Below are 72089 nucleotides of genomic sequence, written 5' to 3'. Positions count from 1 at the left end.
GGGGATTAAGTGGTTGAAGGTTGAAAGCCTTCAATGGTTATCAAAGACTTTGAGCCATTTAGTGGTTGAAGGTTGAAAGCTTTCAAAGGTTATCCAAGACTTTGAGGGTTAATTTGTTGAACACACAAAGCATTAATTGCTTTTCAAAGACTTTGGAGTCTTTGAGAAGTGACTCCAATTTGCTTAGGAATGTGACAATATTTAAGGGATGGATTTAGGCTAATTAGGAAGGGTTTAGAAGAATCTAGAAGGGGTTTAGGCATACAAGTGGATTTTGTAGGAAAATGCAAGTGGGAGAAATTTTGGTATTTTCAATTAAAATAAAATCATTTATTTCAATTAAATGGTGTAAGTTGAATTTGGATAAATATTTAAATAAATATTAATTTATTTAAATGAAAAAAAGAAGATAAAGCATTTAAAATGCTTGAAGACTTTGAGAGAAACCATTAAAGGCTTGAAGACTTTAAGGAAAACCATTAAAGTCTTTAAGAAGACTATAGAAGGAAGCCATCAAGTTTGAAGACTTTAAAGCCATCAAGTTTGAATACTTTAAGGGAAACCATTAAAGGTTTCTAGTGGGTGAGGATAAATAGGATTTTAAATAAATAATTTATTTAAAATAGTTGTGCAACTTGCTTTTGTAGGAAAATACAAGTGGGTGGAGGATAAAGGTGATTTAAATAAATTATTTATTTAAAATAATTGTGCAACTTGCTTTTGTAGGAAAATACAAGTGGGTGGAGGATAAAGGTGATTTAAATAAATGATTTATTTATTTAAATGTGAGAGGTGGGATTTTGGGGGATTTAAATAAATATTAATTTATTTAAATGTGAGAGGTGGGATTTTGGGGGATTTAAATAAATATTAATTTATTTAAATGTGAGAGAAGATTTAATTAAACAAATATGATTTATTTATTTAATTAATGGTATGAATTTAGTTAAGTGAATTAAATCAAATAAATTGAATAATTTATTTAATTAATAGGAGAAGAGGGTTAAGATGAATTAATTAAATATTAATTTAATTAATTATTAATTGATGGTTAAATAATCAAATAAATACTAAGTATTCATTTAATTAAGTGGACAGATTTATGTGACTACAAAATGAAAACAGCACTCCAAAAATTCTCTTTTGAGAAAAAATAAAATTTGGTGGATTTTGTGCTCTTTGGATTATGGGAGTTTGGGATTGGATTCCAAAAAAGAATTTTTTTTAAGATTGTGTATGTTTTTACATCTCCAAATTGCAAGAAATTAAAAAGAAATCAAAGATTGTTTCTAGATTCTTTTTGAATTTTGGATGCATGTCGTGCTTACCCTTAAGGTAGGATCAGACTTCCTTTATAATCTAATTTGGAGCAAATAGAATAGTTTTATTTTTTTTAATTATAGATCTAATTTGAAATAAATAAAATAGTTTTATTTATTATTTTATTTTTTTTCAGATCTATATTATGTGCCCTCAACATGTGAAATTTTTTTAAAATATTGAAATGCAAATTTGTATAAAAAGAAAACTTTTTTTATTTTTTTGAAATATATAGAAAGAAAAATAGAAAATTAAGTTCTCGTTAATGGAGGTTGAAGGTAAATATTTGCATTTTTTGTCAAAATAAATTAAAAAATTTCAAATGTAGAAATGATTTTGAATAAATTTCAATCCAAGACAAGGAGTCTCCTTAATGGTTTTTTATTTAAAAAATTTGAGACCATTTTTTATTTGCCACCTCAAATGTGGGCATTGAAATTTCAGTCATGTCCAAATAGTGCTTTAGTGTGATGAACCTAGGATTTGAGGCATAGGACTAGAGAGGAGTGGCTCTAAATGTTTTTCCAAGTCCAAAAGTGACTTGGAGGCTATGATGAGACAAAGTTATTAAATAAGTGGAAACCAAAGAAAATATGGAGTAACTAAAATAAAGAAAGATAAAATTTGGTGGTGGTATACTAGGAGAACTTTTATAGGATCAGTATGACCGATCACGGACATGCCACACCTAGGTAGGGTGGTGGATGTCATTGGGGTAATCCCTTCACACGGTTCAATGAGCATACATACTCAGACCCACAAAGTCATCCCTTCATGCTCTTGCACTAACACTCCTTGTCATCTCTAAGACCCTTGTCCTCAATTCTATTGAACTTGGTCTTCGATATGAGACCTATCTCTATTCCATGAATATTGGTGATTGTAAAAGACTATTTATGCACATATTCATGTCTATGAAACATGTTTCATTACTCACAAGTTTATGTTATGTTCTATGATTTTATTTGCGTGCTTATTGTTAGTGATAGTATTCCCTTAAGTATGTTTCTTCTATGATTTTATATAATCTTACTTATTGTCATGTATGCACTTGATGTGATCATGCTTGTTGATCTATATGCAATCAAATTTTATCTTAATAAAATCATATATATGTTGGAATGTTGATCATGTTTGGTCCATGTGTATGCTATGATGATAAATACCTCATTTTTTTTGGTTTGGATGTTAAAATGAATATCTTTGTTTATTGACTTTTGTGTGGGCCATACTCCCTTATTATGCATGATTGTTGTGCTTACATCCAAGTAACTATCTCCTGGAATGATGGGGTGTATCTCAGGGTACCATATGGTAGGATGGTATGGAGCCACCATTGGGAAACCAAAGATCTTGGAGGCCTTGTTTTCAAGAGCTTTGAGTGGTGTGCAAGTGGTAATTATACATCCTCCTTGCTTCAATTTTCTCATTTTTGTTAATTGATGAAAAATGTATATTTGAGGATATTTGACTCCTTTCATTTAATTGTGATGATAATCATCATATCATTTATGTAATGGAGTATGAACCTTCTATATTTATCTAACTTTTAATTATGATATGAACTCAATTAATTATTGATTTCAATCTCAATAAAAAAGGTTTTGGTGACCTTCATAAGTATTGTATAGTTATACTTTGTAATAATTTGGAAGTTGTATTGCATCCCATCCATGTTTAGAATGGAACACTTAAAAGGAAATAGTATATTTTAATCATTTGGTATTTCTCCACACCTCTTCCTCTAAGGGCATTGGCATATTTGTAATGCAAAATCTTAAAAAATAGACATGTTTGGATTAAATTATTTTATGTTGTAATCATGAGCTTATGGATGTTTGTGGGTGAATCTTTGTTGTATTATTCAAATGGTTGAATTTCACCATTCTTTTATTTGGTCCTATCTAAAAATTGGTGTCAAACAAGCTTCTCTTTCCATAAATGTATTCTCATGTCTTTCTTATAGTTCCTTGCCTATGTTAAGGAGCTAGTGTAATCTTCTGAATTTTTTCTTAGGATATTAGTCCTTTGGGAGGCTCTCATGTGGCCATTATAGTGTCTACAATTTCAGGAGTTTTTATCTCAAACCATTTCATAAGAATTCATAAATCAAGTAATTTAGATCTCATTAAGTGTGAGAGTTGAGCTTGCTAGTTTTTTTGGTGTCTTATAATTTTTATGTGCCTTTGTGTTAAGGTATCAAACTTAAGAGAACTCAAATAACATATTTTATGTGTATAAAACTTTAAAGAAGATAAATACCAAGCTTTTAGGTATCAAATATTAGAGAAATCCAATATAAAGTGCTAGGCTATTTGATTTCAAAGAAGTCTAATTCCATGTGGAGTGGTATCGAACTACCATGAAGTTTGATACCAATGGAACCTATTATAATTCCATGAAATGTAATACCATTGGAGTGTTAGACCTTCATAAGTCTAGTTTTCAGTTGTTGGACTCTCACAAAGCTTAATATTCATGTATTGACCCAAGATTTTAGGTGATCTCTAATTAAAAATTGGGCTAAGCCTTTGTTAGTGGTTTTCCAATCTATTACATCTGGATTGAATTTGATGGATGATTGAGTAGAGAGGATTGGAGGATTTTCCAACGGTTTTGAGAATCCTGACTCTTTCATATACCTTTTTTGGTACCAACCATGGTGTTTTTAAGTCTTCCACTTGTGTCATCGTGCTTGTGCATTCGAGTGCATGTCAAGTGTGCCATCACATGTTGTTATGACATAATGTGCATGTATTAATGTTTTCTTAATGCCACTTTTATTATATAAAATAATTTTTTTGATATTAGTTTTATTTGTTAATGTCAAGTAGGTGTGTGGCTTGGGATGATATCTATCGACACCTTAATCCTAACAAAATCTACATTCATAAGGACAATATAGACAATAACAATTTTTTGGAGTGTCTAGAAACTTATAAATATTGTTTAATCAATTAATGCATTTGACCAAGGTATAAGGTGTAAAGCTATTCAACTTTCCTATAGCAAGTTCCAACAATATTTTTTTAGCATCATAATATCTTATATTATTAAAAGTGGATATATAGGAAATAATACATCAAGTTCATACCTACATTTACATGTTCAAGGTTACACAAAGGGTTTAATAATATAGAGGTAGGGATTAAAATCATAGGTGTAAGATTAAACTAGAACATTGAACAATCACTTCAATAATTTGTTAGGTCTCAATTGATTCAAATCTAATTACTTATCATGTTTACAAATCATAGAAAATGATATACAATTACATATTCCTCATCATTCCTAGAGCCTATTCTTTTGAAACTCGTTGATTTTATCTAGGTTAGTTGCTATATTGATTGTTTTATTAACTAATTAACCTAGATAGTTAGAAAACCAACATTTTATTTATTTTTATTTTGGTGAACCTAAAATGAATCAAATATTAATCCTTTTACTTGCAACGTTAATTGACTATTAACATATTAGTGTGTATGGTCAATTCTAAAGAAAAAAATTTCATATGCACACACTTATCATTGGTTAAAAATGAAAAATCATATCGATATATCTTGTGTCAAAGTAAAATAAAATTATAGCTAAAATATACTAAGACATTGGTCTTAGGGACCCCTCTCCTATGTTACTCCTCAAAATCACCATGCACATCATCTTAGTGTGTAACCATGTCCTTCCCCTAGACCTACCATGCGACTTACTATTAGTAGATAGTCTCTCTCTCTCTTAGATCTCATTATCTTCTCACATGATAGCTATATTTACCTATAAATTAATGTATGGATGAAAATGATGATCAGACCATAAAATTGATGTTTAAATTTATGTTTGAAAAACTTCTTTCAATACTATTTTAAGATATTTGGCATGAAAAGATTGGTTGACAGTTTCCTTTTTAATTATAATAGAAGTTAACAGATTATGTTTGTGTAAATTATTTATTTGCGTGAGTATTTCTCTAATGATATTTTTTTTCTCTTTTTATGCATAAATGAATATATTAATTGATAATTCCCAAAAAAAAAGGAGCTAGTAACAACTCCAAATAGCCTCTCCACTCCTTATCGAGACCTTTCCTCTTGCAAAAAATATTTTTTTTGTAGTTGAATAGACACGTCTAAGTTCCAACATGGGTTGGAAAACACCACAACATGTGCTCCCCTCTAGATTGGTCATCAAAAAGCATTGCACACTAAAAATACTAATGCAACCTATTGGCTTGATGATGATTGTAATGTATTCATCACTTGTTGTCATTGATGAAACACTCTCACACACACACATATGATTACATTGACTACCAGTGTAACTTCATTGGTTTACACTGTTAACCGGTATGTTTAAGGTTCATCTCTAATCGGTACTCTATGTCAACCGGTATGTGCATAAGAGATAACATGTGGTTACATTAAGTCGGTATCAAAATGAAGATGAAGATGAAGAAGAAGATGGAGATCAAGAGGAAGATTCCAGGACAACAGTTCACATGTTTTGTTCCAACCAGTATTGATTGTTCTAACCGGTATCCATTTTTGTGATGAGTTACCAACACCGTTTTCTTGGCGATCATTTTTGTGATGAGTTGTGTTTACTTGTCTAGATACACTGCACCAAGGAAATTGTGTTTTGATTTCCTAAGGCCGACATAAGATTTGAATGTCTATTTAAAGACATCTTAGTGAATCATTTGGAACTGATAACTGATATAGAAGAGGAGATTATGCGGATACTGATATGCATAAAGAGTGAAAGCTTTTGTTGAAGAGCGATAAGTGTTAAGATGAAGAGCAGTGTTGAATGTACTTAGAATGATCTGATCAATCAAGTATTGTGCTACTCAGAACATATCAAACCATTCTTGTTATTTTCTAATCATTACAACAGAATCAAATCCCCTAACTGGGTAAGCTCTAACAAGCTTCATTGTACAAATCCTCTAACAAGGTAATCCATTAGTTTGGATTCTCAAATCCTCCAGCGAGGTTACTCCTAACAGGGTAGTACTCTTAACAAGGTATAAGCTTCTAATCAAGCTTGGGATCTCTAACAAGATTCGCTCCTTGCAGAGCACTTTATAAGACCTTAAATGGTCAGTTATCTATTACTGTAGATAGTTAACTTGTGAGTTCCATCTCACCGTGGTTTTTACCTATTTGGGTTTTCCACGTATAAACACTTGTGTTATGGTGGATGTGTTACTTTTTCTGGATGTTGTTATTTCATTTTGGATAGCATGTATTTTGTTTAAATGCTTGGTTAAGTTCATCTACCGGTTAGTGTTTGTTTTGGTGTCGCTGATTCACCTGCCCCCCCCCCCTCTTGGTGCTTTTCAAGTCCATCACAACCTTCATCCATTGAAAAACTCCTAGTTCCATCACATATCCTATCCAATTCCTCTCACATCCCATGAATTACTCCAATATATCTTGCAAATATTCTTCATTCACCATAACTTCCAGTTTCCATTGGAAATTGGTTGTGGTAACTCATAGATGATTTTTTGTATTTTCCTTAATTCCTATCTTAGAATAAAGGTTGAATTCATATATTAAAGGCAATATCTTGATTAAGTTAGTTCAAAATTTGTAATTTGATTGTTTTTTACATTTCCAAGCAAATCTTTGTACTTTTGTAGTTGTCCACATTTTGGGGCCCATTGAATGAGAATGCAAAGGAAATTTTGTTGATTATGTTGAGATCTAGATCCCTTTTGAAGGAGAGTTACACCCACTCATATAATGGAGGTGGTCCTAGATAAGTTTCATAATATATTGTTTTTGGTGCCACGAGGTAACCTCGTGTCTCAGCCTAGTGCCCATTTGGGGTGAGCTAAGGAAAGACTAATCCTTGAGGATGTAACAAGCAACCTACCTACCAAGTGCATCGGGTGAAATCCAAGCCTCGGATTCAAACCTGAGACCAATTGGGAGAAAACCCACAGCCCAATCCAACTCTCCTACCTATGTGGGCTAGATTAGTTTCATAATATTATTGACAAGTTCATTACTTTATTCATTTTGATTAATTTTCAATTTTTATTGTGTTTAATTCATTATTTAATTGTATATTTATTTTTTTTGTAGTCATATCATGTATTTTGTACCATTTTGTTTATTAGGATCTACAAATATTATTTCATTTTAGAGCTTCATTCATGTAAGCTAAGATAGGGGATCGAATAGATTAGTTTAATTTTACTATAAAGGTGTGATCTAGATTAGCTTTCCTTTCTTGCAAGTGTGTTTACATTAGCTTTCCTTTCCTATAAGTGTGGTTAGAATATAATTATTTTTCTAAAAGTGTGTCTGACGTAGTTTCTCTTTCTACAAGTATGAATTAATTAATTTGGTATCCCCCTTTTCTTTACAAATTTAATGGAATAGAATAATTGCCTTGATTTTTCTAGAGCATGGTGGTATAAAAGTTTACTTTTCTAAAGTGTGAGATAATTAGGTAGCATGATAAAATAGGACTATATTCTTCCCTTGTTGATTAAATTTTGAAAGTATTAAACAGGACTAAAACAAACCAAGAACCTTGAGAACTATCAAAAGATACCCCCAGACATGTAAAGATTACTACAAATGACTTTAGACACCCCCCAAATTGATAAAATTAAATAAGGAAGGATTGTGACACTACTTCAACCATCATTTTGGTATTGTTGCTAGGGAATTGCTTGTAACCATGTAATGCCTCGCTATGAGGCCCAAAGGACTTAAACAAAGATGCCAAAGAAAAATGCGAATTTTTTTTTTATTAAAAAAATAAACTATACATTTGCATTGAGTAACATGATACAACATAATAAGGAAAAGATGTACAAATAATAACTAGCAATAGTCTTTGGGCCTCACAACGACATGATACTCAAGTACTAGCATTAACCAACATACAAGAACATAAGAAAACCTCATAAAATATATTAACATTGTCTATTACAAGGGATCATGATACATATTACATTTCCATGAGAATATATATATGATCATCAGCTACATTACAGGGTATCCATATGGATATAAACTCCATGAGTACATATAAGAAATAAGTACATAGATCTGGATCATAATGAAAGTCTTCAATCTTTCCACGAGCCATCACGATCATGATGCAGGACAAACAAAACCCAATGGGTGCGAATAGCTCTCCACCCAACCATGTGGTACCATCAAGTCCACCCCCCGTGCTAGGAGGTATTAGCCAGACCCAAAAGAAGGAAGGAAGCATAAGAGGATGAAAATGACACACGAAACTCACAAGACTACTATCACAAGAGACTCAGAAGAAATCCAACCAATTCCAGAGGCCTCAAGCAAACCAAGGAAGGAAAAAAAATAACCAAAAGAAACCACTAGGTATGTAATAGGGAAGAGTGTCATCACTAAGTTGTCATGGGTTACCCTGGTGAGTCTTCACTAGGTCCCTGCCCCCATCCTGGGTTACCCTGGTGACCTCTACCAACCCCTGACCCCCATACAAACACTAGTGGACCACACCAACCTTTCGAAGGGACAAGATTGGTGGATGCCATTCTAGGCCTTCTCTACTTACCGCTAACCTAAACAAGCATCCGAGAGTAAGAGAGGCAACAATTAATCTTTTTAATGTGGTCCAACTACCCACCCAAGTTCATTATTTAAATTTCCACTTGAATACAAAACCCTCATTGAGTTACCCTGGCGACCACTTTGGGTCCCAACCCCCAATGAAATCCACTCCCCCTTGACTTGCACCCAGGAATCTGAAATACATCACAAGGTCTATGACACCCAAAAACCACAAAGGTACATACCTCCTACCATAGCAAGGCTTGACTCACTTGCTAGAACAAGGTTACAAACAAGGAGGTACAATGTTGAACAAGGAATGGTTAACTAGCATAGAAGTCATGCAAGGCACCAATCACATTACATTTAGAGACAAGGAATATCCATACACAATAAGTAACTCAAACAATGTCCTAAGCCTTTGGAATCCCAAATACATTAAACAACGGACCTATGTTACCAACTATGATAAACAAGATCCGAAAGCACATACAAGGTCTCATAATGCCAAACATAAGAGAACCATTCATAATTGAAATACCAAAGAGATCATAACATTAACTAAGCATCAATTAATTTTATTTAATATTAAGTTTATTAACCCAAAATAAAGCTAAACTATCTATTTTAATCCTTATAATTTGCACAATACAACAAACATTTTTTCATTTAATACATTTAAGGAATCGTAATCCATTCCTACATTTTTGCTATCATTATTTTTTATCAACAGCAAATTAAATGAAAGAATTCCAAAGTTCATATAGAAATATATATATATATATATGGAAATACACACACACACACACACACACACACACACATATATATATATATAATATTTTAAATAGAACTGAAAAGTGAGCTCATATATCTATGCAAGAGATGATTGATTAATAAGCATAAGTTTATATGTCAAATATATTCATGAACATTTATACACACATATAATAAAAAATCGAATCAATAAATTAAACCCAGACCAAAGGTCGACATTACCAATCACAACAAGAATGCAGAACACAACAAAAGCATTAGAGATATCGTGGGAGAAAACACATGATTGTAGGTGGATCTCCCCCCCCCCCCCCCCCCCACGGCTGTGGGAAGGCTTCCCAACGACTGTGGGTCGAGCCACCCATAGCGTGGGTTTCCCCACAATTGTGGGTTGAGCCCCCATGACTGTGGGTTGGCTCCCCATGGCTCTTCTCATAGAGCCAACAAAAAAAAATTTTAAAAAAAACGAAAAAAGAGAACAATATCAATCTACAGAACATAATAAACATTGTATAAATAAATTTTTATTTTTTTTTAAATGGATTCTCAAATTAACATTTTTCAGGTAAAGGAAATTAAACCTTATGGACCCATAAATCGAAAATCACAGAACCACACAATAAAATTTAATTTGAAACCCAGAATTCAATTTGAATCTTATGACTAAATCAACCGGGGAAAAAATATGAATTTTAAGAACGTGACAAGAATTTTAATCTAGAATCACAATCAATTCAATAACCCAAATTCCCCATTTAACAGGTAATCCCATTTAATTTTCACATTATAGTAAAACAATACAATCTAATTTCCATTCAAATTATGAAGAAATTTCACATGAAAAGGGGAAAATTGAATCCCTACCTCTTTATGCTTCTGGAATCAATCATAGAGGTAGAAGTAAGAACCCCAAAGAAATCCACGGCTTCACCAATCATGTTCTGCAAAACACAAATCGAGAAAGCTTCAAGAAAATCTTCCAAAACCCTTTCCTATGTATTTTATTTCCAATTTTTCTCCCAAAATTTCACTTGACTTCCTCCATATTCTTTTCAAAACCTAAACCCAGAAATTCACACCCAAAAATTCTTCATGAGAAAACAAAATGTTTCTCCCCTCTTCTTTTTCCACCAAGCAGAAGATGTCCTTTTTCCAAAAGTAACTCCCCATCCAAAAAGCATGCAAGATTCCTCCCATTAATTCCAATAATTAATTATATTTTGTAACTCCCTTTTGCACATTCAAAAATAATTTAATTTTTTAAAACAATAGATATAAATTGTTTTTTAAGTATATATTCAAGAGCACAATTAAAATACCAAATTAAATTTTTTAATTCCATCATAAATAATCATTTCGGAATAGATAAATTATTTAAATTATTTAACTCCAAAATTTAATTAAGTATAACATAGTAACAAATTTTTCATTCATTAATAACTTTAATAAATTAAATTCATTAACTACTTTATTGTATTAATATTAATATTCCCTCACTATAAAACATAAATAAATATTAAACTATACACAAGAGAAAAGAAATGCGACTAGCCAAAACACGAAGGGCCAACAGGGCTAACAATCGACATGACCGAACACCCAATGAACAAGGATACTAGACTGGGAACTCATTCCTGTAGGAACGATGGTCTCGTCAAGGGTCTAACTGATAACTCCATATTTTCCACATTACCATTGGGTCATAGAGCACGCTCAGACCTGAAGGTTCAGGTGGAGTCGATGCTCGGTACCTGCAGCTGTATAAACAAATTGTTGAGCATATACATATAATCCATATAATATCATACCATGAAAAGGGAATGGAAACGACGTAGCTTGCTCGTAAAGAGAAGTGTGACGCTTTTCCCTTTCACCCAAGCACATCAAAGATAGAAAACAGTGTATATCATATCAATTAAACATTGATACATATAATGATTAAATCCTAACAACACATATATAATCCATCTCAATAATCATCTGGCTAACTGAGCATAAATAACATCATATAATCACATCACAGACATCACCATTAAAATAATCATCGATCCATAAAGCTTAAAACATGAATACCACATATAAGTCCAAGAGACATAATAAGCATCATATCCAAATCAAAATCGACCAACACCAAAAAGGGTTGAAGCCACACAGAAACTCAAAACCACAAAGTTTGACAAGCCAAAAAGAGAGTGGGCACTACAAGCCATGCCATGATGTTGGTAATAAAAAAAAACTTAAGTGAATAAACAATACCAGAGATTCTTTAGGTCAATTTATCAGAATATTTTTAGAAAACACAATCAAAGGAGTACAATCTCTACCACCACATCATCCCTCATGATATGTCTTACAATACATTCCTTATACATTAGGGACATCACGTCTTCACATATATTACCTCTTTCATATGTATAACCACTAAGGACATATCATGTTACCTATCATTATGTATTAATACTCTTTGATTCCATATTAGGGCATATGCCTATGCTAGTGCCCTAGGTACTTATATAGGTGTTTTGGTTATTGAGGGCCATCAACTTAAAAATTACCAAAATTAAGGGTATCATTACTTCCTTGATGTTATCTCACAACCATATGTGTTTACCATGATTGCATTATTTCTAAAAGTTTACATGTTGATATAAGATGTAATAATCATTTCTATTAATTTACATGATTATATTGTTATATATTTATTTTTTATTACATTTACTTTCATGTAGGTTTTCTCCTTCAATTCCTTGTATCTAATAGTAACAACTAATTGAAGAGGGTCATATATTATCACTATCATTACATTTCAGTTGGTGGCAAGTACCACAAAGACTCATTACCATGACCACATGGAGCATAATCACATGACACACCTTGTTGTCAATGTGCATTGTCATGCCATGAGCATTGAACCAAATATACCATTATCATTTTTCTAAATAGGTATAATTTCCTTTCTTTACTCATTTCTTATTTTTTCTTTTTCCTAGATATCTAGAAACCTTATATTTTTTATTGTTTTTTTCTTATAAGATAGAATCTACTTATTTCATATGTGTTGTCTATTTTGTAGTTTCACATGGAGAGTGTTCATACAATGACACCTTGTAGGGTCCATTACTTTATGCGGACTCTCTTCCATCTCTTTTGAATTCTAAATATTTACTTTACACGCATGTTTTCAATATTACATTCTTTTATGTGTATGATCATTTTAGGATTCACGGGTACCTCAAAGTGAGAAAAAATCTAATGATAAAATTTACATGGTCATATCATTTCCATTTAGTTTTGTCCCCATTTTGAGAAGATGTCTGAAAACATGTACATATTGACACAAAAAGAAATCTTAAATGAAGTTGGGCTCATTCCCCTAGCTTTTACCCATCAAGATATACATATTCTCGTGAGCTTAGCCCCTACTTCATACTTGCACACATATATTCTAACACATTCCTCTTATCTAAATATTTATTACATGTATTCATGCACCTACCTCCATATTGTTGTTGTCCACCTAGACATGATTGTTTATCCATTCAAGGCCATTTTCATAGACACGAACTTGACCATTTCCTTTTTAAAATTTAGATTCATTTTTTTTTCCAATTGGTCCTCTTTAATTCACTACCCTAAAAAACTTAGCACACTTTTTTGCAAAATTTGATGTTGTATACTAGTATTTAAATGCATTTAATTTTATTCATATCAAACATTCAAAATTTACAAGTCTTCTCTCATTCTAAGAAGTTGAGAATTTAGATTTCATGCACTAAAATGAATCTGTATTTTCATGATCATTCTAGGAGCATTTGCATGACCAAAGAGTGTTGTTCTTGATCATTTTATCAAGTTGTAGCATACTAAAATTGCATCCTTGTACAATTTTAACTACATTTGGGTCCCTACCTTAGCATTCACACCCCTAGGCTTGACTGGGACCTAAATTTGCTTGCACCATGCAAATATGGCCTTATTTTGACCCTGCACATAAACTAGGCATCTTTTCCTAGCCTTAAATTGGGGTACGACCAGAGCGCCACGCTTTGGTCCTCCCTAATTGGGCCCCTCTTCAAACCCATTTTGCTATTTCAAATTTGAGCAAGAATCCTAGCTCCCTATCGGTTCATGTCAAGAAATTAGCAAGTTTTTCGACGGACAAGTATAAAAGGAGGCTTTCCTCTCTCATATATAAAACACACATGAAATCATTCATTCAAGCAATTGAGCAAGTAATCAGTCTTCCTTCAAGCCTTGGAGTAGCAACAAAGTCAAGATTCAAGCATTGAAGTGGACATTTACATCTTATTTTATCAAAGACTTCATGAAACCCTAATCCCATGTGGAGACAAACAAAACTTCACAAGGAGGTATATCATTTGGTTTTTAGTCATTATTCAGCATCTCCCTCAAAAGGAGAATCTTCAATTACAACAATTCAATTATATTTTATCTCTATTTCATGGTTAATTCTAAAACCGAGGTTTGACTTAGGGAAGCCCATATTACCAACCTATATCCCTTTCTTTTTGTGTTTAGGAAATAGGTACGGAGCTACGATCTTTAGAACCGGCATTATTTGTAGAGACAAATTAATCCCCTTTGGTGTGCAAAAATTTCAAAGGACCAAGGCGAATTTCGCTAGTACGGTCCCGACATTTTTGGAGCTCTTTCGAGGATCAAATCTAAATCCACTTATAATTCTCAAATCCATGTGTGTGTTTATTCTCAAATCCAGGTGTGTGTCTCAATCTCGCATCTGTAGCTCGTTGTTTCCATGTTTTTATCTTCATTTTCAACACTTTACCCTAATTTCAGCAATTCAATTCACAAAGAGGGCAAACAAATTCCCCCCTTGAATCCAATCAGTATTTCCAGTCCTTATCTTTGCTGGTTTGTGACTAAATCTATTGGATTCAACCCTCTTTTGAATGTAGTTGTCCCTAAGCAAAAATTAGCAGTTTTCATCCTTCTATGGTGGAAACCCTAATTTTTCACCCATCACACGAGTTTTCTAAGGATTGACCTAAGAGAATGTGTTCCCTTGTGATACTAATAAAGATTCACCTATGATATTCTTAAATATTGTCAATCCCTAGATATTATAAATGACAAAAAAAACACACAAAAAAAAGCAAAAAATAAAATTCTACACATTACTAAACCAAGTTTATAAATGCAAGATATTTATATGATCACAAACTTGACCAAAATCCCTAAACTTGACCCTACTAAAAGAGCAATAATATTTTGATACTAGAATGAATAACAAACTACCACATCTTATTTTTAATCCTTAAACATCACATATTCTTAAATATTCATATACATAACTTATCTTCAGTCACAAAATTAAATACTTTATTTTATAATATTTACTTTCCATATTTTACTTTTTTAATATTAATTACAATTATTTAATTTAAATTAATTACTAGAAATTTTTTATTATTATTTTTAGATGTTGCACTATGATCCTCATAAGTGCCTTCAATTAGAAAAAGGTATATACAATCCCTTTCCACTATATTTTTTTTTTTTTAAAGACCCACTTATGTATGGATGGTATTCTCCCAAATAATTATGGGAAGAGATTTCCTAACATTCAAAACCGCCCATGCCATCTTACAAGGGGACAAACAAAAGACTTTAGAGCAAATGTCACATTCAACTCATCTTCATTATGATGAAAACTAAGTCATGATAATGGTACCAACCCACAAAAATCCAAAAAAGGTGTATCTACCTTACCAAAAGAAAAAATATATATCTACTAAAATGTGGACTTGAGTGATCAAAATTATAATTAACATAGATGCAATTATTTGCACTTTATCACTTTTCCTTAAAACTATAGTACTCCATTATTTATCAATGATTGCAACTTCACTAAGTTTCAATTGTTTTCAATGAGATCAAAGTTAAGGATTGTCCATGGACTACAAGCCAATAGATTTATTTTATCAATTTTTCTATAAGTGTTGTCTGATTTTAATGGGCTTGAGCTTAGTTTAAAGAAAAACGTACTTTTATTTGAATAGTTTTATTCTTTGTTTTTATGTCAGCATTGTTATGTTGTGATAGTTAAGTTGTGGTGGTGTCTTTCTTATCATCAAAATTCAAAGTCCGATAGAATGTTGTTGTTAAATGTTTAAATAGAAATAAGGTCCCCATTTGTAATCTCAACGATTCATAACTTTGAATTAAAAATGTTTACCCCTCTTTTTAAAATATTTTTTTTTAATAATGATTTTTTTTACTATATTTAATTAAAATTAATTATTATTACTTTGTTTTAAAATTGTAATTCAATCAAACTCAATTTTTTATTTACTTTAACTTGAAAATAAATTTTCTTCATATATTTACAATATTATAATCTATTATATAAAACAAAAATATCAACATCTAATTATTATTTTAAGATATGCTTCATTTACAAACATGGTCTACATTAACTAAATCATTCTCGAACATTGTTTCAATTTTGGATGTTTGTGAAAGACTTGCAGTTGAATTATGTTTGTACATTCACTTGTCAACTCACACCCCTTCATTATCAAATTCACATGCTAACTATGTAAAACTTTTATCCCTATATAAAATTTTGGTGACTACTCCTATCAAACCTCCTTATTTTGGTTGGATTGTGTTCATTGGTTTCTAACTATAAATGTACCCAATCTTTGTTAAATAGATAGGGGGACATAGAAGAATTGGGAAGTGGGGTACATACAAAAAGTCTATTTCTATGACATATTTTATAAAATACAATATTCATTGTGCATATTTTATTATAAAGGCCTTTTCTCATGTTTGGACATTTTAAGTATAGTATTTCTATTTTTTTATTTAAATATTTTTTATTTTTTATTTAATATACTAATTTTAACTTGTTCTTTAGGATAAGAGTAATCTGAAAGAAAGCAAGATGCAAAGAAATGTTTTTTATTTATGTTTTTTTTAACAAGTATAAAGTGTGTGGAAAAAAAATAGAGAAAAAACTCACAATTTAAAATAACTCAATGCATTATTTAGTAAACATAGTTATAACACGCTTGAAGATCAATCACTAATTAAAGATCTAGATTTTTTTTTGACAACTTATCAATATTTACAAAATTATAAACAACTTCCATCTCAAGCACTTAATATATAGAAGATATGATACATGAAACAATCAATTGGTGATAGAAAATAATGAGCTAAAACTATCTGAAAAGTGACGTTCAAATCATAAATGTTAAGATGAATTCATATGCTAAAAAATCTCATATTCCTTTCACTTATCATAACCTCATTATAAAACATTCACCAAATTAATAAATTTATGGAAGAATCTGAGATGAATCCATACCATGCAATAGTACCTACACATGAATATATCTAACATGCAAGGTGATGGATGAGATTCACTTGTTCAAATTAGGGAGTTTGATGTAAGGGGAAAGGTATTGGAATATGGTGATCCACTCCTAAAGCTATAGAGTAACATTATGGATAGATTTTCTCTTAAGAGCAATGTTTTGGTTAGCCTTAACTCGCAGGTTTTTTATCAAGAAAATGACGTTGTTGAAGACATCCCAATGAAATCTCTTTTGAAAAATGAGGATGACTATTTTAATTGCAGCCATAGGTATGAAAATATCTCATATTTGTTCCTTTCAATATCACTACATTTTTTTTGTCATCATGAAAAGCATGTTAAAAGTGGTGATAGAGAAATGGATACAACTTGTAGCAAAGGCAATGTAGACTTTTTGTTTCAAGTAAAAAATTATTTTTGCATATAGGATCTTGGTGCTTTAACCAAAAACTTGCAAAAGGAAGATAATTGGAAGCATGTGAAGGTTGAAACTCTTGAAAGGTTCAATTTCAAGGTTGCAGATGTGTTTTCTAGTTCAAAAAATGTGACTTGCAATTGTATTAGGGTAACCTAGATAACAAAATGCTCAATTAGGCTTTTATACTATTCTTTTATACCTTCTAAAGATTGAATAAATAATTTTATTATGACATCCACTCCATAACCATTGGTTATGTTGGTGGAGTCTCAAGTGTTCTCTAGATATTGCATTATTCCCCTAGAATTTTGTGAGTTTCCTTTAATCTCATGTTGCACTAGATTAGGGTGATTAGAGATTCCATTGAATTCTAACTAGCTATATTTATCAACTTTCAAGGGAAGTCTCAAAGTTTGTTTCCTTTCTTGATGAATATTGTTTCAAACCCTAGCAATGATAATCCAAAAAAAAAAATTATTCTATTTTTTATCCAAATTGTGCCTTAAAGAGAAGGTAAACAAATCTAAAAGTTTGAGCATAAGTGCTCACTGTGAATCAATTGGGAGAAAATAACTAGAATAGGATTAATATCCCATCAACCTAGCTTTCGCATATATGCAAATCAAATAATCAAGTGACATCACATGACAAAACATTCTTCAACCATCCATGAGTAAACAAAGAACTTTATATACTATCGTGAAAATACTTCACAAATTGTTGTGATAGAAGATTAATAATAAATAGTAATAAGCTAGCAAATGTGACCTCAAAGGTAATATTAACACCCCCTGAAACTCCTTATTAAAATATGGAGGCATTCATACATATAGAGGCGAATTGCTTGTAAATCCTTCTCCAAAACCCATTGATGATGAAATACATAATTCTTAAGATTTAGCCTACATTATTTTGACACCAAAGTTTATATAAAATAGAGGACACCCTATACTAATTTGGTGAGAAGCTATTATCTTTTTGGCAATAGATCCAACAATTTTCCATAAAGAGAATTGGTATTTGTAATCAACAATGTGTCAAGATCTCCCATATGGCTAACACTTTTTTCCAATATAGGCATTAAATCTACCATAGACCATGTAGGACACTCAATCAACCTTGGCATGAGAAATTCAAAGCTTGTAAGGCTCATTTTTTAATAAAGCCCATACCACTTGCACTATAGGACATTCTCTTGGATGATATTTTCTTGTAGATAACAAGAAATATTTCTCAAATCCATACACATGGTGTCTACAAAGACCTAATTGTTTATTTATGATACAATTTTAATGGTTGGAAGGTAGCCCATACCCTAATGAACCAATTTGTTTTTCAATTTTTACAAATAGTATGAACATAGGTAATTTCCCATTAACTTTCTCAACCACAATTTCTTTGATCAGCATCTCAAATTATACTAGCCCCTACAAATTTATGTCAAAACATCATAAAACTCTCAAATAGCATCATAGAATTTTTATCAAACAAGCAATTACTACACTCACCTCCTCAATTTGAAACCGAAATGTTCCTTCAACAAATTCTATATGCCACTACATTTGATTTTAAAATTGAAACAATTTTGTTGACTAAATATTTCAAAATTCAACCTTATCCAACAATCGAAATTAGTTTTCTTTCTATGTTGATAGTCGTAATGAGTCAATAAGCCCTAAAATGCTCTCAATCCACCACAATAAACTAGAACACAATGTTTCTACTTCCCTATTCCTTAAGTATATCCTTAGTGTTTACTTTAGCCACTAAACACCCATGGGAATCAATATTTGAGATCTTGTGACCTTGAGATCAATCACTTTGATAGATCGGTATACAACAAAATTTCCTAGTGAGACAAACCGCTAAATTCCACAATTGCATGATCACACCATGTGCTGGAGACACTTGATTCCTTTGTCCAATAATCTTAACTCTTAATATTCCTCGAACTCCTCATATATGATCACCAATAGTGAATCTCCACTAACACCTTCCTTAGCAAACCTTGAGAATAGTGTGAACCCTTAGATCAAGACTAAATCAATGGTCGAAAAGTGTTGGTGATATCATGGCCCATTAATTTATTTTTATTTTTCTCTTACCAAAGGCATGGCTCCTTGGAACTTCCTTCCCAAAATCTAGTTAAAACTCGTCCATCATCTATTGGGAATTGATTTGTCTTATCCCTATAACTAGAAGTCATGATGATGTAGGTCCAAGGAAAGTAACATTTCCTACATTACCCTTTTCTAGACACCCATGTTCATCAATTAGATTTTGCTCAATGACTACCACTGCTCATGAATTTTACGTTAAGTCAATAAATGGAATAGTGCGTGTTCTTAGATTCAAAGTTGATCAACAATTATCACTACACTGATGGTAGGGATTTCTTGGTACAGCAATAGGTGAACATCATATCCACCAAGTTGGTCTACCAATACACAGGAGCAGATAAAATACTCATTTAAAAAGTAGGATCAAATCACTTAAGTGAAATGCAACCATCACTAACCAGTCTCAAAAATGAAATATAACAAAAGGCAACAGACTAGAGTAAATTTCTTCAGCCACTTTCCATGGGCATTAGAACTAGTCTGCCATGAATGCAAATTACAAACTCGGTCAAAACATCAAAAGATAAAATTTCCCAAAGGCAAGATGGTTCTGTTGCTAGATATCTCCTCTCATGAACATGTTACACTTAATGAAACATGTTTTTGCAAGATATGGAATTAAAGACAAAGCAAGGAACAAATCATGTGGATATAAGGCATGAGGGTTAAAAAGGCCACCAATAAGGTCATAAAAATTTGTCCCAGATTGGTGTCAACACAAAGTTGACTCTTGATCAAAATCATATTCATCAAAATAAACCTTAATCCATCTTGAATCATCAAATAGGTAAGATTTGTTTATAAAAAGGGTCTTAACTAGAAAATAAACAAGAGAGAAATTAGGGAACATGTTTGAACACTAAGGGATGCTAAAAGAACATCCACACACATAGGTAACAACAATCTCATAAAACATGATGTCCATTGCTAGATATTATCCTAATCATTAAGAAGGAAGAGAACAGGCTCTTCGTTTGCCTTTTTAAGGAAAATCTCTTGGCAAAAGAAGATGATCTTCAATTCTATTGTGAGCCTTTTGGAGTTGAAAAGGAACTTTATTCTAAATAATTCCTAGACCACAAATTGTTCATCCATCCATAGTGACTTTCAGAAGGGAAACCAGTTTCAACATATGAACTGAAACAGATGATATGTTGTTTGTAGAGAGCCTCACAACAATGCAAAGGGTTTAAAGAACTCCTACACTCCTTAAACACTCAATCCATGGGTAGCATCTCCTCCATCTGCAATTTTGAATTCAAAGTAACGGTCTTTTGACTAAATAGGAGTGGAATTCAAGAACCTTTTCACAAGGGGTTTAAAGAACTCCTACACTCCTTAAACACCCAATCCATGGGTAGCAGCTCCTCCATCTGCAATTTCGAATTCAAAGTAATTGTCTTTTGACTAAATAGGAGTGGAATTCGAGAACCTTTTCACAAGGAAGAGGTGATCACATTGGTTGAAGCCACCCCAATGTGTTATAGCAAGGATTCAGCCCCATGCTTGAAAAAGGAATCATGATTGTCTTTGCTAAACAACAACAAAGGATTGAAGAGGTCTCACGCACCAATCACTACCAGCAAACTCCTAATGAATTTGTCCTCTAATTCGCCTTTGTTGTCAATGTTACCAAGATCTATCTCACCACCCATTCTAGCCTTGCTCGCATTTTCTATCCTCATCATTCACGGTTCATTTGCATTTTTAGGTATAACTCTAGATTTATATATCTATGTATCATTAGCGTATATTATTATTTCTTTTCTAATTTTTTATTTTCTTTTTTTTCAGTTTTTTATTATATAAGCAGGATAAGGGCCCTGATCTCATGACTTATTTCTTTTTTAATTGATATATTTTCTAGTCGACATTTTTATTTCATCAAGAGAACTCCACTTTTATTTTATATATTCTAAGACATTTTGGTTCCCTGGTATGATATTGATTCTTTCCTTCAAGAATATAGTTGTTTTTTCATTATTTTTGGCCTATTCTCAAATTTTGGATATATTTGGCTGCATTCTTTTTCAGTCTAGTTATTTATAGATTTAGTATAAGAGACATTTTGATCTCGACCACGATATTAGTTCTTTCCTTTGGACTCGTCATATTTTTTATATTAACATTTTTTACCAAAGTTTTTATAATTTTAGCAAATATGATCGTCTTCTTTTTAAGTCATCATTAGTTATTTTGACAGTTCTAGCTACATTAAGATGAAACTTGCTCATCGTCTGTTTGGTTCTTTCTGTAAATCTGCCAAACATTCGCCCACCTTTTCCATTACGTACCAGTTTCCCTTATTTACTAGTAGTTCTTTTGGACATACATGTCAATGTTCTTACTCCTCTCTTGTAGCTTTGGCCTTATAAATAGTAATCAAATTTCTTTACTGATTTGCACAGAACATTCAATTGTTTACCATGTGTGTGTTAATTCAAGACTGCCATTAGATAATTCTGACCAATATAGTGATCTTATTACTCAGTTTGTTAATGTCATACAATGCATAATCTATAGACTTTAGAATCATCTTCTTGCATCTATGGCCACTGTAGATAAGTTTTCAAATTCTCCAGTGTCTTTCCCAGTTAGAAGTGACATATTACTTTGCAAGTATGTGCCTCTCTTAAGAGTTAATTTATTGCATCCTTCGGTACACAAAAGTCGCCCAGCTTGAAGAGCAACCCATTCTTGACGAATTCATTTTGCTTTCAAAATTAGCATCTTAGTTTAATTCATTCCCATTAACTTAATCAGAGAATATAAAAAGTCAAGACAAAGTGTCCAAAGCTGAAATAAAAGGCAGTCTACAGGTGCGACACTTGGTCTGTAAAATCCTTCTTGTCCTTATTACAACGTTGAATTGTAGCAGAGAGCCCCTTCATTCAAAGTGACTTTCTTGTTGCAAACTACTAGGTGTTTGAAAATATTGAAGGTTGGTGATTAGTATGAATGATAGATTCTATGCCCAATCAAAAATGTTTCATCTATTTATTGCTTAAATAAAAATATGCAAATATTTACCACATGTAGATTAAATCAGGATTACACCATTATATAATTCTAAAGAATTGCATAGCGATTTTTCCTTGCAATAGGACTTTGCCCATATTATATGAACTTGCATTTGTCTCAAGTTAAACGGTTGATGCAAATTAGGCCAAGGCAAACTTGAGCATTGTTAATTTCATGCTTCAACTAATCAAATGCATTTGGTACTGTTTTCCCCACAAATAAATGGCTAGTTGTAATTATAACATGTGAAAAGGATTTACCAGTAATAGAGAAAGAGGCATTGATCTTCCTCAACTATAGTACAACACCCAAAATGCTTCTTATCTCAATCAAGACAGACTTTCACTTTTATTGATTGATTGTTAGTTCTCCAACAAGAACCCAAATAGGTTATTATTTTGAAAAATCATGTTTCTCATTTAAGAGCAATTGATTCTCTTTAAGGTTTTCAGAACATGTGTCAAATGTGCTATAAATGCTCTAATTCAACCACTATGATGTAGTTGGTTTCATTGTGTAAACCAAATTTTAGCACATGACACTCATACAAACCATGATTTGTTTTGAAAAGTGTTTTACATGTGTCCTTTACCTACACTTGATAGCATCACTTTGTGATGTATTGTGGTGTATTGACAGTAATCCAAGAACTCGTCTATCCTTGAGATGATAAATATGTTCGTAGTGATTTTGTATGGTGCCTTGTAATCAATGCAAATTCTCCATGTCTTTATATCTCTAATTATTAAAATCAAAGAGCCAATGACGCAGTTAAGCAAAGGACTTTTTGTTCCAACAAACCTTAAATTTGCTTCTTAAAATTAATGGATACCAAAACAAACTGTCTATGGAGACCAATGTTCAGTATTCTTGCTTAAACTTTCTTCCATGCCTTTAGGCAACTGCATCTTCCATCCATTGCGTTCAAGAATCCCACGACACTATTCCTCCATTTTCCTGTTATTGATAGGCATGAATACTATAGGAATGGACTTCATTGGAAAATAGAAATTTACAAAAAATAAAGTTCATTTATAACCATGTCAGACTGACTGGTACTGAATGCAGTGCTTCTGATCATCTTGCCACCCATTTTGGTGTTCACTGTCATACATCTTTTTATCTCACAAATCCACCATACCTAGAATAAAGCGGACGGAATACCATATACAGAAAACCAAATTGGCAAGTTTCAAAGCTCAAGGATCAAATTTTGTAAAAACAAAATAGGCAAGGTACAAGGCATATCATGGTTTTACATTCAAGGTTGTGGTTGGTATATGTCAATAAATGCCATCACCAACCAAAATCTCCATTTCTTCTACAGTCATTTTCTTTTGTATTCACCTGCACACAGTCTATCATGCCATCACACTGATTGACAGCTATCACAATATAACTTGAATGAAAGAGACAGTATGGTATTAATGTCTCAATCACGTGGGGGAATATTGGCCCAAATTTTATTTGTTTTAAACTCTGATCAACTTTGTAGCCTCTGCCATATATCACATGCTCTTTAGGAACCAGAACTTCACACACAATGCCACCAATGTAAGACCCAGGGAACAATCTTCAGTAAAACATAATCATACAAGCTCCTGATTCTTTTGTATTCCTTGCATGTTTTGTGCTCAGATAATCTGTATGAGCTTGCACAACCTTTTGCATGCAAGTCTTATTCTGTGGTGGCCTTCATTTCACTTTGGGAAACACTTAACCAGCTCCAATTGGTATTCTGTTCCGGTAATACCTATACAATTTGAGATATTTTCAAACTAGAAGGACAACAAACATGAAACACAAATTGAATTTGGAATTCATGCTTCACACTACCAGAATCGGATGGCATTGCCATAATCTCAGACCTATTTTTAAATGTATTGCAGTAAATTTTAAATGAAAATACAAGTAGAATTGAATGTGCAAGTTTGGATTGCAGATACTGACAAAAGGGATTATTGTCCAGATATTGTTCATTGCCATTCCTCAAGTATCTGCTAAGCTATTTTTAAATCAAACACGTATAGTATACATATACTATTCACAAACTCTATCCTCAGGAACAGAAACATGTAGGGAACAAGCAATGCAAACTGAGTTTAACTCTATTCTCTCCAACAGTAACATTCCCATAATTATCAACCATCATTTATACAGCTGACCGAGATACAAATATCTAGTTCTAACATCTTGTCCCCGTGTCAAATGAGTGCATCCTAAAAGTTGAAATCATTCACTCCCAAGTAACTATCATGTACCATAACCATTGAAGTAAATAATTTTCTGCTAACCATAGATACAAAACATTTCTCTGGCAAAAAAGACTAATTATGGCATGATTTACATCAGCACTGATACGAACACCTTAACATTCAACTAAGAATTTCCACTTTCAGAAAGTCACTAAAAAATGTGCACACTGAAGCAACGGTCTGGTATACAGCCTTTGGCACAGAATTCCATGTCAAAGAAACATTTGAAATCAATTACTCCCCTTCTTTCCAATTGGGAATATTAGACGTTGCTTCATTCACCATTTTTACCAAGGTCACCTGCAAACATTGGACAACTTAGTCACAAACTTGTAGCTAATGAAATGGAAAGTCAAGTTCAACCAAACTTGCTAAGTACCACAATAGAAAATAATCCTTATAGACAGCACCGAAAATGCATGTACTGAATAATTGCAAGGGTAAATTACAAATAAGAAAAAATCTCGCCTACCCTTGTAATTTGTATAGGCGAGGCAGGTATATAGAAACACTTGAAACATTCTAAGAAAAGGGAAGAATCTTAAAATTATAGCCATAAACTTTGAGGTATTAAAGTGCACAAGTCATTTCAGTTGTGTGTTCCTGTTCATCACATTGTAAACATGTCTGATTGCCAAGCCACTTGGACGACAAATTGATCATTCTACAAACTAAAACAATGAAATCTATTATTAGAATAACTGTCCTTAAGGAATATGTTCCTTGAAGAATACGGATGTAACCTCTGAGCACCCTTTCCAGAACCAGAATACTCCCATTTTTATTTGTGATCACTTTAGAAACAATCAACATGAATAGGTTCTTGCACTATTAAAACTACGTATATTTCTCACCTAATCTCTTACACCATCATTTCTAAAATTCTGGTCTTGTCTGTGTAACATCTATGAATATTTATTTTCCAAGTTTACATCCGTCTGACGTGCAATTATTACACTCTTAAAGATGCAACCAAACATAGTATCCAATGCAGGCAAAGTATATGAAACTCAATATCAATATTCTTGAACATTGCATATTACGACCTCAAAAATTTTAGTAAAGCCAAATGAAACTTTAGGGATTCTATTAATATTTTTCATGAAAAATTTCCACAAAAGTGATAGTATTTTATCTTGTGAACGAGTAGCATAAATGCTACACATTTAATTCCCCAAGTAATAGGAGTTTACCTTGGACGCAATCTATATTTCATAAAAGCTGTTGCAGGTCCCCTAATTTAACAATTTGTGCATATAGAGTATCAGGTGAAAAGCCTCCAATGTCATATTGCAACACAAAACTCCAAAACATCCTGATTATACCTGATTTTTTGCAAATTGGTCCTACAGGCAACTTTTTCCCCCAAAAATTCCCATTTTTTAAAAACCCTTGACTGCAATTTTCAATAACTTTTTTATGTTTACTTAGCGCAAAAAACATGTTTAAATCACATCTAACCTTCATCAATCTCTCACCAACTTGTGAAATGGCGAAATATTTTATGAATAATACAATAACAGGACATTTTTAGGACACGACTACAACGGGAGCTTGCCAGTATGTGCATAGAAGGCACAACTAATTGCAAACTTGCAGGAAGTCGGTACGTAGTGCATTTGAGCCAAAGATAGACGATTTCTTGCTATAACACTAATGCAAATACATTCTATAACCTCATGCCATATAAATAGTATTTACACAAAACTCAACCAATGCATACAAATAGATGAATAATTTGTTAAATAAAAATTTTGATGTGCACATCACAAGGATCTTTCAATTAAACAAACAAGATAAAAAACGTTAAATCTATTTTATTTTAGTGGGGCTTCTGTTCAAGAGATAGTATTTTACTGTTATATTTTAGCTTGCTGTTCATACTTCATATTTTGTGTCTACTTACACATGGTTTAATTTTGTGTCTACTTCTTATCTACATCAAATGTCATCATCATTCTTGATTTTTTGCACTGCTAAATTGTTATTGTGAAAATTGATTGATTATGTTGGATTATTTAGGACATTATCTAATAATTTAATTTATTAGGTCTTTTAATTACTTTATTCACTTAAGCTAAACTTAGGTGTTTTTTTATCTTTTATTAGATTAGACTAATAATAGAGTAAGTTCATTTGGTTGAGCTAATTTTAGTTTCCTAATTTTAGATTAGGTTTCTCTTGCTTTCTATAAAGCAAGTCAATAATTGATTGTAATCTATCCAATTTCATTACAAGTTAATCTACATATCAGATTCCTCTTTGGATCAATTCTCTCTCAAGGTTGTATAGCATTGTAATGTCCCCTTCTCGTTGATAACCTCCCAGTGGTCCATGAGCCTATACCTGAGACCCGTAGGCTAGGTGGAATGAAGAATGAAGGGTCCAGCATTAATGAGGCGAGGACTTACTATTTTTAGTAAGTCAGGGAATGGCTATTTTGAGGATATTGTCCTACTGAGCTCTCCATGCTCTGTCACTGGGCGCGAAGATCATGCTTTTCGGAGCATTAGTTCTTGACTTACTATTTTTAGTAAGTGGCAGTGTGGCATAATTTTATTTATGGCAGTGGACAGGGTCCTGATCCTGCAGCAGTTAAGTGGTCTTCCTGGCTCAGTTTCATCCTGGTTTTGACAGTAATCAATAGGGGAGTCATATGTGACACAATTAAATATTATTTCCTTATCCTAAGGTTTAATATTTAATTAATCTTATTAATTGCTACTGATTTATTGAATTTGGGATTAATGTCTAATATCTCCTAAGTGCTTGGCAAAATTTATGTTTAATAAGGGGATGTCAATATTATTAAGAGAGATATTATTTCATATTTTATCTCTAATGTTTGCTAAGTGGAATATCGTGGTCCTTGCTTTATGGCGTGAGGATTGACTTGTGAAGATGGCGCCACTCTTGGGGTCCACGTGAGGTGAATGAAATGCAAATGAAAGAAGTTGAGTTTGAAGCAATTTGCATTTGGATTTGATGGTGTGAAGTTATAAATAAGAGCCTTGGGCTCCCATTCTAGATCATCTTGAAAAATTGTAATGTTATGCTGCCAGTTTGGCAACAAAACTTGAGGCTTCGGAGTGCATCTCCCTAGTGCTTCCCGATTTCGTACTTGAAACATAGTACCTGGCTGTGTGTTGTTATCTTCTACATTCTCTACGAGCATGTCATAGTCATTTTTGGTGTTGGGACGATTTTGGTGACTTGCTGGTTTGCCTGTGGCTGAAGTGCATTTTCGATCACCTCTCTGCTGAAGTGACTGACCGTTATGGGTATTGGCTCTTTCATCCTTCCCAGTAATGGCGATATACTTTGTAAGTTTGTGGTATTTTTAATTGAGTTGTGAATTTCCTAGACCAAATCGAAATTCTTAGGCTAGGCGTGGTTTTCTGTTTTGCATTGGGATGCATGCAAAATCAATAAGGGGAGTTTGGTATCATGGTTTGGGTTGGTTGTCAGTGCAGTTAATCTAGTGTGGGTTTGGGACTGATTTGGGGTGATTTGGATGTGTATTGAGAGAGTTGTGAGCTTTTTAGAGTTTTCTTAGGCTGCTGGTTTTGCGATTCTAGCTTGCAGATTGGTTATTAGCAAAAATTCATGTTCTTATTGGGATAATCTGCATTACTCACTTTCTCATATATCTATTTTTGTAAGGTTAAGTAGTAGTACTACTAACCAGTTCTGTTTTGTAATTCTCATCCCACTGAACAGTGGAAGAGGCTTGCGTGCCGCCTATTATCAAGCAAAATTGTAATTCCAGTCCTCCCACTGCATAAGTGGTCGAGAGATATCTATGTGTAATGATCCTCCCGCTGCATAAGCGGTAAAGAGTTGAGGTGGTTATGTAATTGCAGTCCTCCTGCTGAAATATTGCGGTTGAGTGATTCGTATTTTTGTGTATCTCACTTGGCTGGTTCACCGCCAAGTTTTCTTGCTTTCCCACTGGATAAGCGGAAGGGGTTGGCTTGTTGCCCAAGCATTGCATTGTTTTCAGTTAATTATGCTAATGATCCCCTCAACACCGTATGCTCTCACCTTCCCACATTGGGCACTTGGTGATCAGAAAGTGGAAGGGTTACTTTCCCAGCATGTTTCAGTTTATGATTTCTAACCTTAACGAGTTAACTTCTTGTTGATGGTTATTGTTGGCCTTGAAAATCAAAAAACAAAAATAATTGGGATATTACAGTGGTATCAGAGCTGGTTTTCCTACCAGCCTGTGAGTTTCAGTGGGTTCAGAAGTCTCCATGAGTGACAGAGACGTCAAATACTACAACAGAGAACAAAAGAGACAGCAATTTCAGATTCCGACAATGCCGGAAGAGGACACATTTTCAAAAGTACTGAGGAACAGAAGGAAGGATTTAGATTCTTCACATTCAGTGGATTCAATGGCAGATAAGACTACAGAACCGAATGAGGCACCTGATAAGAAGGCTGAGAGACAATTCAATGCCATGATGGACATGATGTCTCTATTGCTGGCCAAGCTTAACCAGAAAGTTGTTGGGACCCCTAACCAACCCAACAATGGACTGGAAGCCAACACTTCTAATGCTCCTATAGGCAATGGAAGCGGGAGTAACAACGAGAGTAACAATGGAGGTTCAGCCCCAAGACCTTAACAACCTGTATTTCTGCCAAGAGAAGTACAACAAGCTGAAACAAAAATACCCACAGCTAATGAAATAAGAAACAGCTACATGGAGTATGCTTCTCTTCCTGGTGAGATCATGTTTATGAATCAGAAAATGAAGAGAGGGAGGAATGACTATAAGTCTGCTGCCCCAAGAGATTATCAGCAAGCTCTTGGAAGAGTGACCTTAGCACACTTTGATGGAAGCATTAAGAGCACCGCTAGAGCATGGGTACAGAAGTTGGACAATTACTTGTCCTTGAGGCCTATGCCGGAAGAGGATGTCATCAAGTTTGCTACCTTGCACTTGGATGGAGTGGCCCACGAATGGTGATACCATGGGTTGGTCACCCTTGGTCATAACTTAATCACCACCTATGCTGATTTCACCAACAAGCTGATTGAGAGATTCGACACCAGGGATCCAGAGGTGAAGTTTAGAGAACTTGCACAACTCAAGCAGCAAGGTTCATTGGACACTTACGTGACTGAATTCCAAAACCTGTCAGTCATGGTAAGTAGCATCTCGAAGAAGCGGTTGGTTGTCCTTTTCACTAAAGGACTTGAGGAACCTTTGAAAGGTTGGGTCAAAGCTTTTGATCCGCCCACCCTGGCAAAAGCTATAAAAAAATCTCGAAGCATGAAGTTGGCTGCCCCAAGGAGTAAAATTCAGTCCAAGCCTTTTCCTTTCAAAAAGGATAAGAAGAAGTTCACGAATCAAACCAAAAGGTTCCCTCCTCGTATGGATGATGAGCTCCGTCAAGAGCTCCGGAGGAAGCATCTTTGTTACTCTTGCAAAGAACCTTGGGCCCTCGGACATAAGTGTCGTGGAAAGGGGAATTTGCATCAGATGGAGTGCTATTCTGCAGATGGATCAGATTCTGAAATTTCAGAACAGCAAACTAAAGTTGAGGACAACGAGTATGAAGAGGCTCCTAAAGGGCCTGAATTTGGGTCAGAAGATAGAGGAGTGGTTGCTCAACTCTCGAGCATTCACAAAAATGAGTCTTTTAGAGTTCGGGGTGTGATTGGAGAACATCGTGCCATTGCTCTCATTGACACAGATGCAACACACAACTTCATTGATGAAAGGATTGTTGCAAAAAGGAGACTAGTGGCAGAGGAAGTTGAGGGCTTCAAAGTCATGGTAGCAGATGGCTCCACTATATCCTGTAATCGAATGATTTCCAACATGTCTCTGAAGTCAGGAAATCATGAAATCAGAGATGATTTCTTTGTGGTGAGCATTGGTGGGACTGATGATGCAGTCCTCGAGAATCAATGGCTGAGATCTCTTGGTGAGATCACACTAAACTTACAAACCATGGAGCTGAAATTCATATCTGAAGGGAAGAAGGTAGCATTGAGAGGAATGTCGCATGGTGGACTTAAAGTGGTATCCTTGAAAAGAATGGAAAGGTTGATCCGCCATAATCAAGTGGAGTGGGCAGCAGAGTGTTTGATAATGCCTTCAAATCCATTGGTAGACAAGGGCAGCTATTCCTCAGATATTCAAGCAATGATCACAGATAGAAGTAAGATCATGGTCATGCCCTCAAAACCACAAAAAGAGAATAGGAACTATCCTAAAGACATTCAAGCTTTGATAACCAAGAGAAGCAAGGTGTTTGAAAACCCACCTCCTGGTAGACCCCCTGAGAGAGGTGTCGAACACATTATTGAGCTTGAAGAAGGAGCTAAGCCAGTTATGACTACTCCTACCAATATCCTAAGAAGCAGAAGGATGAGATTGAGAAAGCAATTCAGGAATTGCTTGACATGGGTTACATACGGCCTAGCAAAAGCCCCTTTGCTTCGGCTGTTGTTTTGGTGAGAAAGAAGGATGGGACCATGCACATGTGTGTGGCTTATAGAGCCCTGAATCAAAAAACCATCAAGAATCGGTATCCTATTCCAAGAATTGATGAGCTCATTGACAAGCTACATGGGGCAATGTTCTTCTCCAAGATTGACCTCAGGTCAGGGTATCATCAAATTAGAATGAGAGCATCAGATGTGGAGAAGACCGCTTTCAGATGCCACTTTGGGCATTTTGAGTTCCTAGTCATACCCTTTGGCTTGACTAATGCACCTGCTACATTTCAATCATGCATGAACAGAATCTTCCAAGAACAGCTAAGGAAGTTTGTTTTGATATTCTTTGATGACATACTCATATTCAGCAAATCTTGGAAAGAACATTTACAGCAGTTGGATTAAGTGTTAAGCATATTAGAATTTGAATCCCTATTTGCCAAGGAGTCCAAATGTGAGTTTGGGATGGAAGAGTTGCTCTACCTTGGTCACATTATCAATGCAAGTGGTGTGAAGGTGGATCCTGAAAAAATTAGAGCCATCATTGATTGGCCTACTCCCGAGAACATAACACATTTGAGGGGATTTTTGGGATTGTGTGGGTTTTATCGAAGGTTTGTGAAGGGATATTCTCAGTTGGCTGCCCCCCTCACAGATCTTACAAAGAAAGGAGCTTTTGAATGGTCCGAAAAGGCACAGACAATATTTGAGCAGTTTAAAGGGATCATGAGTTCCTGCCCTGTTTTAGCATTGCCTGATTTCACCAAGCCGTTTGAGCTACAGTGTGATGCATCTGGAGAAGGTGTTGGTGCAGTCCTCATGCAGGATAAGCATCCTATAGTCTTTGAGAGCAGGAAATTGAGAGGTCCTGAAAGACTGTATTCAATTTATGGCAAGGAAATGCTTGCCATAATGCATGCCCTTGCAAAGTTCAGGCAGTATCTAGTGGGGAGTAAATTCATTGTTAAGACTGATCACAATAGTCTTAAACACTTCATGCATCAGAAAGATTTGAATGAGAGATAGCAGAAGTGGGTGAGTAAGCTGCAAGCTTACGATTTTGATATTGAGTATGTTAAGGGTAAAAACAATGTTGTGGCGGATGCCTTATCCAAAAGGCCCCATTTAAGTTCAATATGTGAGCTTACTGCTGATTGGAGAGAGTTGTTGCTTGTTGATTATGCCAAAAATCAGTTTGCAACCAACCTTTTAGAAGGTACTTTTCATGATGAAAGGTACAAATTGGTTGAGGGATTGATACTGTACAAGGGAAGAATCTTCATAGTGGTTAAATCTAAGTTAAAAGAGAAGATTTTGAAGACTTTCCATGACATCCCCCTCGCTGGTCACCAAAGTTATTTCAAAACATACAAGCAGATCTGGGAGAGATTTTCTTGGAAGGGACTTAAAAGTGATGTTTTGAAGTACATTAAGGAGTGTCATACATATCAGAGGAACAAAGATGAGCATACTCTACCAACTGGTTTGTTACAACCTTTGCCTATTCCTGGTCAAAAATGGGAAAGTATTTCCATGGATTTCATCACTAGGTTGCCTTGGGCTCAAGGGAAGGATAGTATCTATGTAGTGGTGGACAGACTCACAAAGTTTGCTCATTTCTTTGCCATCACCAGTTCTTTTACAGCAGCTCAAGTTGCTGAAGTGTTCTTCCAGGAGGTGTTCAAATTACATGGGTTACCGAAGAACATTGTGTGTAATAGGGATAGCAAGTTCCTAAGTGCTTTCTGGCAGGAGATTTTTAGATTGTGTGGTACTGTGCTCACTCCAAGCACCAGTTATCACCCCCAAACTGATGGACAGACCGAGATAGTAAATAAGTGGTTGGAAGGTTATCTTAGAAACTATGTCTCGGAGCAGAAGAATGCATGGGTGAGATGGCTTCACCTAGGAGAGTATTGTTACAATTCCTCCTATCACATGTCCATTTGGATGTCACCATTCATGGCACTATATGGTTATGAAGCTCCTAGCTTTGCGGACTTGGTATTTAGTGATAGCAGAACCCCTCAGGCAAGGGATATGATGCAACAAAGCCAAGATATTCTGAGGATTCTGAGGGACAATCTCCAGCATGCACAAAATCAGTAGAAGTTGTATCCTGATCAGCAGCGAATTGAGCGCATCTTTGAGGTGGGCGACATGGTTTATTTAAGGCTCCAGCCCTACAGACAGTCTACTCTCAAGAAGAGTGGGGTTGAGAAATTGAAGCCACGGTTCTATGGGCCTTTCAGAGTCAGCAGGAGGGTTGGAGAAGTGGCGTATGAGTTGGAATTACCAGCAAGCAACAAGATCCATAATGTATTTCATGTGTCTCGCCTCAAGAAGGCTCTCGGACATAATGTTGTTGCTTCAGCTGAGTTACCTCTGCTTGATGAGGAGGGAGAGTTGGTTTTGGTTCCTAAAGCTATCCTTGATTTCAGGGAACGATCTTTGAGGAAAAGAGTGATCAGGGAATACTTGATCAAATGGAAAAATCTACCAGCAGAGGATGCTACGTGGGAAAATGAGGAGATTTTACTGCATCCAGCCTTACAGTTGCTTGAGGACAAGCAATTTTGAGGAGGGCGGACTGTAATGTCCCCTTCTCGTTGATAACCTCCCAGTGGTCCATTACCCTATTCCTGAGACGCGTAGGCTAGGTGGAATGAAGAATGAGGGGTCCAGCATTGATGAGGCAAGGACTTACTATTTTTAGTAAGTCAGGGAATGGCTATTTTGAGGATACTGTCCTACTGAGCTCTCCATGCTCTGTCACTGGGCGCAAAGATCATGCTTTTCAGAGCATTAGTTCTTGACTTACTATTTTTAGTAAGTGGCAGTGTGGCATAATTCTATTTCTGGCAGTGGACAAGGTCCTGATCCTGCAATAGTTCAGTGGTATTCTTGGCTCAGTTTCATCCTGGTTTTGATAGTAATCAAAACGGGAGTCATATGTGACACAATTAAATATTATTTCTTTATCCTAAGGTTTAATATTTAATTAATCTGATTAATTACTATTGATTTATTGAATTTGGGATTAATGTCTAATATCTCCTAAGTGCTTGGCGAAATTTATGTTTAATAAGGGGATGTTGAAATTATTAAGAGATATTATTTTATTTTTTATCTCTAATGTTTGCTAAGTGGGAATATCGTGGTCCTTGCTTTATGGCGTGAGGATTGACTTGTGAAGATGGCGCCACTCTTGGGGTCCACGTGAGGTGGAATGAAATGCAAATGAAAGAAGTTGAGTTTGAAGCAATTTGCATTTGGATTTGATGGTGTGAAGTTATAAATAAGAGCCTTGGGCTCCCATTCTGGATCATCTTGAAAATTTGTAATGTTATGCTGCCGGTTTGGTGACAGAACTTGAGGCTTCGGAGTGTGTCTCCCTAGTGCTTCTCGGTTTCGTACTTGAAACATAGTACCTAGCTGTGTGCTGTTATCTTCTACATTCTCAGAGCATGTCATAGTCATTTTTGGTGTTGGGACGATTTTGGTAACTTGCTGGTTTGCCTGTGGCTGAAGTGCATTTTCGATCACACCTCTCTGCTGAAGCGACTGACCGTTATGGGTATTGGCTCTTTCATCCTTCCCAGTAATGGCGATCGAAATTCTTAGGCTAGGCGTGGTTTTTTTGGTTTGCATTGGGATGCATGCAAATTCAATAAGGGGATTTTGGTATCATGGTTTGGGTTGGTTGTCATTGCAGTTAATATAGTGTGGGTTTGGGACTGATTTGGGGCGATTTGGATGTGTATTGAGAGAGTTGTGAGCTTTTTAGAGTTTTCTTAGGTTGTTGGTTTTGCAATTCCAGCTTGCAGATTGGTTATTAGCAGAAATTCATGTTCTTATTGGGATAATCTGCATTACTCACTTTCTCATATATCTATTTTTGTAAGGTTAAGTAGTAGTACTACTAACCGGTTCTGTTTTGTAATTCTCATCCCACAGAAAAGTGGAAGAGGCTGGCTTGCTGCCTATTATCAAGCAAAATTGTAATTCCAGTCCTCCCATTGCATAAGTGGTTGAGTGATATCTGTGTAATGGTCCTCCCGCTGCATAAGCGGTTGAGTTGAGGTTGTTATGTAATTGCAGTCCTCCCGCTGAAATATTGTTGTTGAGTGATTCGTATTTTTGTGTATCTCACTTGGCTGGTTCATCGCCAAGTTTTCTTGCTTTCCCGCTGGATAAGCAAAAGGAGTTGGCTTGCCGCCCAAGCATTGCATTGTTTTCAGTTAATCATGCTAATGATCCCCTCAACACCGTATGCTCTCACCTTCCCATATTGGGCACTTGGTGATCACAAAGTGGAAGGGTTACTTTCCCAGCATGTTTCAGTTTATGATTTCTAACCTTAACGGGTTAACTTCTTGTTGATGGTTATTGTTGGCCTTGAAAATCAAAAAAAAAACAACTGGGATATTACAAGCATCAATCATGGTTTTTTCTCTTCAAATGTGATAGGTGTTTTGCTTGCAGGTGACTCATTGGCTTGTGGGGTTGAACAAATAACTCCAACAATTTGGTCCAAACAACATTTGATGGTCTATCGTTTTTCACAATGGTAGCCTTGTAAATCAGTTCTCTAGAATAAAATAATTCATATTCCTGGCAAAATGGCTTGAATTTTAAGCTAATCTAGGCTCTCCATCATACCATTGCTTTGCTTGATGAATATGACAATGCTATTGTTTCAGTTTTTTACCTAATCTGGTTACTAAAAGTGAAGAGGTAACGTTATGTGTAGGTCATCTTTGTCTACATATTATTTTATCCTTCTCTCAAGTTGGTCATCTTTGTCTACATATTATTTTATTCTTCTCTCAAGTTGTAATATGAATTCCCTTGGCTGCATAAAAACATTAGTATGATGTTCAAATGTAATCCAATATTGCACTAAGATGTCCAATCTTTGTGACATCAAAATCTTAAACATTGTGATTTTGTATGTTTATTTTGATAGTATGTATATCTATCCTAAAATGTGTTTTGTGTCCATCTTCTACTTGTGTTTTATAGGAGTCGATACTTTGACTAAATTTGAAATTTTGAAGGTTTGGTTTGATAGCAAAGCTTTTGAATGTGACTTGATTTTGTATCTTAAATCTTTGAAAATGCTTAATTCATGCCCATTTGACTCTACCAATTATGAGAATTGGTTTCTCTTTTATCGATTTAGATTTTTATTTTGATGATATATTCTTTGAAGTTTCCTACTTGAAAATTTCTCAATGATAAAATGTTTATTTCTTTTATCCTTCTAGGAAGCAAACATATTTATTGTACTTGTTTTGAGGTCTTACTAAGTTTTTGAAGGTTTCAAAATTTGTTATGATAGTTCAATCTCTATGATTAAACATTCTTTTGAACTTCGAAGACTGGTACCGATCCAGTACAGCTAGTTTTCAAAAATTGGGGACGGGGATGCTTGGTATCACCAATTTTTTTATTATAATTTAATAATTTCCAGAAAATATCATTGAAAACAAGAACATTGATAAGTTTAACATTGGGAGACATTTATTATTTTTATTTTATTATGCATAAAAATAGTAAAAAAGAATAAACTTAGTTTAACTTTGAATTTTGATACTATAAATACTAAAAATAGAAACTATATTCATAAAGATATATTATTATATTAATGAATATTAAATATTGTATCAGATTAAAAAATAAAAAATATTACATTAAATTATTATTTCATATTTAAATATTACATTAAAGTATTAATCAATTTAAAATATTATATCACATTTAAATGATTGTTTTTTAATGCCAAATCAAACAAAAACCCCCGTCAATAAGAAAATGGCATGCAATCAAATAATTAACTGGTTTGTCCCATGTCTATCCAGCATCCAGATTTTTTTTATTTTTTAGGATTTTTAGCGCATGTTTTTAGCAATTTTTTTAAAACATATTATTCTCTCCCATCAAGAAATGCTCCAGTATGAGACAACGAGAGACGGCAGGAAACTTCAAGCTGATTGTCCAAACGTAGCCGATTATCCAAACATTCAATGAAGTCTCCAAAAGCATTTTTGGTACCAGAGACATGTCTCCCGATAACCCTGTCTTTTATTAATAATGATAGATTTCCACAATCCATAACGTTAACTGTTGCTGTTTTTGGATTCAATTGTGTGAGTTTTTTCATCAACATTTTGAATCACACTTCGTTATCCATCATCAAGAAGATAGAGAGCATAAGGAGAAGAAAAATGGTTAGCTGTAAACCAGTATTGACTAAAAAGGAAGGGGAAAGGAGGGGGGAGTGATGTAAGATTGTGAAAAAACCAAATATTTAATTAGAAAAAACCAAACCTGAAAATTAACAAAAATAATTACATTACTCGGGGGTGTGTCCCCACTAAATTGGGCCGTCCCCATTGGAAACAGCCTGGGGATGCAGGGACAGGTCAAAAACATCCCCCGCCATCCCCAAAAAACCAAAAAAGTGTGGAAATGTCTTGAGGATGTCTGGGAATTTGTAGGAAACGGCTGGAGACAGCATAATCCTATCAAGGATGGATACATCCCAACAAAAAAGAAGTTTCAATTTTTTTTAAAAAAACAATGAAAAAAATAAGGGGCCTCAAGGGCCCTCAGACCCCTTGCACGAAACCTAAATCTATAAACAATATTATAACATTCAAAACAAGAAAAAGAGCTCATTTATGTCATTTTGCAAAGTGTGAAGAGAAAAAAGAAGAAGAGCACATGTATGAGAAACCAAGTGAAAGAAGGAAAGAGAAGTGAGCAAAGGGCAAAAGAAGATCAAGTCTCCATCATTTGAGATAAGTTCATTACTTTTACAAATTCTTTTGCATTTGTTTTTAATTTTTGTCAAAAATTTCAAATACTTGGGAGGGTTTTTTTGCTTGTTTGTGTTCTATGTTTGCATGTGCAGCCGCCATTCACATTTTCAACCAAAAGAATTTGAAAACAATTAGCAGCAGCCATGAGGGTAGTGAGGGTCAATAAATTGAAATTGAACAAGCATGCCACAGTGATGGAAGTTCTTCAAAGAGTGTGAGTGTTTCAAACAATCCATTTCAATGCCCTTATTGTTGTGACATAATCACACATCACCCCGTTCCAAATGGGGACCACAATCCATTTCAATGCCCTTCTTGTTGTGACCTAATCACACATCACCCCATTACAAATGGGGACCCCCCTACTTTTTAGGCCCTCTCGGTCTTTTGGTTTGGGTTTTTGGGTCCTTTCGCAGCACTCTCATCAGTCCTCTATATTTGCAAGTGTTTGGGGGTTAGTTTGATCAAGCCTGCAGCTCGTTTGAGCAAATTTGGTTGTCTAGAGCTTGTTTTGTCTATTTTAGGGTTTTGACCTTCAAACTCGAATTTGAGGCCTTTCCTTTAGGGTTTTGGAAAAACTTAATGCTGCATTGGAATTAGGACCCTTGAAGGAACCTGCACGTGAAATTTGAGCGAATTCTAAGCACCTTACTATTGTTAGAAAGTTCCTATTTTTTAGGGATTTCATCGCCTCCCGGATTGGTCTAATTTTGCCAAAAATTGAACTTACTACTTTTAGTAAGTGTCTTTGCGTCCTGTTTTGCCCTAACTCTAACATTTTGAAACACTTTCTATTTTTGGAAAACCTATTTGTGGCAGGTTCTTCGTAGGCAGACATTGAACACTGAGCATTCCTGAACACTCCTACATTCGGAAGGTCAAAAAGCAGGCTAAATGGATCAAAAAATGGCAAGTATGGACATCCATTCCAAAAGGGGAAAGCATGGAAAAATCTTTTAAGTTTGGCCCATGGAAGTCACTTCAATTCCCAAAATGGCATTTTAATTTGGAAACGTTCAAAATTTGATGTCTGGAGAGGAAGAAGTCAAATTCCTTGACATAGTGAAAATGGCGCCCAAGATCAAGTATGGGCACTAAAGTCAATGTGTCATGAAAATTCCAAAGCATGGAAAATTCCTTCACCTAGGTGAGATGGTGCATGAGAAGATGTTCACATTTATCAAGACTTGACCATTCCACGACTCAGGGCCATGATGAAAATCCCGAAGCAAACATTGATTGACGAGAAGGTGATCTAGGAGAACGAGGTTTATGACTTTCCGCAATGGTTTTGTGTCATCTACACTGGAAGGGAGGCCTTTGAGAGATTCAACATGGAGTCTTTAGCTTCGAAAGACTCAATCAGGAGGGTGCAGGAGGAAATCATCAGCCCAGTTGAGGCCTTGTTTGCAAAAAGGTTGAATGAAGGCGAAGTCACAGTGAATTTCCTAAGGGCTCAGTTGCATGAGTTCTTCTTTATGGGATCGTTTTCTAAGGCCGACTTTGAAAATGTTTCTTTATTTTCCAGCACTATGCGGAGGACACGAGAAATGGTGGCGGAATGGGAAATTTTTCTATCTAACACCGAAGAAGAAATTACGTTGATGGAATTCAGGATAGAAAGTGTGCCGAGTGTCTCCGTAGGAGAATTAGTTGCCGTCATCGCCAAATTAATTGCATATGCCATAAATGAACGAGATAATGGTCATCCATTTTTGGAGGAAGATCTTTTGACCGAGTGACAGTGGCATACTTATTGCTGGAATATTTTGACCAAGTGGCAGCTGGGTTAACGTGTGGAGAATTAATGGATCATCTTTTGCATGCAGCCGTCACCATGGATGCATTATGGCAGATTCCTTTTGCATGTAGTCACCGCATTTATGACATTATGACAGATTCCTTTTCAATGTAGCCATCGCATGTGAAGATGGAGGAGCATTTAAAGCATTATGGGTGATTTTGCACGAGGGAATATTCATTGCATGTTAGGCACATTTAGTGGATAATGGTGCATTTAATGCATTTTGATGCAAATTGTAATAGGCTGGAATTTATTGTGTATGGGCATCATGGGCATTTATTGTAGATTCCCACCTTGTTGCATTGTCTATGGGGAATCTTTTTGGGAAAACCCTAATTAGGGTTTGCATGTAGCCAAGGCATGAAGCCTATATAAAGGGGTGACACCCCTCATTTGTAAGGAGGAGAGATTGATTTTGAGATTGTTGCGATAAGTTTTGAAGCAGCTAACTTAATACATTGTTCGATTTGTTGGTGTATTCTTGTGTTGTTTTATGACTTGCATGGTCTCTCTCTCTTCACTTAGATTAGATTTGCTTTCAAGTTGTTAGATGAACGGGATAGATGAGATTGTTTATAGTGCAAAACCCTGCTCATACCTTTTGTTAGTAGCTGATTGTTGCTAGCTTTGCAAGGTTAGTCTGAGCCTTTTATACGTGGAAACTTAACTTCGATCATCAGGTGGGCATTGTTCGTTGATGGTGTTCATTGGTGTTTTGAAAACATTTCGCACATACTTTGAAGATTGCATTGTCTCTGTGTAGTTGTCTCCTAGTGACGAAGCAGAGTGTGGTTTGGGTTTCACTTGAGCAATCCCTGTCTCCTTGTTCTTAGATTTAGATTAGATTAGAATAGTGTCTCTAAACCCTTCCCATTTACTTTCTGCATATCTTAAGACCAAAAAATTCTAAAAAACGAGCCATGCAAAGCTAAATCGTCCGTGAGCAAATACCTTGAAAGTTGCGAAATTGTTTAATCTTCTTCGAGTGTACATAAGGCCCCTTGGATTACCAGTATATCACATAAGCCAACTGAGTCACGTTCATTGCATGTAGGAACCTTGGAGTCGATTGTCTAAACTTTCCACAATCTTAGCCTACAATCACACTTTGATCAAGAGAGAGCAAGGTGATTGTTGGTAACTTTATTATGTGTTCGATGCTGTCATAAAAAACATGTCAACACTTCTAACCTTTCAAAGATTATGCAAAGAGATCATTTAACCCAAATAAACCTCTTCTACAATTTGCAACAACCATAGATATTAAGAAAACAAAATTCAAAGGGAAGTAGAGAATGGTTGTGTCACACTGTCATATTTGCAAGGAGCAATATAGGGGCAGTTACACAAGAGTTTACTCCCATCTTATAGGAATACCTTGTCAAGGAGTAAAATTTTGTAAAACCACAACATTAGCTCAAAAGGCCGAGGTGACTAGCTTGCACATGGAGGGTGAAGCCAAAAAAAAGGAATACCAACGGAGTCTTTGCAGCCTAGTGTGCCATTGTTTAGTGTTGCTGCTATTGCTACCGTTGAGCTTGAAAATCATAGAGGAACGAAAAGGTCCACTAGTGTTGCAAGCATGTTTAACATGCAATCATGAGACATAGCTGATAGTTCTATTGCCAAATTTTTCTATGCTAATTCCATACCATTTCATGTGGCATGCTCTCCATATTTAAATAAATGTTCAAAGATGCACGTGTCGTTGGTCCTCCATGTGTTCCCTCTAGAGATCATAAGTTACATATCTCCCTCCTTGATAAGGAGTATTCCAAGGTGAGTATAATGATGGAGGAGATGAAACAAATTTGGATAAGGGATGGTTGCTCTATCATTATGGATGGGTAGACCGATATTAGACATCGGCCAATCATTAATGTCATTGTCACATGTATAGTAGGCTCTTATTTTCTTAGAGCTATTGATTGTTCAAGGAAAAAGAAGGATGCAAGCTTCCAATTTTAGATTTTGAAGGATGTCATAAAAGAGACTAAACCCTCTGACGTTGTACAAGTAATGAATGATTCGACTTGTTTATGAAAATTAGCTAGATTGTTGGTGGAGGGTTCTTACAAGAACATTTTTTCGACCCCATGTTGTGTTCATGCGTTTAAAAACGCATTGAAAGGCATTGAGAAAATAGATTGGATGAAGGAGGTGGTGTGAGAAGCTAGAGGCATTCAAATAGTTATTTGCAATCATCACACATCACTTGCTTTGTTTAGGAATTTTTCAAGCAAGGAATTCCTCAAGTTTGTGGATACCAGATATGCTAGCTACTTTATTTTGTCAAAGAAAATGTTTGAGGTGCAGGAGCCTCTACAATCAATGGCAGTTAATTCGGAGTGGTCTAGATGGGCAGAGGCAAACACAGCTGAAAGAAAAAGTGTCAAACAAAAAATCCTCAATGATGATTGGTGGTTCACAATGACATAAGAGATTTTTTTTTTATTATTTTAACGCATTGCTGATTTTATGATTTTTATTGTTTCTAAATTTCTAAGTTTCTAACTTGTAAATTTACTATATTATTTTCATTCTTTGTAGATATATTTGCATTATCATCCCACTTGTTGTGCAAGTCATAAGATATGCTAACACTAACTCTTCTAGCCTTGGAGAGATTTATGAGACATTTGAAAGCATGCTTGGACAGATAAAGGAAGCAATTAATAGCATGGACCCCAATTTGGGATTTTATTAGGAGCATATTAGGCCCATTGTGATGCAATGGCGGAACACTATGAAAAACCCACTTCATATGACAACCTACGCTCTAAATCCCATATGGTATGTAGCTAGACCTGGAAGAGTGCCTCCATCTAATGATGAAGAGGTGAAAGAAGGCTTCATGAAAGCCCTTGCAAAAATGTATATTGAGGAGTCTAACAAACCTAGACTAAAATGCCTAGCTTTTGTAAATCTTCATGGTCCAACATTCAGTAGACCAAGGGCAAGTATGGATAGAGCTACACTAGCTAAAACTGACCCCATTGGATGGTGGACATAGCATGGCAAGGATGCACCAGAGTTGAGAATGCTTGCCACTTGACTCCTTTCAAAGGTTGCTAGTTCCTCTGCTACAGAGAGGAATTTGTGTACATATAGCTTCAATCAATCAATCAAGAGGAATAGGCTTACCTTTAGACAATCAAAGAAGTTGGTGGCTATGCATAGTGCCTTGCGGCTATAGGACTGACAAACTCCTAAGCATCGTTAGACTCCAACTACACATTGAGGATGTTGATCCCGAAGATACTACATAGGTTGATGATAGTAGTGACTTGGACTCCAATCTTAATGCAGTATGAGGAGATGTTGATTAGGGACAGCTGCATATTTCTATACTTTTGTCATTTTGCAATTGAAACTTGCAACCTTTGGGCATTTTGTTGTAACTTTTTATATAATATATATGCACATTGTCAATGAATGCAATTAAATTTACTTAAAAAAAAAATTATTTGTCGCTTTCTATGAAATGAAAATCTTAATTTAACTCTATTATTGTGTGTTAAGGTTCTGTGATGTATATGATGATTTCTTTATCAATGGTATCATACGAATATTTGAAATTTTCTATATTTTTTTAAACTTCCCCTATTTTTTTTTAATAGTTGTTCCCTTGTCGTCTCCTAAAAATGGCTCCCTCCCATCCCCCTCCCAAAACCTGTCCCCATCCCAAAAACATGGAGTAACATTGAAAAATAATGATAAGAATGTAAACAAAATGAATAAGATGATAAGAACTACAACAATATTGTACAAAAATATATGATATAATTGCATAATCATACATAAATAGCGAATGAAATATACATATATATTAAATAATAAAATATGCAACTAGCTAGGTTTAAGAATATAAATAATAAATTGGTGGTTTTTCTCTTATTTGACCTTCTCAAGTCTTTAATTCTTTTCTATCCTTGTAGATTTTTTCCTATTATATTCATAAACCTAGCTAGTTACATATTTTATAGATAAATATATTTCGTTTGCTATTTATGTATAATTAAGCAATTACAGCATATATTTTTATACAGAATTGTTGTACTTCTTGTCAACTTATTCATCTCTTTACATACCTATAATTATTTTTGTTACTTTTCAGGTTTGGTGTTTTCTAATTAAATATTATTTTTGTCACCCTCTTACATTGTGTTTTGCGTGCAACCTCCTTTCCCCTCTCTTTTTAGTCAATATTGGTCTACAACTAACCATTTTTCTTCTCCTTATGCTCTCTATCATCTTGATGGATCACAAAGTGTGATCCAAAACATTAATGATAAAACTCCCACACAATTGAATCCAAAGACAACAAAAATATTTTATTGTTTAACTTAGCAATAACGTCATCAACATATAGAACTTACCAAAGAACCGTTTACTAGCAAAGCTTACATGCTACACTGCATTTTTCTATTTTAGACAAACTTTTCATTTGGACGATTCATGGGCTAAACTCTATTTTAATTGCTCTATATCTCTATGCTATGGAAATGCCTTTAAATTTCAAAAACAAGTAGTTTTTGTCTCTTTTTCTACATTTTTTACATTTATTTTAAAATTCAATATTTTGATTTTCCCCTTTAAATCCCATTTTTTTCAAAAAATCTTATACTTTTAGTTTGCTGATTTTTTCCCCAAAAGATTTTTGCTGCTATGATATTAACCTATAATCCATCAAGGTATCAATCCCCTAATGAATAAAATGACATTACAAAAAAGTTACAAATTACAAGCCATAATACATTTAACAATAGAAAATCATAAATTACTTGTTGATTCTCTCAATAATAATCATAGTTACCAAGAGACACGTCTAGGGGATCGAGATGCATCTCCGATACGAGAGACGTGCCCAAAGATGCCTCTGTTTGCAAGGGACGCTGACAAACATCTCGTCGCATCTCCTGTGGAAAAAGTCTATATCTCCCACTAGAAAACAGCCATATTGGAATCTTGCACTACGTTGAGCTCTTTCAACACCATGGAAGCTTATCAAAGGAGAAGAGGATTTCTTTGACCACACTGCACTGCAGAAAATGTGTCTTATGGGTGTTCGGTTTGTTTACTCATATATATTAATTATTATTTTATCAATATAAAAATAAAAATATATAGATTAAATTATATATTTGATATTTATATTGTATAAAATACATTATATTTATATATTAATATTTTTAATATTATATTTATTATGTTTTATGTATTTTAAAGATAATTTTATTATTTTTAATTATGGTATCTCCAAGTACCTCATCTCCTATCTTCAAAAATAGCCATACCAACAGCAGTACCAATCTCCCGTACCAATACCAATACCAATCTCTTGGCAACCTTGTTGATAATGTTAGAAAAAAAGTCAAAATCAAAATACAATGATACACCTTCAGCCATCTCAGTTCATAACTCAAATTTCATATTTATTCTATATTATAGATTTAAAAGTTTTAGTCTTATAGATTTATTACACAACAAAATGATACGAAAAAAAAACTAAAACTAGATATGATAATATAGGATGAAATGAGTTGTCATTGATAATAAGCCTCCAGAGGATTCAGTAAGGCTTCAACCTCACCAATTCATCACTATCACTATACTCAAGCTCATCAAGTATATCCAGTGGCACCCTATCCAAATTTGTGTGTCCGCGTACAGAATCCTTGTAATCAATTGGTGTAGCATCCTCAAGGCTTGCACGCTATCATGTTATTGGTCCTAGAATGTATTTTGAACTCTTCAAGATTGGAGAAGAAGACTACCATAGGCAGTAACTTGTTTTTTTCTCTCTTGGAGGTAAGCTGTCACTTGTCTACTCTTGAGTGAATCGACAAAGCTATAATTTTGCCAGCTTGTCCCTGCAACTAAGCATCCAGCAGCTTGTGACAAGAGGAAAATGGAAAACACCTAAACTCAGGTACTCCATCCCTGATCATCCACCATCTGATTGGATATTGGGAGTTATGATAAATCCATTCTATTTTGACTGCAATGTGTTAAGGAGCCAATCAATTCTACATGTTCTGGATATTTTTGCCAAATCAGACTGCCCTGCCAGGGAGATTTTGTTTATTTTGCATTTTTATAGCACGCAAACCTAACATGTATGTGCAGTAGTTAGAAAGATGCATTGAAAAGCAAATGTAATTACGATAGCCAAGTGTGCACCAAGCAACCTGAAGAACCATTTATGAACCAAATGTAATTCCTTTCTATCCTAGTTATAAAGAAATCGGTAGGAATTTGGGAGGGTTGGATGCCTCATCTATGCAATCAATCTCAAAAACATATTTTGTCTTCCCTTCTATCATATTTAATATAAAATCAATGAGAAACCCTAACTTACTCTGAACACTCTTATATGATGTGCCACTACTGTGTGTGAAATGCAGTTATGTCATCTGCAAAATACATTTCTTGTGTTAGGTTTGTGTTTTATACACCAAACAGATTATGACTTTTTGGGAATAGACAATGGCCTTAGTGCTTTCCTTATTAGTTTGTAGAATAAGGCCTAACAAACCTCATCAATAAGAAAACATCTTTGCAATTATAAATAAGAAGCCCACTTTAACCTCTTGATAAAAAATATGAACCCCTCTACTAGTCTTTTTGATCCATAATTTAATAAACAATCAACTGTAACTAAGAATCAAAAAGAATTTCAAATTTTGCTCTGATTTAGAACTATCAATTACTGTCTAGAAATGAGTTTGGTTGTGCAATGAAAGATCCCTAAATCGGTTCTTTGCTGCCCTGGATAAGTTTTAATTAATAAACTATCTTTCAGAGCCTTTTGGTGTTCTTAGAGACTAGACAAAAGATGCAGAAAGTGTTGTTTATTTTTTGGTGATGGGGATTGCAACCATTAACCAATAATAACATAGAATTCAACTCAAAATAAGATATCAACTTCTGATTTTATTTATGACAGCAGATTACATTCAACTAGGAGTGAAGATACATTCACCAAAACAATTAGAAACATACCACGGATCCAACGCTGGGGTTTGTTGCTGATTTGGTATCCAGAAATGGATACAGGCATGAATTGAAGGTACAAGGGCAGTCCAGATGTACCAATACACTTATACTACCTCCAAATGAATTACCGATAACAAATTGGGCCAAAAACCCAATTACCAGCTGGAAATCCAAATTCTGTCAGGCAAAATTATACAATTTTAGCCTTAAATCCTCACTGTTTTGCTCACCCTGATCTCAATTCAAGCCTGATGACTGTGATTTCTTCTACACAGTCCTTGCTGATCCTAACAATGAAGTTAAGAACAAGAAATGGAGTTAAAACCCTCCATTTTATTTATTATCACTCCACAGCCATCTGTAATGGTACGGCCCCCTTGGGAAACAGCACAGCTGCCAAAAGAAATAAGTAATGCACTGAAATTGAATGTATTCTTGCTCAGATCTGATGTAATGACCTTGCTGCTAATGATTACTGAGTTTGCTTGTTGAAATGACCCTCAATATGCCTGAAACAAGCTTCTAATGTGTTCCACGTGCCTCCTGTAGAAGGGATTCCGTCCTCCTTAAGACCAAATCTGAGGTTTCCGTCTCAAACCTGCTTGCTGTTGTAAATTGCAGACCTGCAACTTCCAAGTTCTTCACAAAATAATATATCATGAATCAAGAATACCTCTAAGGCTGAATACATGCATTCCTTACATTCCACGTGGGATGTACCTGCTGCAAATGGCGGCCCTAAGGCTGCAAGGATCATGCCCAAGCTGAAGAATCAATCTGCCATGCTGAAACCCTTACTCTGCAGCCTGAATCCACAATGAAGAATGGCGTACTCAATCTCTGTCAACTATGCACTCTGCCTGAAGAATCCAATGCCAATAACTGTTGAGGGCTATGCCCCAGCCAGTCCAGATCTTGGGGTTTGTGTCCCAAATGAAGAATCACTCACTCAGAGCAAATTCACAAAATAAGTTTGATTGTGTAAAAAGATAATGAACAATTAGGTCTTCATCTCCTTATATCTCCTTTCCTTTCCAAGCCAAACCCTAAAAGGGAGTAAAGTTGGCGCATTATGAAAAGAGTGTTATTTTCTAATTATGGCATCAACTATAGGAAAATAACACTAAATTGCAAATAAATAGCGCCAGGCATCCAAAAAGACTCCGGAAGGTGAGAATCATGTAGCAAAGTTCAAGACCTTTTCAACGAGCTATAACACATAGGCATATCAACCCAGATGAAGCCAAAAACCCCTTATTACTCCGAAATGACTAAATACATAGCCTTATTTTAATTTATTTAATCGCTAACTTAGGAAATATTTAAATATATTAAAATATCTCCAGATATCCAATAACAGCCCAAAATAACCAAACAATCATAAATATAACTTTGTCACCTATCTGTGACCGATGCCGGAAAAACTGAGCTAACTGGCAGTCCCATCCCTAAAATCTAGGGATGCTCCTAGAAACTAGGAAACACACCCAATCTTCCTGAAACTAAAACCATAGTATGGTCCCGTGGAACCTCAAATATGGAAATTGCCACAACCTCCTAAAAGGTAGGGAATCTCCCTAAAAAGTAGGAACCTCTCTTCAAACACCTGTAACTGCTCAAAAGGATCCTGCTTTGCTCCTTGGTCCCCCAGGTGGTCATTCAATCAACTGCCAGTTCTCCCTAAAAAATAGGAGACCTCATCCAAAGGTCCAAAACAGCTCATAGAGCCCCTGCAAAGCTCCATGACCCTCAGAATGAGTCCCCTAACCATGTCGTTGACCTACGGGAACTCGAATGGTAGGTCAACCCCTGCTCATCTCATGTCACCTAGAAAAGGGGACCTTACATGCAATACCATGAGAACATTCAAAATGAACTTACAAAACAGTGGACACTCAGATTTATCCAGGGAAACCTCCAAAACAGAGGAAAAACCAGCTGGTAGTGACTTGACTTATATTGATTGGAAAACAAGTTATAGATGAGTAGAATACAATTACGAAGTTATTCTTGCTCACTAACAAGTCTTCACTAAACTACAACTAAGATTTCCCTTTCTGTTGAATGCATACAAAGAATTCTCTAGCCTCTTGAACCTTGTCTCTGCCTTTTACACACCCTTTTGAAGGATGTTGAAATCTTCTTCATGAATTGGAAGCTTCCTTGAATGATTTAGAATGCCAAAAGACAACAATTCACTTCCACATTTTGTTCCTTGAATCACAACAAAACTGCCACTACCCAGTAGTCGTTACCACCCAAATGGTGGCAACCATTGTTGATGATTTTGAAACCATTGTCTAAGTAAAACCTACAATTTCAATTATTTCAATAAAACAAGTACTTACACAATCTGAAATTTTGGGAAAACCTTCAATTCTTGTTCCTAACTATTTATGGGATCCTTATGGATCACACCTCCCTTCATAAAGAGGCTTTGGTCCCACAAAATCTCAATGAGACACTCAGGAAACAATTCCTTCCACTCCCTTCTTGGAGTACCACTGAGCTTGCTTCATCATTTATCCTTTTTGAGTCTCATTTGCCAAGAGTTTTGGACTCCCCTTCTAGCCTATCTCTTCTTCACCTATAGCACCATGCCCCAAAAAGAATCAACTACTTGTCACAGACCAAGTCATCCAACAAGAGTCATACTAGATATCTTCTTCACATCCAACATGGATGGTTTAAACTTCACCCCATAGTTTGAGGGTGTGCCAAGTACTCAGCAGGACTCTCCCAACTTGCAAGTCCTCATGGCAGATGAGGGGAGTCAACAAGGACTCCCGAGCCAAGTCTAGCCGAGTCGTGCTCTAAGACTCCCGAGTGTTAGGCTCAGACTCCCAAGTCCTGAGCTGGACTCTTCTAGCACCTGAACATGATAGACATAGCAACTGAAATTTCAAATTTTGAGAGTTTGAGGGTCATATGATAGGTGTAATATTTGAATTACGACAAATTGATAGTCAAATTAGACTTTTTTGTTCTCTAAATGCAATGATTTCTTTTGTGTGTAATTATTAGGGTTCTTTTTTTGCCATGTCCCCAGTCCAAGTAGAAATTTCGGGCTGCCAAGTTGAGTCGGAGTCTGAGTTTTCAAGCTTTAATTCATACGATTGGAGTTATTCACAATTGATCACTAAGTGAAACCTCAAAAAACAAGATAAGTCTAATTGGAATGCATTTTCTCCAAAGACCCATACCTTTCAGATTTGTTCTTCTTGTCTTGTCCTTATAACCTCTCTTCATCGAGGACCAGGCACACATTATCTCACTTTGAGATGATATGTGATGTCCCCTACTAGGTTTAGGCCTGTTTTAACCATAATTTAATCTATTTCTATACATTTTGACTTAAAACTAACTTGAGTAGGAGACAAATCTATCTTAACATGAATCAAATCAGTGATAACATAATCGTTTTCCTAATATTGAATTGATAATTCAATCTGATTTATAGTCTCATTTATTTTGTTCATTTAAATTACTATTTCTATAAATATGTATATGTTTATTTATATATTTATTTTCAGATAGTAATATACTATATGTTTTACAGCAGAGTAATTCTTATAAAATATTATTTGTCTGATCAACCCTTATTTATATATATATATATATCAAAGTATATTCCCTATAATATAAATTATTAATATTGCCATTTTCTAAAACTCTAATCATTAGTCTATCTAATAGCTGCAATGGCAGACAAATCTGACATGTGTCAGATCTGGTCTGCCACAGTATGGGAAATTAAGTATGAGGGCCTTATATTAGTATTACTATTATACATATTGTAGTCTATGACATATGTTAATATTATTATTATTAAATTCTGCATACAAACATTATCGGGTTACATATATTAAGCAGTCTTTATTAAACACATCAGCTATGCATGCCACCCAGAACAGGGTTTTACTGCTTGTAACTTAATAACAGTTCTGATCTGATCTGTTCGATGCTGCCAGATAATATATATTTTCTCCTCCTTTTTTTGGCCCCCATGAAAATGATTACGAATACGTATATATATCTATATACTTGTCTCTTCATGAAGAGACACACCCAAATGAAACATAAAAGCCACCTTGCTTGGATAAATCAATCAGCCACCAATTAGTAATAAGAATCGATCTTCAAGATAGTTATTGAACACTTAAATAATGTTATCGCTGCGTATTAACTAATGCTTTATTACCATTTTATTTAAACCGTTTCATTATTAGAGTCTTCAACCATTTCATTGTTTAGAGTCTTCGATATGCTGTTAGTCTTATTTAGATAACACTAACAATTTTGACGCTAACCAGAAGCATATTTGATGCTTAACATGTTAGCAATTGTGACATTAACCATAAGCATATTCAATGCCATGCATGCTTCAATCAGATCTGTAACACTAACATCAGGTCTGTAATCTTTTTAATCGTATTAGCCTATGGAAGCAATGATCAAGTCTTCAACGTGGATGAGGACAATGAAGATGTAAATTATGTTTATAATATAATAATAATTTATTTTTATTTGAATATTTCACAAATATCATTAGTAATGAATATTAACTAAATAATAGTATTTAATAAATAAATAAATTTCAAATAATCATTCGTTGGTAATTATTACATTAATTAATAATAATAATTGTTTCATTTAGGTTATATATAACGATCAAGGAGGGGCCATGACATGATATTCCATATGGTGCTGGTTGTGCCTCATCTTACACTTCAACTAAGACCTCTCTAAATTTGACTTGATTTGTTGAATACTCTCAACAACCTTTCTTTGCTTTTGCCACTTCTAAATTCAATCCTTCTTGCTCATCATGATGTTCAAGTACGACATCAAGTGGACAATAGGTAAATATCCCAAACATGTTTCAAAAGGTGACTAGTTAGTAGAGGAATGGGTTGCCCTATTGTATGAATGTTGTATGTATGACAAAGATCCATCCCATTCCTCTGGAAACCTGTTGTTATACCCCCTTATCAGTTGCACCAATGTCCTATTCACAACCTCCATTTGCCCATTATAAGCAATACTCTTTTGGAGCTTGATATCCATTTTCTCCTAGAACGTGGACCAAAATGATTTGAACCCCACGAAAATCAGAGGACAAATCTGTAAATTGTAGAAATAACCTACAAAATTAGTAGAAAATGCAGAAAAAAATTTAGGTTAGTATCCAAATGTACATTCAAGAAGAGCAAAAGACTTTGCAATGTATATGTATTGTGGGAAAGAAGAACTGTACAATATTGTGTACACAGCAACTTGCTAGCATGAACTTCTCTATGTGTACCTTGTAAAGACAGCTATTTATATAAATGGCCAACAACTAGCCTATTAACAATATCCTGACAAATGTTAAATGTGTATGGTATGCTTTTCATGTGGGCAGGAGTACGACAAGCATTGAACTTGTATCATGTCAAGTGTCAAACATGTATAGCTAGTACAACATGTGGTGTAGGTGTGGCCAGGTGTCAAACATATATGTTGCCAAACCAGACATATACAAGTGAAGATATGTCCATAAATGAGCAAGGCCAAAATAGGCAGGGGGGCATCGTTGCATAGAGATGTGCAGTGATGATGCACTAAGTAGGACATAAAACTATCTGGTGCAAAGTTGTGTTGTTGCTTGGTACAAGTTGTTAGAGTGTAGACAAGTGTGCAAATTGAGTAAATGGATGAGACTACAATTACGGATGGAGCTGCACACAATACACAAAACTTGCCAACAAACCAAGTATCCTTTTCTAAAACAAATCAGTCATCTCTCGCCCTATGATAGTTTTCTTGCATGGGGTTAGAATGCACATCTTGCTAAATCTATCATCAATAACAAAAAGATAAGCATTCCAACATATGCTCATTGCTAGACCCACCTAAAAAATCCATAGAAATACTTTCCCGTGGTCCAGTAGGCACCAGAAAAAGAGTGTACAACCCTCCTTTCTAACCTTGGATCGACTAGTGCAACACAGTTTACATCCGCTTATAAATCCTGCTGCTACTTGCATCTTAGGCCAATACACATACCTTTGCAAATGGGTTGTATTGCCAACACCAAAGTAATCCGCCACTTTGGAAGTATATGCCTCCCTCATGAAGAAGCCTATGTGCCATCAACATACACAACTTACCCAACCTATGGAGGAGCCCATTCTTGAGGTAATTTATAGCAAATTCTTGCCCTTGTAGTTATGTGTACTTCTCCCCAAAATCTGAGTTTTGTCCATAATCTTCTCCATAAGCTGTTTTTGTAAAACACTCATATTGAGCCACCACAGTGATGGCTGATATGGGTTTACAAATTAGTGGCCTGCATAACATATCCACCACAATATTGGTACTTCCTTTCTTGTATTTGATCACCAAATGGAATTGTTGCAAAAATCCCATCCATTATAATTTCTTGCTTGCTGCAACTTGTTTTGGGCTTCCAAATACTGTGATGGCTCATGGTCAATATGTGCAATAGTCCTTTATCCGAGTAAATGGTGTCTTCATTTCTTAGTGGCATATCTAGTGTATATAGCTCCATGTCATACATTGTATATTCCCTTACCACTAAAGTAAAAACCTTTGAAGTCCAAGGGGTTGAGCTTTATTGGTTAAAATGTCGGGTTTTCATTGTGGAGACCCATGTTCAATTCCCCACAGGGACATCTAAAGTGGAATTCTAAGTTGTGACTCTTGGTTTTCCATAGGTGATTTCTAGTGTGTTTGCTCATAAGGAGCTTGTATTGGTCTCGTGTTGATGCTCATATGAGCAAGCTATTTGTAATCGATAAGGAATTCGAAAAAAAAACTTTTAAGGCTAACAAATAGGTCTACCACCTTGTAGCAAGATGGCACCGATAGCATTTTTGCTAGCATAAGTCTCAACCTCAAAGGCAAGCTGCAAATTAGCCAATGCTAAAACTAGAGCATGGGAAATTTTATCCTTCAATATTTGAAATGCTTCATCATATACCTTGCCCCACTAAAAGGTCTAACCCATGGCTAGAAGAAAAAGACAGAATGATATTGGACAGTGACTACTAAACTTTGTGTCTTTGTGGTAGTCTTAGGCATTGTCCAGATTGTAAGGAGCCTACACAACCCAAATATATTCTATTGCAAACTCGCATTTCTTCATGTTGCACTAGAGTTGTTTTCATTCAAAACTTGCAAAACCCGTCTTAACTGGATAAGGGGTTCCTCCCATATGGCATGAAAAATCAAAATATCATCTAGATACACTATCACACATTTATCTATGACTCCCCTCAAAACATCATTCATCAAATGCATGAAAGTACCAGTTGCATTACATCAACCAAAAGGAAGAACTACCAGTTCATTAGAGATTTTGCTTGGTTTTGAAAACAGTCTTCCATGTATCCTCCTCCATTTGTACTTGATGGTAAGCTGATTTTATATCTAGCTTTGTAAAATATTTTGATTGTTGCACCTGGTCCAACAAGTTATCTATCATTGAGAGAGGATAGCAATTATTAATGGTGATCTTATTGAGAGCCTTGTAATTTATATACATTCTCCAATACCCATACTTCTTCCTTACCATTACAATAGGCAATCCACAAGGTGAAGGGCTTGGACAAATGACACTTTGTTCCAATAGCTCTTTAAGCTGTTTTTTTGCTTTGTCGCTCTCCATTAAATACTTTCTATACAATCCAATATTGGGTAGAGAAGATTCCAGAAGCAAGTGAATCTCATGCTTTACTTCTCTCTTTGGGGGCAGCCCCTTAGGTTCATGAAAAACGTCATTAAATGATGCCAACAAGTCATCCAGACCCTTTGCTTTTTGTCTATGTTACCCCTAGTTTCCGAGACGAAGGTACAGGAAAATGGTTTTCCGAGATGGATTTTTTTTTTGCCATTTTTGGGGACGGGGGGGACGGCTATATAAAAAATAGGGGAAATTTCAAATATATAGGGAAATTTCAAATATTCATATGATAACATTGATAAATCATTCATTATATACATTATACATAGCAGTTGAGTTGAATTGAGAGTACAAATGAGAGTTGAAAGTCATAAATTCATATACATGATGTAATGTAATACTTAATACATGAGGACGAGTTCCCTGCCGTCCCCCCGTCCCCGGAAAGTCTTCGTTTTCGGGGCGCCTGATTTTTCCCAAGAAACGCACCCCCAAGTAACACAGCTTATATGAGAGAAGAGCCACAAAACATACACCTATGATGAAGGTAAGGAAACATACACAGCATACATAAGTTGAAGGAAGGTAAGAATGGTGATTTCAATTCATTATAAGGCCAATGGCCAAACTTACAGTTGCAAAAATGCAAGATAAATACAAGAGAAGTGAAAGAGCATAGAATAGCCAGCATGGAGAGAACCCTTTACAATGAGGCTTAACAGCCTTTATATAGAAAATTGGTTACAAGAGTGATCATGACCCCTGTGTGTGCAAGGAAATGTCAGTCTGGGAGTGCAGGGAAGTGCGTGCACTTGACTTCTATACATGCAAGCAATCTAGCCATAACCTGAAAATGCAATCCTGAGAAGGGTGGATTGACTGACCTTCCAAAGTCGGAGCATGCCAACATGACATAAGTCACCACAACAAGCATGGCCCTGTACCTCTCTTGATGGAAATCCTACCAAAAACATTAAATGCACCTTTGTGGCTCCACAAAAGAAGGTGCACCAGTCACAAAAGTCGTCGGAGCATTTAAAGCTTGGAGTGTTGATCACGCCATCCGGAAGTGTTGCTAGTTGGAAAGAAGTATGAGGACTTCATAAACTCGGGTTCCCAAAGTGGGGAAGACAAGGAAAGAACTTCAAAACCTTGAGGTTTCGGGAAGGAGAAAGGAGAGCAGCAGGGAACTCCGGAACCTCGAGGTTCCGGAGTTTTGGGAAAGGAGGAGGGAAGCAAAGGAAGAGAACTTCGAAACCTCGGGGTTCCGGAGTTCCGAAGAAAGAAAGGAAGAAAGGCTAGGAGGGAACTTCGGAACCTCGGGGTTCCAGAGTTCCAGAGAAAGAAAGGAAGAAAGGCTAGGAAGGAACTTCAGAACCTCGGGGTTCCGGAGTTCCGGAGAAGGCAAGGGAAAGGAACTTCGGAACCTCGGGGTTACGGAGTTCTGGGGAACTGAGAAGGAGGCAAGGAAAAGGCGGGGCTTAGCAAAGGAACATTGGAATCTCGAGGTTCCGAGGTTCCGAGGAAGGGAAGAAGAAGAGAAAGGAACTTCGGAACCTCGGGGTTCCAGAGTTCCAGGAAAAGAAAGGAGAGCCAGCAAAGGAAAGGAACTCGGGGTTCCGGAGTTCTGGGGAAGGGAAGAAAACGAAGAGGGAACTTCGGAACCTTGGGGTTCCAGATTTCCAGAGAAGAAAAACAAAAGAAAGCAAAGAGAAGGAACTTCGGAACCTCAGGGTTCCAGAATTCTGGGGAAGGAAGAAAATGCTAAGAGGGAACTTCGGAACCTCGGGGAAGGCAACACCTCACACTTCATAATTCTTCTGCTTTTCTCCTTGATCAACTGGGGCAGTGCTGGTCCAGGGATCGTATCTCTGATCGGTTCTTACTGATGGACCAAGGGTGTCATAAAAAGACAACAGAAATCTTAAAGTATAAAAGAATTGATGGACAATTGGAAATTGAAAGAGGTGATTTGATGTCATATTCCCTTATTTTCTTATAGAAGAAATTCCCAATAAAAGCATTAAATAATATTAAATTGATTGATTATTAAGGTGACTGATTATTATTATTTTGCATTAGATATTAGTTGGCTGATTTAAAGAATAAATTATTATGGCTTTTTAATAATTAAACCGATAATGGAAAGGCATGATTAATATCTAACATGTTAACCGAAATTATGAAAAGGCATGATAATCATATTAAGGTGTTAACCGATTAATAGAAAAGCATGATAACAATTAAGGAGGGGCAGCGACCTTTCCAAGGGGTCGCTGCCACCATTAGTTGTGTCCCAAGAGTCGTGGCCTCCTACCATGAGGAGGGAGGATAAATACCCACCCAACAGACTTGGAAATGGAGAGGAAAAAAACGAATCTGGAAAGAATTCAGAAAATAGAAATCGTGGAATCTTATTTGAAGGAAAGGACATCTTCCTGGTATGGACTTTGTGCAATATCTTTTTTCAATATATGTATATGCCTACATTGTTGATTATAATTAGGGATGGCGGATTCCAATTGCCATGGACAACATTGGAATCCGCCCAAGGGGGCCAGCCCCTTCCCCAACGTGTAGGGCTGGGCCCTATACCTCACGGCATCAAATGAAGATCCCACGCTACACTCAAGCCAACACGCCACCATGTATTGGGCCAACCCTATCCTAATGATTTCGGTTAAATAAATAAATTAAAGTCATTAAATCATAATGCAAGCCGACATGATTAAGATTATTATTCCCCATATAAATAAACTCCAACTTCACTCTATCATTCACTCATTCAGTTTTTCCATCCATGCGAAATATATGTGCCTACCAATGCGAATTCAAGAGGAAGACTACATCTGCAATTAAAGGGATTTATCCCTGTCATATCAGCGAACTACACATGCCAGTTGTGGTGCGAAATTCATTAATGAAGAAAGCAAACTAAGGGATAAGGTTGTTGTCCATCAAAGAGCAGACTTCATACATTACCAACCTAGGGTTTGGACCAGATTGCTGTTGGAAGGGTTAAAGGTGCAGATGTGACTACTTGATGCTTGTGAAAGTGCAGTTTTGTGGAAGACATTATCACTCCTAAGTACAAACACCTTCAAGTACTTGAGATAAGTGTTGTAACCCTCATATGAACATAATTCATAATCAGATCTGAGGATCTTTTCTGGCTGAGTTTTTCCTCCTAGGAGGTTTTCCCAGGGTAACCATGTCTTGTTCTTATTTTGATCATTTCTTTGTTATGCCTAAATCTGGAAAACTATAAATCTTTCATCTAATCAATTTAGTTAGAAACTAAATTCTGGTTTTCTAAGTTTATATTAATCTGAAAGTGTTAAAACTAACATACATGACCGGTTGTTCTGTTCTAAGGGATCTCTGATATTGTAATGTCCCCATCCTAGTCAAGGACTTGAGTTTGAGGAGTTAGCCTATTTTTGGACCCTTGTAGGCTATCAGGGTATGGATAAAGGGGTCAGTAATGCAGTATCTTGAGGAGTGGTCTGTCTATTTGTTCTAGTTCAATGTTGAGTTCAGTTCTGGTCTTCGTTTCGTCAGTTTCTGACACTTTATGAGGATTTCCTATTTTTTAAGGAAAAATTGCTAAAAATAGACATGGTCCTATTTTCATTGGCATGGCGAACTATGGCCCTCGCTTCTGATAGATTCAGTTTCCGAGCAATAATGAGAGAGAGATGAATTTTTAAGTGGTTCCACAGGCAATTAATATTTTAATGAAATATTAATATAAAATCATAAAGTGCATCACTTAAATTTATTTAAGTGAAAATTTATTATCTCCTAAGCTAGGCATTGCTTTTAGGGTTAAGTTGGAAACCCTAAAAGCAAGTTATAATTTTTAAATCCCTAATTGCCAAAAATCACACCGTTTGGGTATTTAGGCAGCCAAGATGGAAATTAAACCTCATTCATTGATATTGAGCATTTGACATTTTCTTCTGAGCACTTGGCTATGGCAGCTAGGGTTTGGACCTGTTTTGGAGAGCATGCATTCTTCAAAATTCAGTAGCTTTGAGATTGTGAAAGATCAATCGAATTGTTGCAGCTTGGTTGGTTTCATTCAGAAGTCAAATTTAATTGAATTGGGGCAGATTTGGCTTCTTACAAGGCAGATTGGTTGTAGGTTTCCCTATTTACTGTTTTGTTGTTAATTCTTCTATGGTTTGGAGGCCTCTTTTCCCAAACACACAGCTTGCTCATTTATGGGCGCCATCTTCCACTGTTTGGGTGTCTTAGTATTAAATAAGAGCAGATCTGAATTGTTCCAGAATAAAAATCAGAACTTTGTAAGTTGCTGATTTATTCTTTCTTTTCAATAAATTGGCTAAGGACCTACGGGTATGCTTCTAAATTCTTCAATTCATTGTTTCAGTTGATTAAATTCATGTATTATTTCAATATGTGTTGCAAATTAAAGAAACCCTCTTCTGCAACTTCTGTCTATTTCTGAAAGACCATCTTAATAATTAAAAATTACAAAGAAGATCTACAAATTACAGCAGTTGAAGAGTTGAACCAGCAAGGGTTCATTACAGATATATATAAGAATTGGTATTTTGTATACTTAGATACATTTATATTCTGAAATACTATCCAGGTGTAATAAACTAAGTTCTGAAGCAATTGTATTATTCTGGAATTCTCTGTGTACATACCAGTATTATGTGATTACTAGCATATCATGTTAAATATATCTTTGTTTGTATAAATCTGGTTTATGGCATGATTCTGAGTATTCTGAGAAGAGATTTATGATAGAAGGAGAATGGTTCAGACACCCTCATAAGTATGATAAGAGGGAGAACAGTTCAGACACCCTTACAAGGGGATCTTGATCAAGGGAGAACGGTTATTAAGGCACCCTATCAAGTCATCCAATCTAGCTTACTTATAATCGTTGCAAATAGCTTTAGGTTCATCATAAATTAATCTCCTTTGTATAACCTTTCTGTTTTTCTTATAAATCACAGCTGAATTCTCTCATTTCATGAATTATAACTAGTCGGTTCTTTCTTATTCATTTTCTGCATCAGTATAATCAACTTAGACTTATTAGACATTTATATGTTATAATAAAATAGATTATTCTATAACTTATGTTGCAGGTTTTCCTATCAAAGCAATAAAAGATATTCCCATTTCTGATCTATCTGTAGTAAGGGAGAATTGTCATCTAGGGCAATTTAGGTCATTTCGAAAAGGGACATTACATTTGAAATTAATAAAAGCAACACCATGATATCTAACAGAGAGATAGGGAATCAGACTTCAAAGCTAGCTTTGGGTATATTAGGCTGGGGTCTCATGGAAGGGGGCTTCCTAGAAAAATTCAGTGGGTGCTGCTGAGATTCTTTAGGATTATTTTAAAGTGGATGGTCCCATGAATTTTGTAGTGCAGTTTAAGTTTAAAAGTTTAAGCTCCACAATTTATTGAAGCTAGTGGTCTCATGAATTTATTATTTAGCATATTCAATTCAACAGTCATAGATCCGATTCCCTGATAGAGAGTCCAAGATTCCTTCCCAATTCCCTGCAGTCCTAAAAAGTAGGGGCTTCCATTTTGCAGGAAAAAATTCCAACTAATCCTGTAGAAAAAAAAATTTTGCTTCATGGGACCTCCTGCTCTCAAAAATAGATCCTGAAGCCCCCCACCCCCCCCCCCAATGGGACCCCAGCCTTAGAAGACTGATCTAAGTAGGATATATTCCATGGTTTGCACTTCTGTTCCATTGATTCTATACCTGCTTCCTTACCTATTCTGTCTCCCTTCAATTAAGGATTGCTAGAGCTACAATAATACAGTGTAACTCAGACCATATTGTGGAGACAAAAAGATTTACCAATTGATGCAGAAGATTTACAACAAAGTCAAAAGTAGAACGAGACAGAAGAGATGGACCAACCATGCAATAGGGTGTGTCAAGAAGGTGCTAAGAAGCTGTCCACGACAGTCATCAAAAATTTCAAAATTGCATCAAAATTGAAATACTTTTAATAATGATGGGGGTCAAAAATAAAATAACAAAGGGGAAATTGGACCAAGGCCTTGAGATAACAAATCTAAAATGAACTAGGCATGTTAAAAATTCTATCATCGTCTATTCCAATGTGATCTTTTGTCTCACTAGAAACGGCATATAGATTTTGCAGCAGTATATAGCAACGTAAATAATGTCCAAGTTGGCAAGCCATACATTGGCTAGTAAATTGTCAACATTTTGTAGTAATTTAATTTTGAAGAGATTAATGTATGAGAAAATGGCACAAGTCTATGAAATATGGCTGTATCACATGGAAAAAACTGGCTTTCACAATGTAGCTTTTGTAGCAGTTAACTAGATGTTTACCCCAAAAAAAGCAAATGAAATAAAAAAGATTAAACATTATTCAAATAATCAGTGTTTTGGTGCTTCCAAAGTCCATAATAACAATGGAACAAGGTTCTGGAAAGACCTGTAAACCAAATTTAAGAACAAAATGTTTCAGATCACCCTTCATGATCCATCACGATCAGAAACATGAATGATCTTAAATCTGATTCACAGGTCTTTCCATAATCTCTTTGATTACTATCAAATAGTGCATACATTGACAGAATTAGCATTTGAAAAGTGTTTTAACCATTGCTCTGCCTTCTAACAGTGAAGAGTAGTGACTTACCACACTTTCAGGAACTCCTGGTGGTGGAAGTGGCAAATTTCTTGGAGGTGCACCTCGATCAAATGACCTTTTATCAAACCTCCATTCCCCTATTTTTCCATATGTCAATTTACCCTAAAATAAGCAAGAAATCCAATGAGTTGGAGTCAGATTGTAAGAGATATCCATGACCTGAATAGATTTCCTCCAATCCTTCCAGCGCAATGTAGAATCAGATTTTCCACAAAATTAGTTCTTTTTCAAACTATTGAAAGAATGAACCATTGTTTTACTGAATCTTGAGTACTGTAAAATGAATCGAACAATGAAAAACAATAAATACCTTCATGTCATAGTCACATCCATAAGTATAATGGATGATGAACTTCTCAGCAACCTCCAGATCCCAAGGGGGCTGATTTCAGAGGCAATTATATACCAGTAAGAAGAACGGTTGAAACTGGCAAAGAAAAATCCTACTTTACATATGTGCATCCATCCATCTATCATAAAACATACATCAGACCTAAAGGTTTCTTTCAATAATGCCTTTATCTGGACAAACACTTCAATAGCTTTAATGCAGTTCATCTAGAAAAGCTTTCAAAAAATAATAAATATTAGTACCTGGATCATAAAATCTGTTCGAAGGGCATGTTGCACCCCATGCAACGCCGATGCAACTGCATAACCATACCTGCAAAATAAGAGAAAATGAATGAAAAAGAAACACTGAAAATCTCATACATGATAAACAAAGCTTAACTTCTAAACTGAAAATATATATTCCCAAGGAGAATGGTCTTACATCTCAAGAACCCATCCAAAAGCTTGGTCTGCCTCTGAATCCATCTTCATTGCCAATGAGACATTTAACCACGTAGGTGCAATCTTCTCTAGAGATTCCTAAGTTATCACACAACTGGGTCTCAAGATCCAAATAATCTTTCGTTTGAATTTCTTATTTTAACATATAAAGCATTTCATTATATTAGAAGACCACGTAACATCAACTAATTGAAGGCATTTCAGTCAAATATAAAGACCATGTAAAATGAGTGTGATTTTCACATCAGGAACTGAACGGCCTCAAAAAGCATGCTTTTGGAAATGCCAATGGAAAATTTCAATGTCTACTATTTAATTAGGGTTGACATGCTAATTTAAAAGTAAATTAGAGCATACCTTTTTTATAATGACAGGAGAGTTTCCTATGGGATCAATCTTTGTAATGGGACCTTTGTCTTCAGGGAAGAACTTCCGAATGACATTCTCATATTTTGCAGGAGTTATGTAAAAGAAAGGAAAGGCTGCTGGCAAAGAGCCTTTTGCCAAATTCGGAATTGGCTTGACAATGATATGGTCAGGCTCTGCCATCAATATGTACCTATCAAAAACACATCAGTCCTTATTTATCTCTCCATCTGTGAGCATCACATGTGAGCAAAGAAATCCATTTCACTTTTTTTAGAAGTGTAAGCATTTATTTTCAGAAGGAAAGCCTGATGTCATATGTTGCCAATACTGGACCTTCGAAAATGCATCTTATTGCAATGAAATTTGAAATAGACTATTAAATGCAGGCCAACAAAAATAATGGTCGGATAAGCTGAATTTTGTATTACCCACTTACTTTTCTTTAATGTCAGCCTGGCTGAGCCACTGCACAAAAGCCCATGGTCTGTTCAATACAACATAACCCTGGAGACAAATAACAAACAATTTACTAATTAGTTTAAACAGTTCAGCTTTAGGTGCCATAAAGACAAAAACACCCTAGGGTAATTCCTCAAAGCCGCTGGCAACCACACAATCCCCTTTACACTTTCACTTACTCTCCATTTTCCGTAATTATCGCTATATAATTTCAGCAGATTTCACTCTACTCACAGTAACAATTGGGAAAATCAATTGCAAAAAGAAAGCAAAAAAAAGACCAGTGAGGATGTGCTTGAAATTTAAGTGGATCCTCCCTGATCCTAATAAAACAATGACAAAATGAATACAAGTTTTAAAACCCTTGCCATCCAGCTAATCCCTTCTACGCTATTAGTTATCCTCCAGTCCAAATAATCATCTATAGACAACTCTCAGAGGATTTTTCTGATTTGCATGTAATCAGGTATGGGAAGATTAATAAAAATCGGACAAGTGCTTGACTTAAGCGGGTACTCCCTGCTTTAAATAGTAAATACAATGAAGTTGAGAGTGATCCCTCAAACACACTACTACTACATACCTGTCACCTGTTTTAAGTGAATTCACTTAGCTTACAATCTGGTCTGCAAAAATTAATCACGATGTGCTTGAGACTTGAGTAGCTCCTTCGTGCTCTGAATAAAACAATGAAAATTTTACAATAAAAACAGGATTCTCAAATCTCTTGCCACCCACATAAACCCGTCCAACCTATCATTTACTCAGCAGCCCAAATAATCATTTATAGACAGTTCTCATAGGATTTCACCTAACTTACAATCAAATCTGGTGAAACAAAAACCAAACATTTTAAAAATCGGTATGAAAAATGCTTGAAATATGAGTGGGTGTTCTTTGTTCTTAATAAAACAATGAAATTGGTCCTTGAATTCCCTTCCACCCAGATAAACCATTTTCCCTGTCAATTACTCTCCACCTGGAAAATGTTACCATTTGTTTACAGTTTTCAAGGAAATTTTTCACTTTTTGTACAATCAGGCCAGCAAAAAAATAATCACAAACAAATTAGTGAAAATGTAATGTCCCAAATTTTAATTATGAGGGTGTCTCAGTCATTTTTCATTTTCCAGCCCCGTACAGGATTTCAGACTTTCTCATACCGGCATGCCTTTCATTCCCCGGACCCTCATTTCCCATTTCCCTCACATTTAAAAATCTGGAGCTTTCCTCTCTCAGCATCCCTTTCCTTAGTGTAGACACCTAAAAATGGTCAACGCTTGCGGAGTCATACTTTAACATTGGCGCATTGCCTTATTTTAGGTTTTTGCATCGCATTAACATTTCTTCTATGTTGCGTACTTGGTCTTTATCATTTGCGAGCATCGAGTCCTTCTGCATTCCTCATTTTTATTGCTTTTGAATTAGGGTTTTGTCCTCTTATCAATCTTGTCGTTTTGAGATCAATTTGTCATCGATCCTCGTCCTTGTCAATCTTGTCAATTTTGCGATCGATTTGTCATTGATCCTTGTCCTCTTCAATCATGTCAATTGGCGCATATCAATTTGGTCTCTTTATCAATATTGGTCAATTTGTCAACCAATTTCAATTGTTTATCAATCAAATCATTTATCAAGTCAGAATCATGATTAAATCGAATCTACATCAATATCTTTTGTCAAGACCTAATCTTCTAAGGTTTTATGATTTATTCATTTAATCTTGTTTGACATTTTCCCTCTAGGTTAAATAATTTATTTATTTATCCTAAGTATTCTTGTCACAATTAAATATTTATTTAATTGGCTAATTAATTCCCCCTCTTTTGGGAATTAATTAATGAATGAAAAATTGTTAATTAATTCACTTAATTTTTCTAATTTCATCAATTTCTAATTTCCTAATTTCCACCTCATTTCTAATTTTCCTAATTCCTAAATTCCACCTCATTTTCTAATTTGCTAAATTCAATTTCCACCTAATCAATTTCTCTCTAGTCTCTCCCTATTTTTGTGCTTCGGTGGAAGCATGAATTTCTCATGCATCATACTATTGGCATAGTAAGATGTCATAAGCTTTTAGTCCTCTAACCTTTGCATTGGCAATATGTCATAATTCATGACATAGGTGGTGTCATAACCTTCTTCTTTCCACTCAATTGTGCCATTTTTTAAATCAATTGCCTCTAATATCAATTTCATGCTAATCTTGTCTTTTCTCCAATTTATCTATAAATTGGATGAATTTCTTCAATCAAAGTCCCTGGTCGAATCAATCACACTTCTAGTACCCTTATGTTGTCGTCTCGTCTTGTCAATCTTGCTTTCACAGTATACTTATGCACTTGAAGGTGAGATCCACAAAACAAAGCAATTTGACGGAGAAAGAAGGACAATGGAGCCACATGAAGGAGACATCTGCATTTGGTTTGCTTAGATTTCATTTTGAATGTCTTATTTTCATGTTTTCATTGAACGTTTTTAGGATTGTTATCACTGCAATTGAATTTTTGTGATTGAGCTAGGCTAATGTTTATATTGCTTTGATTGAAGAAATTCATCCAATTTATAGACAAATTGGAGAAAATATAGGATAGTGAAGGGCAATAAGATATGAAGGAGGAAACCTGCCCCCAAGTACGGTATGCAAGAAGTTTATATGCCTTTCATTCCCCGGACCCCCATTTCCCATTTCCCTCACATTTAAAAATCTGGAGCTTTCCTCTCTCAGCATCCCTTTCCTTAGTATCCCCAAATCCTGGTCCCCGCTTCTCCTTGCATTGGGAATCTCTGAAGCCCAATCCCCATCATCTTGCCACTCTGCCTGTCTAGGCCCACAAATTGCATCGCCTCGCACCCTACCATCCTTTCATTCCATTCCCTGAACCCTCAATTTCAGCCCTACAGATAATATAATAACAACAAACCAAATGAAAACACTTCTGAGCAATATCCCAACTCCTGATTCCCCGGACTCTCTTACCATTGCATCCTTTCGGTATGCATTTCTTCAGACCCCAGCCTTCTGGCATTCCTTTCCTTGAAATCTTATTGTTCAAACAAAGAGTTTCATCAATCAACATGGCCGACCAAAGACACCATTAATGGCCCCAAATTTGAATGTGATAAAATGACAGGAAACTTTCAAATATATCTTAACACATGTGGGCCCATGCTAGGACTTCAACCTCTGTAAGGCAGGCAGCTTCATCAATCTGCACCTTTTTGTCATCATATCAACAAATCCTAATTTGCAAAGTCACACACTTGTGTTCACTTGTTTGATTTGAGGATGAAACCCTTTGGTCTTTTAAGATGATTTCATTCAAAGATTGCATTTGTGCTGAAAATTGAGTAATTTCTGTCGTATTCCAGCATTTTGCCATGTATGTGATTAATACAAATCTGCTCCAGTATATTCATGAACTTCTGGTTTTATGTGTGCTAGTTATTTTATTTGTTGTGGACGTTCCAAATCTAATGCATTTCATTTGAATATTTTTCTATGGGTATTCTAGATCTGTTTTACATAAAAATTTAGCTAAGGGTCATTAAAGAGAAAATGTCCTTGAAACTTGAATGGATTCTCTCTGTTCTTAATAAAACAATGAAATAAAATGAAAAAGTGAATACACAAATCCCGTTGCCAGTAAAATATCTTTCACCTTTTCGAATTATCCTCAACCCCCACTCAAGAAAAACTTTCACTTGGCTTGAAATCAAGTCTGTGAATATCAGTCACTAACAAAATGCAGACCAGTTAGGACAAACGATAAAAATTAAAGGGGATCCACACTACTCTTGCCAAAAAAAAATGAAATAAAATGAGTGTGGCTCCTCAAAATTCCCGGCTACCTCCATAAAGCCCTTCACCCTCTCAATTACTCTCCACCCCAAATAATCATCTCTAAACATTTTCAGGGAGTTTCATTCTGTTTACAATCAGGTATCAAAAAGTTATTCATTAAAAATGCGGAACAGAGAAGAAAAATGCTTGAAGCTTCAGTGTGACTTCCCTGATCCACAGAATCCATTCTTCCCCAGCAATTACACTCTACACAAAATAATCGTCATAGACAAATTTAAGAGGATAGGAAAGGAAGAGAAACAGGAAAGTGAGAGCAATTGCCTCAAAAACAATTGGCTCCTCATTTCTCTTCAACAAACAATAAACTAAAACTCTTTGCTAACCACATACCATTTTTACTCGATCAATTACTCTCCACCCCAAACAAACATCATTGCACAAGTTTCATGAAATTTCACTCTTACTACAATCGGGTCTAGGAAAAGTACTTACAAAACTTGGTAGGGTAAGTGGTTTCACCTTATCACTGACCCTTCACCCGGACCAATCATACTGAACGAATTTACATGAAACTCATTGTGCGAATCAGGTCTCAGAAAAAAGTAATAAAACTTTATGAGGATCCTCCCTGGCATTCATAAAAGAGTGAAGCACAATCCCCTGCTACCCACATAACACTCTAAACCTATCACTTGCTCTCGACCCCACATAATCAATTTTCATGGAATTCCAATCTGCCTTAAATCCACTTTCTTCATAAAACAATGAAATTTAAAACAAAACCTATGTACTACTTACGTGATCTTTTCCTTGAGCAAGTGGGTCCACCACATATGTCGGGATCTCATCCATCAGGTTATCAGGCCTTCCAGAATGAAGCACTCTGGTGAACCCCCCCATGTCTGATCCAGGCCTCTTGCTCTGTTTCTTGTGCCAATAGTACATGACTCTGCATTGCCATTTATTGTAGGCAGAGTCTGTTGCAGTGACTGCGGTATGAAAGAGCCTCTCTTCACTGGGTTTCCTGATTATGGAATCTAAATCATCTTCGTGGGTTGGAGTCTGATGTACAGCACTGGTAGTTGTCACAATGTTATATGTGATTAGAGCTACTATCAGAGTCAGCAGCAAGGAATACAGAAGGCTTTCAAAAGCCATCCCTAACTCCTAGAAAAAAATGTCAATTGTTTTTATTTCAGTTGCAGTGCACCGAATTCGTGGCCTTTGTAGGCCGAACATTTCATCATCACATACAAGTTGACTTCGTCTTCTAATTTTAAATGGCCTCTGTTAAAACTGGGATCTGCCTGTCAGTATTTCCTAAACTATTTCCTTCGGTTTTCCAGGAAAATATGTATTTGTTGCCTGCGAGAATAAGTCGACAAATATTGACCAGTCTAATCATTTCAGCGTAGGGCAAGGTGTGATGGACAAACGTGCATGCCTTTCTGTTTTAGCATTTGGCATTAAGTAATTTTAATTTTGAATTTATTATTTAGATTTTTTTTAAATTTAGATTTATTTATTTTTAAATTTAGATTTTATTTTTAGAGGCATTTGGCACATTAAGTAATTTTAATTTTGAATTTATTATTTAGATATTTTTTAAATTTAGATTTTTTTTTAATTAATTTAGATTTTATTTTTAGAGTCACATATCATGATGAACTCATATTGGTTCTTATCATTCAAACATTATAAATTGTTTTTTGAAAGATAATTTATAAATAAGTATTATTGTACTATTTTCATTTGCAAGGAAATACGTAAAATAATCATTGAATGTATAAATGCATTGATCATCTTTCTCATCAAGGTACATATAATTACAAACTAACTTCCACAGTAGTACAAATCAAATTTACATCTTTGTATTCATTTTCACATTTCATAATCATAATTACATTTGTCATCTCATTTGGATGAATACAATATATCAACAATACAATAACAACACAAATCATGAAAAATGTTTTTGATAATCCAGGTTTTTTACAATCGATTACAAGAGGAAGAGCATCACCTAAATGCTCTTCCTCCAACCACAAACTAGTAGTTCCTCTCACGCCTTCCTATTGGAAGTGGCCCTACCCTTTGCTAAAGTAACAGATTTGGGAAAATTATGAGATCATCAAGCTATCCAAGAACTAGTGATGTGTACTAATGCATTTAATCTATCAAACAAAATCTAGTTACTCTCTTGCTATGCATGATACATCTGATTAAAATGTAACTTTAGAAATGATGAATTGACAATGCAAGCAATGATTTTGCATTATGTTAAGGCCAAAGATTTAATATTAAATACACTTAAATTTATGTGATTGTATGTTCACATATACCTCTATCTCAAACTAGATATTAATATTGGTTTCACAAACACTCTTTTAGTCATTTAAATAAGTAATAACCTCTTAATTTGTAGATTCAACAAAGATTACAAAATAGAAATATAGATATTCAGTTTACATTACTATGCGTCACTGATAAATTTTTGGATTGAATATACTTGTAAGGATTATATACTTTTAACATTTAATTTCAGAATATACATGGTTAACTATTACAGCACAATCATGTATGCAATTTGTAAGTTTATACATATTTCAATGTTTATATTTACATCTAGATATATAAAGTCAACTACATAGCACTAATTAAAAAATTTAGTTCATACTAAACAAATCAAATCAATATGAGTATAAACATATTGCATCTTCAATCAGTATGAATGTGATTACATTCTTATATTAGTATGTTATCGTAGACATATGTTGTGAAGTAATATGAAAGGAAATCAAGTAAAAATTTCTAAATGATAACCTCAATCAAGTACAAGATCACAAAATAGTAGTGTGATCAAAAAAATATTAACCAAGTCACATCATTCTTGCCAACAACTAAGCACGTTAACATTATTATTCCAAAACAATGTTCTTGACCATTCATGAGGTCTAGAGCTCCTTCATTCCCATTAATAATTTACCAATTATGACCCAAGAAGCTCAACAATCAAAAGTATTATCAACTTGGTGCAGAAGCACCTATTTGATTTCATGCCTCCATGAGGCCATATTGTACAAATTGCTTAGGTTAGGTGTTTTAATGATGTAATAAGGTCCTTCAAACCATTTCAGGGGTGTTTTAGCCCTAGGAAGTTATATCTAAGTCATTTGTCAAATATTGTTAAAAGTTGTCCAATATTGCAAAAATTGTCAAATGTGTAAAAATGCAAAAATGCAAGAAAAGTTGCAAAAGGGGAAGATGAAGAGTCACGAAGGTTAAAAGTTAGTTATTGGTGGTTGAGGAAGTTTAAAGGACTTTAAAAAAGGTCATTTCCACCATTGTATGGTGTGGTGTTAATAATTTGAAAGTAAAAAATTTGACTTTACCATGATCCTCTATAATTTCTGAACGTTTCTTTTCAGTTTTCATGCCTTGTATGGATTTGTATGAGCGGATAATGATGAAAAAGTGATTGGTTGTCAAATTATTGTGAGTCTACTTCCAAATACAATTGGTTTCATTGAAAACCACGCAAGTATGAAGAAGTTATGACAATTTTTCTCCGAGCAGGTATATTTAGATTTACACAGGACAACAAGCAATAAAAATTGCATATCTTTCATTTTAACCATTAGAAATTGGTAAAAACTTGCATGAAGGTTTTTTTTAAGGTCATGAATGATTTCCCATTGGTTTCATTGATTTTGGAGAATATTTAGATGAGATTTGAGGAAGCCCTAGGTGACTGTTATAGGGTTTTTATGCAATTTTGTGAGTTGGGTACAAGGGTTTATCAAATACTCATGGAAATGCATGGCTATTGATTTACAAAGCTTATACAAGTCTAATGTAATGTTTTTGAGCTTTTTTTCAAGTAATTTGGTGTTTGGAAACCATATATCCAAATGAACCCTCTTGGCGAAGCCTTAATTAGGCCTTTGTTGTAGGTTATTAATCCATTTTAGGACAAGATGTTCCAAAACAAGTGTACCTAAAATCAAGCTATGTTGTTAATGGGGTAAATGGGTATCTGTAAATGTAATTTCCTTACATATTTGAAGAGTCTAAGAAAATGTATGGTTATTTGAGTCAATTTAAAGTGCTAATTGGGGCTAAATGCAGCAGAACAATCCAATTTTGGAAGGTTTGGTCCAAGACAACCTATGCTAAATTGTTGATATGTTTTAGAACTCTGAAAAGGGTATCCAAAAATCCTTTTACAGTCTTGAATAAAGGTCTAAATCAAAAGATAATAATGATTGTTCGGTTTGGAAGGGCTACAAGGGTATAGTGAAGTCTACAAGAAAGAACATTGGATTGAGGTTTTGAATTGTTAGTGTTTGACATGGAAAGTTGGTATAAGGAATTCCAAAGTTTTCCAAAGTAATTTTATTGATGGTTTCTCAAAATATGTTATTGCAAGGTAAACCAAGAATGCCTAAAGGAATGGGTTGTGAACAAATTGTTGTTGAGTTTAGTTGAGTGATTGAGAAGGGTTGTGGTTTGCATCCTACCCTCTGCATCACAACTCAAGGTAGTCAAAGAGTGTAGTTCTCAAAATAAGTGTATAGTTTTAGAAGAGAAGATTGAAACTCGCAAATGTTATTCAAAAGTTTACATAGAGAAATCAAACAAAATAATATATCCAAGATAATCCTCTATAAGCACAAAGACAATGGATTGGAAAGTTACGTCTACTATTTTATTCGTAGCATGATAATATGGTCACTAGAAAAAAATGATAGCATCGAAATATTAAAAAACAATGCTTGGTAATATTATAATGAAAATATTATACTTCTGGGAAAAGGTTGATAGGCTGATAGTATTTCAATGCAAGCATCATAATATTCTCAAAGTGAAAGTTGATAGTGTTTCCAATTAAAAATCAACTTGCACAAGATAAGAAATTTAATAGACCTAAGGACATACTTCTATCCCAAAATGATAAAATTGTCCAAAGAAATTTAATTGAAATATGGTTGATAAAAAGGATAACAACTGAGACAGACTTTATTGACAAACTTAAATTGTGAGACTTGAACAAGGGTACCTATAACTTGTACAAATATATACCTATAATTTTTGTTATTAAAGACATTAACTCTACATGTCACAAGTAGGAAATCGACCCTAACAACTTATAATCCCTATTAAATTTTACAAAGAACTATACTCAAAAATTACAATATTCTCTTCTAGACATATAGCAAAAGGTTAATGCTTATTGGTGATACCTTACATATCAAACCCCTTAAAAGCATAAGATAGGGTTCTTGTTCAAAGAAAGGGACAAAGAAAGTTAAAGAAGTTGGGACAAAGAAAGTTAAAGAAGTTAACTTTGAG

General features: G+C 35.0%; 1 protein-coding gene across 1 annotated transcript; it reads right to left on the bottom strand.

Moving 5' to 3' along the window:
• Nucleotides 1-24658: 24658 nt before the first annotated feature.
• On the bottom strand, nt 24659-68180 carry LOC131071360 (hydroxyproline O-arabinosyltransferase 1). The gene is made up of 8 exons (XM_058007166.2): nt 67536-68180; nt 62907-62974; nt 62459-62660; nt 62082-62179; nt 61901-61970; nt 61617-61688; nt 61295-61408; nt 24659-25133 (listed from the first exon to the last, which is right to left on the bottom strand). The coding sequence occupies exons 1-8, from the start codon at nt 67893-67895 to the stop codon at nt 25068-25070; spliced, it is 1050 nt and encodes a 349-aa protein (XP_057863149.1). The 5' UTR covers nt 67896-68180; the 3' UTR covers nt 24659-25067.
• Between the last annotated feature and the right edge of the window lie 3909 nt (nt 68181-72089).

The sequence above is a fragment of the Cryptomeria japonica genome, chromosome 2 (genome assembly GCF_030272615.1).
Source record: "Cryptomeria japonica chromosome 2, Sugi_1.0, whole genome shotgun sequence".
NCBI lineage: Eukaryota > Viridiplantae > Streptophyta > Pinopsida > Cupressales > Cupressaceae > Cryptomeria > Cryptomeria japonica.
Note: the sequence above shows the minus strand (reverse complement) of the source record. Positions and strands in the feature narration are given on the sequence as shown.

Bases quoted from the DNA above. Each gene is read 5' to 3' on its own strand.
- LOC131071360 (XM_058007166.2), bottom strand. From the start codon at position 67,895: ATGGCTTTTGAAAGCCTTCTGTATTCCTTGCTGCTGACTCTGATAGTA. The intron at 61,689-61,900 runs GTACTAATATTT...CTCTGAAATCAG, and splicing joins GAACAGATTTTATGATCCAG to CCCCCTTGGGATCTGGAGGT. The intron at 25,134-61,294 runs GTAAGTCACTAC...CAATGTTTGCAG, and splicing joins CAGGAGTTCCTGAAAGTGTG to GTGACCTTGGTAAAAATGGT.